Below are 70,438 nucleotides of genomic sequence, written 5' to 3'. Positions count from 1 at the left end.
CAGGAGGTTAGGACATATTCTCCCTTCAGGAGTTAGATTTTGTTTTTTATTTTTCCTTTATCTTTATTTGTTTATTTATCATCCTACACTCAATGAGGTTGGAATGGGCATCCACACTGCGTGCTTTGCTTTCATATCCCCATCCAACTGGCTGTCTCCGGGGTCTTTTGTGCCCTGCCACTGACCACCCAGGCTCAAGCTTTCCCCTCTCTCATTATGGGGGGGGGAACTGTCTGGCCGGCAGACTGCGGATTCCTCATCTGGCAGGTAAGCATACTCCTGCTTTTCCTGCCTATATCCGCCTCCCTGTGTTCACTACCGATTTTGTTTCTTGTGGTAATGTGTGCAATGTGGGTCACTGGAGGAACAGCGTCCTTTTGGTAAGCAATCCCTACTGTAACAGAGCTAAGCGCACTATTCAGCACAGAGGCGCGCACACTATCCCTTTTTGTCAGCGCACCTCTGGCCTTCCTCCTACTGCCGCGTAGCTCCACTGTCATGGGCGGATCCTTGAGGCTGGGGAGCGGTTACTGCAGTCGCGTCTCTGAGGCGCGCACTGTTTGAGCGTCACTACGGAGGGGCGGATCGCTCCTTCGCGCCCTGACTGTCCCCACGCCTTCGCTCCACACGCGTCTATGCGCATTCAGACCCAGGGTCTTCACAGCGCAGCACCTCACTGTTTGGCGCTTGTCTCTCCCTACCACGGACCACTGTGTTCCCCTGCAGAGGCGATCCCTTATCTATTTCTGCTTTTCTGCGCTACCCTTAACCCTTTAGCTAATAGGTTCCAGCCTTCACCACTTCAGGCATACCGGGCTCCTAGCTGACAAAGGGGGGGTTTTATTTGTATAGGGTTCCTCTACACCCCTGCTCCCCAGCAGACCTTGTGGCCTTCTGGGATGGGTCATTATTGTCTATTTTTTGCCTAACATATTTAATTTCATTCTAGAGCACCATGTCTGAGAGTTCCAGTGATACCCTCTTTCCAAGGACGGCTGCACCTGCTAAAATATCATATCTGGCCTGTGCCAAATGCCGCAAACGTTTACCACTCGGTAACAAGGAACCTCTCTGCTCCTCGTGTAAGCCACCTGAGCCTGCTTTGGAAAATCCAGGACCTAGAACACAGGTAAGCTTAGACACCCATGGGGGCATCAGCGGTCCAGGACTCTGACCCTCTACCAACGGGTCCCCCTTCCCCCCCCCACAGTGGGCTTCCCAACTGGCCTCCGACATTCCCAAACTCGCTGATTCTTTGGACAGGCTCTTAGCTCGGTTGGATAACCCCAAACCCAAGCCATCTAAGCGCAGGGCGACCTCGCCCTCCGCTGCTGACAGTGACGAGGAGTCCATTTCCCATTTTCCTTTCCCTATAGGTTCCGGGGACGAACAGTCCCTTTCTGACGGCGAACTATCTCATGTTTCGGATCATGAGGATGCCCCTAAATTTTCCTCTAAGGCCATTGACTCTCTTGTCTCCTCTGTCCTAGAGACCTTACATCTGCAGGAACCTGGGACCAGCTCCAGCTCATCCTTGGGTTTATTCAAGCGGAGGGGTCGAACCTCCCCTTGTTTTCCCTCTCACGATCAGCTTGATCAAATCATTCAACAGGAATGGGACAAGCCCGAAAGGCGCTATCAACCTAACAGACGTTTTCTTAGGCTATATCCGTTCCCTTCGGACCTCACAGACAAGTGGTCTTCCCCCCCCTCGTGGATGCCCCCGTGTCACGCCTCTCTAAGAACACTGCCCTGCCTGTTCCCGACGTAGCGTCCTTCAAGGATTCCATGGACAAAAAACTAGAGGGACTCCTGCGTTTCCTTTTCACCGCTACTGGATCTTCCTTGCGCCCTGTTTTAGCCTCAGCATGGGTGACCAAGGCCATGCAATCCTGGTCCGATGCTCTGTGCTGAGCTATTTCGTCCGGGGTACCTCGCGAGGAACTATCCGAACTTGCCTCACAGATCATGGAGGCCTGCGACTATCTATGTGATGCATCCCTTGATGCTGCTCAGGTGATTGGACTATCTTCCGCTCTGGCTGTGGCTGCCCGTTGTTCCCTCTGGATGAAACTTTGGTCGGTGGACCTTTCATCCAAGAAGTCCTTGACCTCCATTCCCTTCAAGGGTAAGCTACTCTTCGGCCCCGACCTCGACAAAATCATCAGTCAAGCTACCGGGGGCAAGAGCACTCTTTTGCCTCAACCCAAGGCACGTCCTTCCTTTCGTAAGGGACGAATTTTTCGTGGCCCCCAGAACAAGTCGTCAGGGCCTTCGCCCCCTCGGCACGCCTCTTCCAGCAGAGGCCGATTTGGATCTAAGCCCCGCCCTTCCTGGCAATCCCGTAAGCCTTCTTCGAAACCTGCCGGCAAGTCCGCATCTGCATGACGGTTTCTCTTCCAGCGAACTGACCGTAGGCGGCAGACTACGGCATTTCGCAGACGCCTGGACTACTCTGACTTCAGATTCCTGGGTAGACGAGGTGGTGACTCGGGGTTACCACTTAGAGTTTTCTTCTCCCCCGCCTCACCGCTTCTTCATGTCCAGGCTACCTCAAGAACCCACCAAGGCCCAAGCTCTTCTAGACGCCATAGACAATCTTCTTCTTTCAGATGTCATCATTCCGGTTCCTCCCCAGGAGAGATTCCAGGGCTACTATTCCAACCTTTTTGTGGTCCCCAAAAAGGACGGATCCGCCCGTCCAATTTTGGATATCAAGGAGCTCAACTTGTTCATCCGTCCGAGGAAGTTCAAGATGGAGTCTCTCCGTTCCGTCATAGCGGCAATGTCTCTAGGCCAGTTTCTTACCTCCCTGGATATCAGACGTGTACCCATTTTCCCTCCCGATCAGAGATTCTTGCGATTTGCCGTCCGCAACCTGCACTTTCAGTTCTCAGCTCTCCCCTTCGGTCTCACCTCGGCTCCCCGAGTCTTCACCAAGATCATGTCCGTAGCCACGGCATTGATCAGGACTTCGGGGGTGTCCATCACTCCTTACCTCGACGACCTTCTCATCGAGGCTCCAACCTTTCTGGCAGCCCAACAGGCTCTCCGGCTGACTACGGACAGGTTACAGGAGTTGGGTTGGTACATCAACCGAGACAAGTCCTCCTTGACCCTGAGTCAGTCGATGGTATTCCTGGGGATGCTGTTCAATACTCAGATACAAAGGGTGTCTCTTCCAATGGACAAGGTCCATCACCTTAGTCCTACTACTTCTTTCAAAGCAGAAGCACACATCCAAGTTCTGCATGCAGGTCCTGGGAGTCATGGTGTCGACCATAGAAGCAGTTCCCTTCGCGCAATTCCATCTACGGGAACTTCAATGGAACATTCTCTCGGCTTGGAAACGCAAGTCCCTACTTCAAGTGATTCGACCTGTCTCACAAGACCAAGGCGTCCCTTCTCTGGTGGACTCACTCCAGCCACCTAACCAAGGGCAAACCTCTAGGGGATCTTCAATGGAAACTCCTAACAACCGATGACAGCCTCTCCGGCTGGGGCGCGGTCCTCGAGGGGCTCTCTGCACAGGGCCTCTGGTCCCCGGCAGAGCAACGCCTTCACATCAATCTCCTAGAGATTCGGGCCATTCGCCTAGCCTTATTCCACTGGCAGCACCTTCTGGCGGGTCAGGCGATCTGGATCCAATCCGACAATGCCACCGCAGTGGCCTACGTCAATCATCAGGGCGGCACAAGAAGCAGTGGTGCGCTCAACGAGATCGGACTAATCTTTCGCTGGGCCGAAGCTCTCCAGTCGCAACTGTCGGCAATCTTCATCCCGGGCGGACTTCCTCAGCAGACAGTCCCTGGACCCAGGTGAGTGGTCCCTAAGGGACGACATTTTCCGTCAACTCACCCTAAAATGGGGAACTCCGGAAGTCGACCTCATGGCATCTCGCCACAACCGGAAGGTACCTCATTTCTTTGCACGCTGCAGGGACCCTCTAGCGCTAGCTGCGGACACCCTCACAGCTCCCTGGGACTTCCAGCTCGCATACGCTTTTCTTCCTCTGCCTCTTCTACCCAGAACAATCAAGAGGTTGCTGAGGGAACGCACCACTCTCATCCTCATTGCACCCTACTGGCCCCGTCGCTCCTGGTTTTCGGAGCTGGTGAGCCTATCCGTGGACTCTTCCGGTTGTCCCAGACCTCCTGTCACAGGGGCCAATTCGACATCCGTGTCCAGCCAGCCTCCGTTTGACGCCGTGGCTATTGAGACCGCCATACTGGAGAAGACGGGCTTCTCCGACAATGTGATTCTCACCATGAGAGCAGCTCACAAACCAGTCTCTGCCAAGACCTATCACCAAGTTTGGTCTACCTATCACCAGTGGTGCCACCGTCATGGGGCGGAATTCCTACGCCCTTCCATTGCCATCGTCCTGGCGTTTTTGCAACAGGGTCTTTCGATGGGACTTTCCCTGGGATCCCTGAAGTCCCAAGTTTCGGCCCTGTCCGTCCTCCTTCAGAGGCGACTTGCCTTACATTCCGATGTTAAGACCTTCCTACAAGGGGTGGCCCACGTTAAGCCCCCAGTTAGGTCTCCCGCTCATCTTGGGACCTTTCTCTTGTGCTTCGTTCCCTTCAAGGACCTCCATTCGAGCCCTTGTCCTCCATATCCCTGCTCTGGCTCTGACTGTTTTTTCTGCTGGCCATTGCCTCGGCTCGCAGGGTATCGGAGATGTCTGCTCTTTCATGCAGATCCCCCCTTCTTACCTTTCACCAGGACAGGGTAATCCTCCGCACTATCCCTTCCTTCCTTCCTTCCCAAGGTGGTCTCTTCCTTTCACCTGAACCAGGAGATCACTATTCCCACCTTTTGTCCATCTCCTTCCAATCCTAAGAAGGTGGCTCTTCACGCTCTGGATCCGGTTCGCACCCTGAAGTTCTACCTTCACCGAACCGAGGGCGTCCGCCACACTGGCTCATTGTTCATCATTCCCTCGGGACCACGCCGTGGTGGCCCTGCCACCAAGGCCACTATTTCCCGTTGTATAAAACAGACCATTCAGCGAGCCTACTCTGTTCAGGGATTAAACCCCCCAGCTAGGATCAAGGCTCATTCCACCAGAGGGATGAGTACGTCCTGGGCTTTCCGGAATCAGGCATCAGCTGAGCAGTTGTGCAAGGCTGCCACCTGGACTTCTATTCATACATTTGCAAAATTCTATCATTTTGATACCTTTGCGGCATCTGACACCCGCTTTGGCAGGAAGGTACTTCAAGCCGCGGTGGCTGGTTCCACATATGCCTCTACCTCCCGCCCGTATCTTTGGGACAGCTTTGGTATGTCCCCATAGTCCCTGTGTCCCCCAAGCAGACCAAGGAGAAAAGGAGATTTTGTGATACTCACCGTTAAATCTCTTGTGGCTTGGGGGACACAGGGCTTCCCTCCCTGGTGAGGCCTTCACGTGTACTTCAGACATGGTCTTAATGCCCTCTTTGCTACTGTAGATAGTTTTACGGTTTCACGATTTTTGGTTCGTAACCTCCTGTTCTGTGCTTTGGTACAAACTGGCGTGGCTCCGCCTGGAAGCTGGGGTATAGCAGGAGGAGGAGGGATTAGTTAATGTTTTTTATTGTTGTGTCCTGCCTCCTAGTGGTGTAAGCTATACCGATAGTCCCTGTGTCCCCCAAGCGACTGGAGAGAAAGAGATTTAACGGTGAGTATCACAAAATCTCCTTTTAAAGAGCATCCTCCTAGTGAGCAGGGTTTTTCCTATTGGCCACGCAGAGACACCTAAAGCCAATCAGGGGTCAGATTTCATTTGGCAGGAGCGAGCATGCTGGGTAAGTTGCCGAGTTTGTTCTAGCACTGGATTGGCAGGCTTAGAAGCATTATTAGGGGATGAGTTGGACTATTCCAGTTTTAAAAGGTTATAGACCTGAATTCTGGATTTAAGTCAGTCCCACCATGTGACAATGAAAGAACAGTCATGAAAACAGAAATTTAAGTCCTGAAGCGGGGAAAAGACTAAAGGAGTCGAAGTTGAAGTCCTGAAGCCACGAGTTTAATTCCTAGGAACACCAATGTATTATTTTAATAATCTGTAGCCCCCTGCCACCAATGTTATTTAAAAAAATATTCTCTGGGGTCATAATTTTTTTTACTTATAAGGGGGGCTCTGGCGCCAATGTTTTCTTTAACTCATAGATCGCCCTAGTCCCCAATTATTTTTTCAACTTATAGGGGGCCCTGACCACCTTTTTTAAAAAAAAACAAAAAAAAAACTTTTATGGGGGGCCCTGGCACCACAGTTTTTTTTTAACTTGTAAGGGGGCCCTGTCCATCAATAGCTTTTTATAGCATGTGTTTGTGGGGGAGGGGTTACCTTTTTTAGCGCTGATGTCTGTGTGGTCTTTTAACTTTCCTGTGGCGTGGGCGGGATCTGGTATGGGGCTTGTGGGTGGGGCCGAGCTGAATATTTTGTTGTATTGGGCCCAGTGATTTCTAATGGCGGCCTTTGCTCCATGTCCTCTCCCAAATAGTGTTCCACCATGCTGGAGTGGAATCCTTTACTATGCATTGACTGTGTTAGTTGCTGTAGACTCTATCCCGTGGCAACAAATCAAATATGGAATCCATTTCACACAAAGTAATACCAAAAATGTTTTGGCTACTCTGAAGTTGAAAACCTAAGGTTTATGTCAGTTAGACTATAACAAACAAGGGAAAGTTATGCTCACCACCGGGTGCAATGAGGCTCTGAGCACACAATCCATACAGACAAATACAAGCGGTCCTCTGCACTCATCACATTATCAATATATTAAGGACATTGAGACATTTTCTGTCTTAAACTACTAAAAATGCCTTCCCCTTTAAACAAAATAGGGATTGTTTGTCCATATATTACAATATATTTAAGCTGGCCAAGTCATCCCTGGTCTGGCCAGTCCTACACACAACTTTCAGGTGAGCACAACTTTCCATTGTTTATTATAGTTTATACAGGAGCAGTGGCCAGCCCCATGTTGTGGCCCCCACCCCTTCCAGCTATAGTCAGGTGATAGTCGTTAGCCAATTAAAAGTGAACTAAACCCTAGTGGCTAAATATTTTATATAATAACCTTATTGTACCAGCCTAAAGTTTCAGCTTTTGTCAATGTGTAGCAATGGGGGCAGCCATTCAAAGGAGAAAAGGCTCAGGTTACACAGCAGATAAGCTCTGTAGAACATAATGGTGTTATCTGTTATCCACTATTTAACCTGTGCCATATAGTCTTTTTTCTATTTCTACCATTGCTACACAGCAGCTTGTTTATATAAACTATAGTAGTGTTTCTGAAGCAACACATCAGTTTTACCAGTGCAGGGCTACACTGTATTATATATTAATTTACAACACTTTCATTTTTTTGGTATTACTGTTCCTATAAGGGTTTCTCCTCAAAGGCAGGTTTATCTAGCTCACTGAAGATTCTACATTCCTCTGTTTTCTTACACAAAGGTGGACTTCATCTTAGAAAGACTTGTGGATGTGGTGAGCACCAGTATTTGTTGTCAAGTGTGAGCAAGAAAGAACTAGATCACTTTAACAAACCTGCCTGTCTATCTGCCCCAGGGAATAACGGACAGGTGGTGAGTCAGCACCAGGGTTGTCAGGTCTAATTTCCAAAACCAGCCAAAATCAGCTACAAAACCAGCTCAAAACTAGCCAAGAGTCACTTCAAAAGTAGCCCAAAAATAGCATAATATGTGCAGTGGGAAAATCTAAAAAAAAAATACATATATGTAAAAATACACCTTTTTCAAATTCTCACTGATTTGCAAATTTTCCCATGAAGTAAAATAGGACAGATTCGCCCGTCACTAGGGCCGTAACTACAGAGGGGGACCCAGGAGGTATAGGGACCCCATGAGGCCCTAATTCATATACAATTTCAATAAATGTTGGTAAAACAGATCAACCTTTAGACATTTTGTTGGCCAGCAGATTTTTGCCCTAAAATTGTCTGAAATTGAGAAAAGCCACCAGAAAATGTGAGAATGAGGGACGGGATCTTGGGGTACAGAGCCCAAAATCTGGTAACTTCCGACTTCTACACAAGTCCGTCCCTTTGCATACTGGGTATTGTAGTCTTACATTAAACTTGGCTGTCAGCAAATTGTTAAACAAAAACTACATTAACCAACATGCATTGGGAGATGCAGGCCTGGCACATTAGGGGCGGGCAACAAAAAACTTTGGCTGTTTTCCAAAGTACAAACTAGCCAAAGGCCCAAATCTGTACCTTGGCTAGTTTGTACTTTTAAAACCCACCTGGGCTTTAAATTAGTAGCCCAATTTGGCTGGAAACCCGCCAACCCTGTCCTGTGTAGCACTTCCTTCCTGTCATCTCACAGAGGTGGGGACTCCTCCCCCCTTGCACAGAAACTACACAGAGGAGAGACAAATATACACCTCTCCCCTGCATTTATATAGTCCTGTAGCCTTTTTATACTAAGATTTGTTTGTTACACTAAGGGGGTTATTTACTAAACTCCGAATGCAAAAATCACGAACAATTCATGATTTTTTTGTTATAAAATCACAAATTTTTTTAGAATTTATTAAACACAAAAAGTCTGAATCTGAAAATCCGACATCTCAGACATGAGAAAATCGGATGAAAAAAACCTAAAAAAAAATAAAATTTTTACCCACAAAGCTAATTTTCTGGAAAATGTAATAATAAATAAGCGTAAAAAAACCCAAGCGGATTTGATTGGAGTTTGTAGTAAAAATATTGAGATAACTTTGGACTTTGATAAATAACCCCTAAGACTTGTTTATTTTCCTGTTTAGGCTCAGGTAAATTCTACACTAGTAGAGAAGTGACCAAACCATATTGCACAGCCCGTTATTTTTCTGAACTTCCTGACAGTTGGATTCCAAAAAAGCAAATGACATTCTGCATGGTTGATCATCTTTATGGCTCTAATTGTTATTTTGCAAAAGTTTCTTTTTTTAATTGTGAGAAACCAATATCCAATAGATGTCTGTAGGATAAGACATAACATTTCCCAGGAAATAAAAAATAATAATTGGGAGTCTGCAAACCTGATGCATTTCCATATCATTAAATCACACAAATTGTTCCTCACACCAGTTACTAATACAGTACCGTATATATACTCGAGTATAAGCCGACCCGAGTATAAGCCGAGGTACCTAATTTTACCTACGAAAACTGGGTAAACTTATTGACTCTAGTATAAGCCTAGACACAACTACAGCCCTGTCTCCCAGCAGTGCACATTCTGCCAAAGTGACCCCCCCAACCGGACTTCTTTGCAAAGTTGATGGTGACAGAGAATTGCCAAACGGATTACTGTGTGCATTGTCCCACTGTCCCACTACCATGTGCAGAGGGTGCTGTTTGATATTGCCATCACTGTTAATCTTTCGTATATCCAACAGAGGGCACTGTGTGATATTGCAGTCACTGTTAATCTTTCATTTAACCAACAGAGGGCACTGTGTGATATTGCAGTCACTGTTATTCTTCCATATAACCAACAGATGGCGCTGTGTGATATTGCAGTCACTGTTATTCTTTCATATAACCAACAGAGGGCACATTGTTATCCTTTCATATAACCAACAGAGGGTGCTGTGTGATATTGCAGTCACTGTTATTCTTTCATATAACCAACAGAGGGTGCTGTGTGATATTGCAGTCACTGTTATTCTTTCATATAACCAACAGAGGGCGCACTGTTATTCTTTCATATAACCAACAGAGGGCGCACTGTTATTCTTTCATATAACCAAGAGAGGGTGCTGTGTGATATTGCAGTCACTGTTATTCTTTAATATAACCAACAGAGGGCGCTGTGTGATATTGCAGTCACTGTTAATCTTTCATATAACCAACAGAGGACGCACTGTTATTCTTTCATACAACCAACAGATGGCGCTGTGTGATATTGCAGTCAATGTTATTCTTTCATATAACCAACAGATGGCGCTGTGTGATATTGCAGTCACTGTTAATCTTTCATATAACCAACAGAGGGCGCACTGTTATTCTTTCATACAACCAACAGATGGCGCTGTGTGATATTGCAGTCACTGTTATTCTTTCATATAACCAACAGATGGCGCTGTGTGATATTGCAGTCACTGGTATTCTTTCATATAACCAACAGAGGGCACACTGTTATTCTTTCATATAACAAACAGAGGGCATTGTGGGATATTGCAGTCTCTCCCCAAGTGTACTGTTGGTATAGGAATGATTAAAAGTGACTGCAATCTCAGCTACTCGGGTCGGGTACCGCTGACCCGAGTACAAGCCGAGGTAGACTTTTTCAGCACATTTTGGATGCTGAAAAACTCGGCTTATACTCGGGTATATACGGTAACTGATTTTCAGTTTCCCCTCATTTTACATTGTTGTTTTGTGGTCCCACCACATTTTCCTGGATTTTACACCACTTTTTCTGGTCCCCTGAAAAATGTAAAATGGGGGTTCTGCTGTAATTCTCTTAGAACACGTTATGGTGCTCTGCTTATTCTCAGAATATATGACTACACTGACAGAATGTAACACCTCGTACTTACACACTTATATTTCACAGGTACAAAGCGGAACTAGCAAACAAATTATGCTGGACGGTGGGCGCTGGATCAGGTAGGGCAGATTTTTAATTATTACATTCCAAATACATATACACACACACACACACGTGTATGCGACCCATTATCTGGAGAACTGTTATCCAGAAAGCACATCTCCCATAGACTCCTTTTTATCCAAATAATCCAAATTTTTTTTTAAAAAAATGATTTCCTCTTTCTCTGTAATAATAGAACAGTGCCTTGTATTTGATCCTAACTAAGATATAATTAATCCTTATCAGAGGCAAAACCAGCCTATTTGGTTTATTTAATGTTTACATGATTTTCTAGTAGACTTAAGGTATAAAGATCCAAATTACAGAAATGTATCTGTTTTACTATATTGGTGTGTATTATTTGTTTCTTAGTGGGGTCCACCATAGGTAGGTGTATCCCTGGATCCCACTAGGTGGTGACATTGCTATTGAGCAAAATTCCATACGGTAACACTAGCAAATTTATAGTTAGAGAGAAGGGGTGGATTTTCCTCTTTGGCATCTGGTGCAGTGTCGGACTGGCCCACCGGGATACCAGGAAAACTCCCGGTGGGCCCAGGTGTCAGGAGGCCCTTGTGCTGCTAAAGATTTGGCCTATTTCATTATATTATGTAAAGAATAGAGACTAGGGGAATAGAGGTTGAGTGAGGAAAAGAATAATAATAGTACTGAGAGTGGGCCCCTGGTCTATGGTTCTTTGGTGGGCTCCTAGACTAAGGTTTTTGGGTGGGCCTCTGGTGTCCCAGTCCGACACTGATCTGGTGTTTGACACAGCTGGATATTTCCAGGGAGCCTTTGTGCAACAAGGCCCAGTAAAGCCATTCTGTCCTAGAGGGACCAGTACCTCTAGAGAGTAAAGTCCGGGGGCAGGGACCCTGTGAATAAGGCCAGCTACAGATCTGAGAGCCTGAGGGTGTATCTATCCAGGTGTTAAGCTATGTGCAAAACCAGTGGATCATTTGTCTTGGACAAATAATCGGTTACATTTTTGTTGCAAGAACCTCCTGTTGCTCTACATCTCAGGCTCCAGCCTGGTGTGTTATAGAGTCCAATGTACACATGCTCTATTCCCATAGCTGGCAGACATGAACCCTTTGGATCTAAAATAGCCCAAAAAAAAGTTACATTTTGGTGCCCAAAGGCATGGGTTAATGATTTTTCTGAAGGCTGAGCTGCTGTGTGTACTGTTTCTTTAAATCCTCATGGCAGGCTGCTGGACCGAGTAGGAGAAGACAGTCTTGCATTTTTTGCTCTAAAATATTTGGCTGTGGGTTCGGGCTGCGAGGTTCGTTCTGGAGTACCCTCGTTGGCCAGCGCCTGTGTCAATCAGCCCAGTTGTGCGAGACTTCCGCGTCTCCATTCTTTGGGTGCGAGAAGCACTTGGGGGAAGACGGGTCCAGATGTTCATCACTGCCGCCGTTTTGTAGAGAAGTTGCCGGAGACGGATGTGTCTGCACTGTCCCTGATCCGGGGGTGCTTACTACCTCTAGCAGCTGCTAGGAAGCAATTTTGTGCTTACACACACTACTGGACCGCAGTTGTGGCTGGATACACCTGTGTGGACTGTCGTGCATCTCGCATATTCTATCCTGCAGTTGCAGGTGAGAGCTGATTCCTGTTCATCACCCTCCATATGTATTTCCATAATGGCGTATGGTTTAGATGGATGGGAGGATTTGGATGTCCCGGCAAGGAACCCTAAGATGTGGGACCCCTTCCTGAGATCCTTTCAGCTTTTCTATGGGCTCCAGAGTTTGAGATGCCTAGAGTACAGCTTTATCTGTTGAAGGACTTTGAAAATAGTGGGTTCTAATGAAAAAAATATCTACTCCACGGAGTAGCATCTGTTCCTTGTGCCTACTACCTTCCAAGTGGCTGTCATGCTGTGGGACACTTGTAAAGGGGGCTGGGGTGATTTGTGGGCTGCTGCCGCCTTAGGCAGCAACCCGATGCCGCCCCCCTCTCCCGTTCCGTGCTTAAAATTTTAGCGTCGGAGCGGGCCAAAAGGGGCGGCATCACTAGTGCAACGAGCGCGTACTGCACTTTCTGCACTAGCAGAGCTAAATTTCTGGTTTAAAAAACGGAAATTTGGCTCTTAAACTTACAGGAGGCGGCTTTTTGCCGCCCTTTGTAACTGGCCAGTCACTGCAAGGTGCTCAGGCGGCAGCAGCCCACGGATCACCCCTGCTCATGGCAGGAACGGCCCTGGAAGGGGGTGATGTGATATCTGGGATAAAGTATAAACATTTTGCACCACTTGCCAAAAACGTTGCCTCAGTTTCCCTTCTTACTTTTTTTTACTTTACTACACAATTTGAAATCATTTGAGAAAAGCAATGCAACAGTCTTGGTTTCAATCTTAATTATTCCAAAGATTAATTTCACTCCATGTTTACACCAAAAATAAAGAAATTGACAAATTTTCAGTTACATAGGCTATTGCTTGTCTTATTACTTTTCTAAGAACAATGTTCTCAAATTAAATAATCTTCATTACTAAACAGACATGGAAATACTTAATATTAAACTGTATTGCTTAATTGTGTAGCAAATGTATGGTTTGTCATTTGAAACAGATTTAAGGCAACACTGTCCCAGGGACAACTGTTGTTGAGAATAATATGCTGAATCAAGAAAATGATCCTCAGTAATAGGAATCCCAATGCTATACTTTAGAACTGTTGTATACAGGACTGTGTGATCACAATGAATATTGTAGTATAGAACGATGGAAATATTAGGAGCTAAGTGCTTGTTATAATTGTCTTTGGGAAGTGTTGGGTTTTAAGCATATTACAGCAATTATTACATAAAAATGTTGGTGTTTGCACATTTACAGTGAAATCACTAGTGAGTGCTATAATTACACGTGGGCTGCTTTTGGAATCCTTCTTTTTTCTCTGGAGGCTGAGTACAAGTAAATTTGTGACATAAAAGCGACATACTGAACCATATAAACATTGATGATCAGGGCCCTATACAAGATGGTGGCAACCAGTGTTTGTAGACCTGTTCTTCTCTGATGGCTGCTCAGCCTTTACTGAAGCTGACACTACTTTTATTATCCTTTTCCATAAGGTTATACTACTGCAATAACATTTTCAAGGTGCTATTATAATGCCAGTGAAAAAACATTTTTTTATTGTTTTTTTGCTCATGCGATCAACTGGCTACCAACTGAAGATCTACTGAAGATTGAGATCTCCATGTCCTGAAGGGGATCATGGGGAAGCAACATGTGCCATAGGATGATAAAGATTATAAAGAGATAATTGAAAAAACTGCAAATCTCAATATGAGAATGATTTTTGACCCCTAGAATACCTCTCTAAAATGGCTAATCTGAACCTAGTTTCCTTCTTATCCAATGGCTTCCCTGTCTACCCATGCTTATGGATTTGCCTTGTTAATTTTAGGAGGGATAAAAATACTCTCATTTTACCAAATTAAGTTGATATTTTTCAGGGGTGTCCGAAATATGGGCAGATGTAAAATTAAAAACAAGATTTATAATTTTATTTATTTTATTTTTAACCATTGTTAGATTTCATTCATAAAAATATATATTTCCTACATACACGCTAATTGGCAGATTTATTAAGGGTCGAGCTATATCATACTTAGTGCTCTGCCCCAGTGAATCCAAATGTGACTTCAAAGCACTGTAAAACTGGGACAACAATTTTTGTTCCAGATTATGCAATTTTTTAAGGAGTTTGTTCAGATTCCAGTATACAAATGAGGGTTTGGAATCAGTTCAGATTCATTCTAATTATCATGCCAAGAGTATTTGCCCAAATCAAAAAGTTATGAATTCATATATTTTTTATTGTTAAATCTTTGTGTTAAAAATGAATGTGTATGAGTGTGCCTATGTAGCTCAGCTTCTTATTGCTGCAAACATTGCAAATAAATAGTGATAGGCTAATTTGGGCGTGGTTTAATTGCTAGCAAATTTTGGGAATTTATTCACCGGCTTCAAATCATTGAAATTCGCCGTGAATTTGCGCTTACCAAATAAATTCACCCATAATAGGTAATAAACTAACTCAACATGCACTTAATTTTCTGCAATACTCAATGGCAAGTTGAAAGACAGTAAGCCATACAGGAACATCTTTTTAGGGTCCCAAAACTTCATACAGATGTATATTTTTGCAAATATATCGAAATGCACTTGTGGCCCATAGCTGTTACAGGGTCATCTGCAGCATAAATAATAAAACAAATCCCTTTTATTAAAAAAAAAATGAAATTGCAGAAATTAGTTAAAAGGTCAACCAAACGAGCGCCCTACCATCATGAAGCTAATGGATCCCATCTGTTAATAATAAAAGTATGTTTGAATTTCCAAAAAAAAATAATTCAATTATCTCAGTAGAACAAGATTTTTTTAACCATGTGCCAAACAAGCAGGTAAATATCTGAACAAACTCTGTCCCAATGTTGACACACAGAGGTGTAAAAATGGAGAGAATGGACCCAATGACTAGTGATGGGCGAATAAATTTGATTTAGTGGAGAATTTCTGTGTTTCGCTCCGATTTTCAAAATTTTATGTGAAAATGTCTGATCTTCCCGATTTTTTTGTGAAAACCTTCAGATTTCACGATTTTTTAGTGAAACCCTTCAAATATCACGATTATTGAGTGAAAACGACCGAATTTCACGATTTTTTTTGTGAACTTTCCGATTTCGCAATTTTTTTTTTAACCATGTGCCAAACAAGCAGGTAAATACCTGAGCAAACTCTGTCCCAATGTTGATTCACAGAGGTGTAACAATGGAGACAATGGACCCAATGACTAGCCATGGGCAAATAAATTCGGCTGCCATGAATTAGTGGCGAATTTCTGTGTTTCGTTCCGATTTTCACAGTATTTTTGTGAAAATGTCTGATTTTCCCGATAATCAGACAATTTTTCGTTTTTCAGGTGATTAATAGCAAAAAATATTGGAAAACCTGTAAAAGTGTGAATGGCTCAAAAAGAAAGTCCAATAGGATCAGCACAGCTCCCATTCACTTCTATGGGACCTGGACTGCTTTTACTTGGAGAAGTTTTGTATCAGAGTTTTTTGTGGTTTTTACACTTCATAAATCTCAGTAGAGTATTAGAGAAATTTTAAAAACTCAAATATTTAGAGAAACAAAATATGATTAGTAAATAAAAAAATCTGAATGTTAGTAAATAGGTCTCTTGGTGTTTTCGGCACACTTACTGATAGAACTGTATAATGGATGACCTGAAAAGATTCCACTTGATACGAGTGGACTGAATATTCAGGAGAAGAGAAGACGTAATTACTTTATTGTGGAGAGGAGGATATTATATTATTACAGGAATAGAAGGGCAGAGGAGTTCATCTTAATGTACAGCCAGAATTAAAGCCATGCACTAAAATAAATGAAAAAGAATGGAATTGGGGAGGGCGTGGAATCCTTCTTGGTAGAGAATTCACCTGGACTAAAGTTACAGAAAATGATTATTGGTGTATGCTGCAAACTGCCCACTATATGTGAGGAGAATGAAGTCCATCTGATATTAAAAATGGAACAAGCTTCATCATTGGGTTAAGTTGTTATCATGGTTGACCAGTATCCAGACAAGAGTATTCGCTGATAATTTGATCTTTGTAATGCCCAACTTAATGGAGTCATTACCCTCCTTGCTACAGAAACACAAGGGAATCATTTATATGGCAATTTTCTCCTGTTGGCCTCAAAGCACTTTTCACAGCAAACAATGCAGCCACTATAGGTGCACAAAGTAAGCCGGGACACCAGGAGATTGAGTTACTGGTCTAAGGAGTTGTAACAGGGAATCAAACCAGTGTCTCTAATATGAGATCCCACCTCAAGGCTGATCATTTAACCTCTAGGCCAATGACTATTTCTCCTAGAAAGCTCCCTTCAACTATACAATCAATATGAACAAATCAGAAGTGCTTCCAGCGTTTCTTCCCCCCTCACTTGAAGTTAATTGGGAGATAACTCAGATATCTGGAAGTCTACATTCCAACTGACCCTTTAGATATTTACACATATAACTGCAAAACAATGCTGGCTTCCATTGGAATTGTTAATGTCCCTGCACCTCTTGCACACAAACTGGACTATAAATGATTTGAACTCAATGGGCAAATTTGCACCTGGGCTGTAACTAGGGTTGGCACCTGGCTGGTATTTCAGTAGCCTAACTAAAAAGGGGCTTGAATTTCAAATTTAACAACAATGTACTTGTTAATACATTTCTATACATTTTACCCTTGCCTGCCTACCTAATCCCTGATCCACCCCAAATATATATTCTCATTTTACCGCATGTCTGCTGTGATGTTTGCCCCATTACATCATCGATCTGCTGAATTCTATGTCATTACCCACCTCCAGCATCCCAGTGCCTCCTGACTGGTAAAAGGTGGAATCCCTAGCAGTAACCCATGGCAACCATTAAAGTTTTGTTTTCATGTTCTACCTGTAGTTGGCTAGAAAAATCTAATCACTAATTTGTTGATATATTTAATTCCCATGTGCTCCATTGAGCATGAGTAATTTACAGTATGTGTATATTAGAACAAAGATAATGCTATCTATAGATTTCATTGGGTTTAAAAATGTTACAAAGCGACGATTCCGTGAAATACAGTACAGGCGGTGTTATATGTATTTCTTAGTAATCTCTTAAATCAGGATCTTATTTCATGGAAAAGCTAGTAACATACAATGGAGAATCTTTGACACCTCATCAAAGACTATATTTCTGGACCTTAAGGTTCTATTGGGTTTATTCACAAAAGTGCATAATCTGTTTCATTCAAAACAACTGCAAAAAATAACAACAAAATAGATTTAAGACTTTGTGAGGTCATCACAATGGTTGCATTGGTTACCACCATTAGGTCATCACAATGGTTGCCATGGGTTACCATTGTGAGGTCATCATAATGGTTGCCATGGGTTACCATTGTGAGGTCATCACAATGGTTGCCATGGGTTACCATTGTGAGGTCATCACAATGGTTGCCATGGGTTACCATTGTGAGGTCATCACAATGTAATGACCTCACAATGGTTGCCATTGTGATGTCATCATATGACATTGTGATGTCATAATGGACCCTAAGCTTTCTGTACATGTAGCACAGGAAACAGGATCCAAGTTGTCATTTGATTTTCCAGCCAGCTGAGGTAAGCATCAGAGGCAGAGGGTGTGGTATATTAAAACTACTAAAACTTATATTAAGGATAGAAATATATAAATAAATAAGAGAGAGAGGTGTATATATATAGTGAATAAAGTACCCCTTGTATAGTGAATAAAGTACCCCTTGTAAAATATAAGGATATTATAAGTTAGCGAGGCATTCAGGCCATGGAACTCTGAAGTGAGTTCTAATAGCTTCATATTTTGCAACAGGGGATACTTTATTTATTACGAGTCATGACAGAAATAACATCACTAAGCTCTGATTACAACAATGAAATCAATTCAATGACCATATAAGGTCAAAGGCTGAGTGCTTCCATAGTGATGTCATAATGGACCCTAAGCTTTCTGTACATGTAGTACAGGAAACAGGATCCAAGTTGTCATTTGATTTTCCAGCCAACTGAGGCAGAGAGTGAGGTATATTAAAATTACTAACACTGATATTAAGGATAGAAATATATAAATAAATACATAAGAGAAACAGAGTTGTATATATAGTGAGTATATATAGTGAATAAAGTACCCCTTGTAAAATATAAGGATATTATAAGTTAGCGAGGAGTTCAGGCCATGGAACTCTGAAGTGAGTTCTAATATCTTCATATTTTGCAACAGGGGATACTTTATTTATCATAATATATACAGTAATAATACAGTTTGTGTGAGTCATGACAGAAATAACATCACTAAACGCTGATTACAACAATGACATCACTAAGCTCTGATTGCAACAATAACATCAATTCAATGACCATATAAGGTCGAAGGCCAAGTGCTTTTATACAGTTCATGGAACTCAGTGGTAACTTCTAATATCCTCATATTTTCCAACAAGAGGTAATTTATTTATTATAATACACAAGTTTTAGTGAGTTGTGTGACAAAAATGACATCACTACTCACCGTTTATAACTGATATTTATAAGGATATAATTTACAGGATATTTATGGCTCTTGTATATTATTATATATATATAGTATAACATATATATATTTTTTTCTTCCTTTATAGAAAATCAAATAACAAATCAAATAACAAAATCAAATAACATCTACATTCTACAATGAACACTTTAACGAAAGACTTTGGAAATGTATTTCTTATTGCTTTCCATTTCGTAAAAAGGTAAGATTTCAAATAATATATATAATATAGATATAATGTATTTAATATAATTAAATGCAATATGTTGTCAAGTTATAAGAATCAGCTCACCAATAAAAAGTCTCAAAAGTTGTAAAATCTGCAGTAACAATTTATCAGAATTTCACAAATATTTGCCTGGGCCGTATCCAATAGAGTTTTTGCTTCATTGTTGTACTTGTAGCTGGCAGAACAAATATAGTCACTGACTGGCTGCTATTTTTTGTGGCCACAGGTGCAGATTTCCCTAGTGTTAGTAAATAAGTCATATTGTTTATTCACGAATAATTAAAAATAAAAGTCCATATAAAATTTGGATTCAGGTATTTGTCAGTTGGCACCCACTCCATATTGGGCCACATATTGTGGAGAATGTAGGTACATGAACATACTTTAATATGCTACAGTTGATATGTATGTTCAGTGTATACCAATGTGTAGCATTTCAGGTCTGAATCAGTGATACCTCTCCTTTGACTTGTGCTGCCAGATGTATACAGTACATGTTGGGTATATGGAAATCATGGGCTGTAAAGGGTCCTACAAATAGGTTTTTCTGGACTGGGGAGGTCTAGTCCTGCCTCTGACTGTTATTAATTCAATTTTTCTACACTCCATTTTTCTACACCTGGCTAGTGATGGGCGAATTTGCGACGTTTCGCTTCGCCGAAAAATTTGCGAAATTCGCGAAACGGTGAAAAATTCGCGAAACGACGCCGGCGTCTCGTTTTTGGCGCCGGCGTCCGTTTTTTGGAAAAAAAAATTGCTGACGCCGGCGAATATTTGCCCCAAATTTTCACGGGCGTTTCGCGAATTTATTCGCTGGCGGCGAATTGCGCAAATTCACCGCGAATTTGCGCCTGCCGAATAAATTCGCCCATCACTACACCTGGCCCATATTAATAGGGATAATTTGGCAAAGAGCTATGTTTAAATACCCAGTATTAGCATATTCTTTACTGTCAAATGAAGCGTTTAACTATAAACTGATAATATATATTTTCAGAAACCTAATGACAATGCTGTTGAAGAAATTGAGGTAGGCAGGAGATATTTGTAGATTAAAACAGAACATTCTTTTATTCTTCTGACTGCCTTTCCTTTCATAGTACAGATTTACTTTAGCAACTTTCCTACATACTGACCTAATATATAATGGACGTTTAAGGTGCATGTGGAGTTTTTTAACGTATCTTCAGTGCAGACTGAATCCCTTTTCCTCCTTGTTACCTCTTCTTGTTTAAAAATAAAAAAGTGTGTGTATATATATATTAAACTTCTACACTGCTGCTTTATGAAAAGGCACATGTAGTATTGCTGCCAAAAATACCTTATTTACATATATATATACATATATATATACATATATATATACATATATATATATATATATATATATATTATATATATATATATATATATATATATATATATATATATATTATCCGGAAAGTTCCAAATTATAGAGAGGCCATCTCCCTAAAACTACATTTTATCCAAATAATTCCAAATTTTTAAAAAATGTTTCCTTTTCTTCTGCAATAATAAATTAGTTCCATGTACTTGATCCCAACTAAGAAGAAATACCAGCCTATTGGGTTCATTTAATGTTTACACAATTTTCTAGTAGAATAAAGGTATGAAGATCCAAATTACAGTAAGATCTGTTATCCAGAAAACTCAAGGTCCCGAGCATTGTGGATAACCAGTCCCATACCTGTATATACACAGTTATACAAGAGTGGACATTGGCTGCTCATGAATCTTTGGGTTTTCCTATAAAATTAGACACATTTCCACATTGCACCAGTGGGTTATGGGCCTAACGTGTGGAACTGTAGCATTTACTTTACACTTTTACCTTACTTTTGTGAATCTCTTATTCTTGCAATATTTTATCTTAACAGATCAAACAGGAATCACTAGAAAAACAACCTATTGAAGCTAATAGTGAAAGAGAAACGAGTTATGAAGTAAATAGTGAAAGAGAAACAACTATTGAAGCTAATAGTGAAAGAGAAACGAGTTATGAAGTTAATAGCGAAAGAGAAACAACTATTGAAGCTAATAGTGAAATAGAAACGAGTTATGAAGTTAATAGCGAAAGAGAAACAACTGTTGAAGCTAATAGTGAAATAGAAACGAGTAATGAAGTTAATAGCGAAAGAGAAACAACTGTTGAAGCTAAGAGGAAAAGAGAAACTACTACTAAAGCTCATAGGAAAAGAAAGGCGGCTAACAAATCTAAGAGTACAAGAAAACTGCTAAGAAGCCTAATGGTAATTAGTTAAATGCTTAAATGCTATCTTCTGATTGGCTGAACACTTTCTACCTGTTACTAGAAATGAACTAGTTGGTACTTGTTACTACTTCCATGTCCCATCTTTAACCTTATAGTCCAACACTTCTTTCATATTAGTGGCAGACATGATTTAGATGAATAAATGTGTTCATCTTCTAATCTTCACCTTTATCAACTGTGAAAATTTGTTGTTATTTGTTAACACTTTCCTAAATAGATTTGCCCCTGTATATGTCCTAGTACATGATGTTCTACAAGATTATTTCAAAGAACTGTCTTGTGTTATCATGTGGCTTCATAAAATAGGTTTTATTCTGAATTTCTCCAGTCCTGGGAATTTTGTAGTAAATTGCCATCTTCATTTTGTACTCTTTGTGGTTTGTTAAAATATTATATCATTATTCATCACTCCTGATAATATAATATATGTATGTTATATCTCTTTTGCACATGCAGTTTCACCTGAACGGGATAAATTGTACTGTGACGAATGTGTATCCAGACAGAAGAGATGCTTCGAAGACCAGGTTAAAACATCAATTGCCGGTAAGTAATTTACCAGCACCAGGAATTCTTTTAGCCTATGTTGTGAATATAAGTATATTAGGAGAAAAAAACCTAAAAATGACATTGCACAGAGAGTCCATCTCCTACAATGTAAATGATCTTAGTTTGGTGCCTGACTTCCCCAAGGCTATAATGACTTTACATAGAAAAGTTAAAGAACACTAGGAGTGAATAAACAGATAAGCCACATTCTGCTCTTCATGTGTCCTGTTGTGAGAGCCATGATTGGCTGGAAGGAGGCACCTGGGTCTAAGATAGACACAATCCACTAAAGTAACATAGAAATCTGAATATACCTGTAATGGCCATTTTTACAAAATGACAATATTAAAAAATATTTTACATTGGTACCAGTGTATTGCTGTGAGTAGATTATGCTGATAGCCCAACTCATAAGGAAATAGGTAGATGGAAGAGCATTGTTACATTTATCCCTGATATCTGCCCCAATATGCAACAAGTACACAGTTAGTATTGGTTGTATAACAAACTATTATGTTCTTCCACTACAGCTATTTCCAAACCCAGACTTATGATATTTTGTTTCTTTTATATACCTTAAGGTCCTTAATATCACACCAGAAGAAACATGATCCCCATGCAAGCAAATTTATTCTGTATAAGCCACCTTTAAGAAATTACTGTATTTGGAATCTCTAATGCGTTTCTCTTTAAATATCCCACAGAAAAAGAAAGTTTTCTGGACTGACTTTAAAAGATCCAATGACTTCGAGAGAGGCCTATTAAGTAGAGGATGGGTGAAGAAAATTGCCCCACCTTCAGTAAGTCTGCTTAAAAAAAACATCTCTTCAAGGATTTTAGAGATATTGAATTGTAATGATAAAAATGAACCTAGTGCTCCCCACATGCTAGCATAAATGTCTGCCCTGGGGTTTCATGAGCACAAAGTTGATGAAGTAGAAGTAGAGGTTAATAACCTCATGGAATAGGCGACAATTGCATGAAAGTTGCATCCAACTTTATCTTCCAGTGACTTTCTGATCTGAAAATATTCCACGTTAAACATATCCGTAGGCCACGAATTATAAGGAATACTTTTTCTGTAGGCACCTGACACCAAAAAACATGGTTTTGTTATACAGTTGAGTACTCTAGTCTTAAGCCTTAATATTATAGAGATAATATTATATTCCCTAATGTGCCTGGGAAATATGGGCAGAATCTGCTACTAGTGGAACCCTTTCTGAGCAAATCTAATAAACTGTGATAATGATACTAATGCAATGTTTTTACTTGATAGATGCTGGTCCCCAAGAAAACTGTATTTCGTGACCCAACATATGGACATAAGGTAAATTCATATTTATGTTTGTACAATACAAAGATCTATGTAAGAAATGTGTGGGTAATCTTAATCTAACCACTCATGGATATGGCCAATTAATGAGCATTAAGATAAATATTGTTAATGTTTAATATTATATGCTTTCTTTTATCACACCATTGTCATTGTTCAACCCAGAACAGTGTACACATGACTTGCCCTTTCCTATAAGCTAACATATTTCTTTCTATGAACATAAATATAAATCCACTACATTTACTATTCAGTTAAAGTGCATGATGTGACTGGTGGAGAGGAGCCAAGCAAGTTAGCAAGCTACAGTACTTAGTGCAACTTAAATTACAGAGTATGTAAGCAGCATAACTAGCAGTTACTAGGCCAGTTGTTATTCTTCTGTGTAAAAGAAGTAATATAATGCTCCAGAAGTTTACTAATCATTTGAGTGTACTTGCCTTCCATGAATAAACTTTGTATTATTTTTCTTTTTTAGATTATAAGTCGTTATGACATACAACCCAACCTCATCCTGACACGCCAAAGAATTGAACTCCATCTTCTGAAAGAGGATCAGATAACCAATCACTTTTGCAGAGTGCACGCCACAAGCAAGGTGAGCCAACTGCAGTGACTTACAATGACCCATAGCAACCAATTAGATCTTTCATTTCTATCTCGCAGTAGACTGATCAAAATGAATTGCTTATTAAATACTATTTGTGAATATATTCACATTCTCAGTGAAATTTGCCGTTTTATTATAATAGCACAACAAAAAATAAAAAGCAACTTGTTTTAGATGATTTGATCCATGTCTGAACTGGAGGCCCCAGTATTTAACCAGTGTAAAGACCCAAATAGCTCCACATTGGCCCATTAATAAATACTGGTGCATTGCATTTTGATATTTGCCCGTTTACAGTCTGCCTGTGCAGGACTGCTTCTTTCATCTGAATCATATGGCTTCCAGTTAACATGATTGGAACCCATTATTTCCAAGTCAAAGACGGTTTCCAGTAAATGGAAGTGGAAATTATTTTACATAGGGTTTCCAAGAGAAAACAAGGCTATGATATGATGCCTCTTGTCACTGGTCATACTCACAATGTAACTTCTTCGGACACAGGTGACCTGGTGGGAATATAGAAGCCAGAAATGTGGCCAATCAGTGGCTCTCTAGATGTTGTTGCATTCTAATTCCTAGAATTTTTTGTATATTTATTTGCTATAATCTTTTTTGACTTTTTATATTTATAAAATGCATAACTAAATATGTTCTTTGTATTCTAGAGTGGTCTGTGCAAAGTATTAAGGCAATGGTGTTTGTCGTGTGATGCGAATCCACACACTTTCTTCCCTCGTTGCTACATGTTTAGTAAGATAAATGAAAAACAAGCATTCATTGGTAAGTGTGCATAAAAATACTGTATCATGGCATTATGTCTTGGGTATAGTATCTTAAATCTGGGCTTTATATCCTTCAAAACCACTAAAGAAACAAAGTGCCCAACGCGTTTCGACCTTAAGGGTCTTCCTCAGGGGCACAAATAGACAAAAAAACAAAAAGGCAGAACGAGCCTTACTGTCCATAAGGGTTTTATACCCAAGCTGAGGTCTTCGTTCACAAATCGGGGTCTAACGTCACTTCTGCTTCCCCAGATAGTAAAGAGGCCAAGCAATGAATTTGTGGATCATCAAATGGACGCATATGCGTTCCAACATATCGTCCAAGTTATATTATATGCAGTAACATTTAATAACATTTCTAGCAATGCGACTGTGTGCACAAAAGTATCTAGATCCACTCCTCATCAATGAAGACATTAATTCAAAGTCACGCAGCCAACGCTGCTGCATTCCTCACGAAGGTCTGAAATATAGAGAACACGTCACTTCCTGTCATTCATCCTATTTGCGCATATGTTCCTCACATTTCTAACGCATATGCGTTTCAACTCATTATCTAAAGAAACGGAATTAGATAAGTGTCATCTCTATCTAAGGCTCCAGGGAGTACCTAGCCAATTAGCACCCCTCTTTTACTTCAATGGGTGTGCGCCTTCTCTCTATATCTTATACAATTTCCCCAATAGACCTGCTTATCTTAAATAGTTACAATTGCTTCTTTGCTTATTTAAATTGTAACTAATGTATAGAAGTGCACCTGCCACATATTCTGGACTCTCTCAAGTCAGTTTTAGAAACTTTGTATATTTTTGTGGCTGGAGATCAAAGTGCAGGAGATCAAAGAGAAAGTCAGGACATTTCAGTAACAATCCGGGAATGCTGGTTGAGCTGTCAAAATTGGGACTGTCCTGCGAAAAATGGGACAGTTGGGAGGTGTGCTTACATACAGCTCCCTGTAGCCCTGATACTGGCTGCCCAGCTGGATGATTACACAGAAAAACAAAACTATTTTCTACAAGGTCACGTCTGCATATACTGAAAGCATATTATGTGTAACTCTTAAAGCAACAGTTACATGAGTATGAATGGATATGCAGAGGGTTGTCACAATATCACAATATGATCACAGTAGATAGATAAGAATTGGCATTTGTTTGATTTAATGTCCAGGCTGCACTAGAGAATACCCCAATGCTTATAGTGCTAAACAGCTGGAGGGCCTCCCTATTATTAGGGTTGCTACCTGCAAAAATATAGGAAGGCCGGTATTTTTTTTCCAGAAAAGGTGGCAACCCTCCCTATTATACATATGTACAGATATTTATGTCATGTACAGTATTTGATTTTCCTACTAAACAGACTTTCCTATTGCCTGCATTGTTTTGGTACTGGCTAAAAATCTGCCGACACTGTTAGGCCAGGCTTGTCCCGGAGAAAAGTTGCCCTATTCTTCCAATGACAAATGCTGGGGGAAATAATGGCAGTATCATAGATAAACCCCCCCAGATAGGGTCTGTGATCAGGGGAATGGAAGAGGGTCAACTAATGATGTCCCTGGACATAAAGGATGCGCATCTACATGTGCCGATATGGCCACCGCATCACCGCTTCCTACGTTTTGCCAACAACCATTACCAGTTTGTAGCCCTTCCATTCGGGTTATCAACAGCCCCCGAGTGTTCACCACGCTGATGTCAGTCTCGGAATCGGCTCTACGTCTACAAGGGATCTCAATCACTCCCTACCTGGACGACCTGCTCATAAAGGCCAGAACAGCAACAAAAGCAAAGCAAGATCTCTCTCTAGCAATCTCCTTGCTCCAGCAATTCGGATGGACAGTGAACTGGTCGAAATCGAATTTACACCCCAGCCACCAAATGACCTTTTTGGGGCTGGAATTCAATACGAGCACTCAACTGGTCTGTCTCCCCCACGACAAACATAAAAGACTCAGAGATCAGATACAACGCCTACTTGTACCTCAAAAGATCACAATACAAACAGCAATGAGGGTGCTAGGGGTGATGATCTCAGTCATAGAGGCAGTGCCATTTGCACAGATGCACTTTCGTCCATTACAGTCGAACACACTTGCCGTCTGGAAAGGGGGACCCCTCTCCCGAACATTCTCCCTCTCCCAACAGACCAGGAGGTTGCTCTGGTGGTTGAAACCCTGCAACCTAAACACAGGACAGTCATGGGCGACACCAGACTGGACAGTCATAGCCAAGGATGCCAGCTGGGGGGGATGAGGAGCGACCTGAAACAACTTATCAGCACAAGGACTATGGTCCACAGAAGACTCAAAACTTCCAATAAACATACTGGAATTAAGAGCCGTAAGACTGGCACTCGAAGTATGGAGTACAGAGCGACAACGCCACAACAGTGGCATACATAAATCGCAAGGGAGGAACCCGCAGCAAAGCGGCACTAGCAGAGGCACAGCAAATATTACACTGGGTGGAAATCAACAAGGTGAGGTTGTCCGCAATACATATCCCGGGGGTATCAAACACAAAGGTTGATTACCTCAGCCGAAATCAAATAGAACCCGGAGAGTGGGAATTACACCCGGAAGTGTTTGCCGAGCTAGTAAATCACTGGGGACTTCCACAAATAGACCTCATGGCCTCCAGAGACAATCACAAGGTACCCAGGTACTTTGCCCGCTGTCGGGACCCGACAGCAGCGGGGACAGATGCAATGACTCAACCCTGGCGATTCAAGCTAGCGTACGTCTTTCCAGCCATTCCAATGTTACCTTGGGTACTAAAGAAGATAAGACAGTCACAACTCACTGTAATCATAGTGGCACCATACTGGCCACGACGGTCTTGGTTCTCAGACCTGCAGGACATGTTGGTCGCCCATCCAATACGTCTAACCCCCAGGTCAGATCTCCTCCTTCAAGGGCCCATAGCTCACCACAACCTGGGCCTGTTCCGTTTGATGGGGTGGTTATTGAATCCGACATCTGGAGAAAACAAGGACTGTCGGAAGAAGTCATTGCTACCATGCTAAAAGCTCGAAAAGCAACCTTATCCGGGTCCTACCACAGAATATGGCACTCCTACCACAACTGGTTCAACGAAGGGGGTTTCGCGTTTTTAGAACTCAAGATCCCTAGGATTCTGTCTTTTTTTCAGAGGAGTCTCCAACTAAATCTCAAGCTCAGCTTTCTTTTTTTTTTAATTCAATACTGCTTTTATTGGCATAAAAACAAACAGAAAGAGCAAGTAGTGGCATACAATGACATTTGCAAGGTATAATGAGCAAGTACATAATACAGGTACCCATGCAGCAGTATACAATGATAGTACCACCCTGATTCGTCTGGCATCTAAGGAACACATTGAACAAGCAATTAGAAAAGACTAGCTTAACACTTATGTATGGCCCCCAGAGGATGCGAGATGGCCTTCTCGACTGTAAAAATGGGCTAGACAGACTAGGTGGATACGGAACTCTGATAAGAAGTCCACGGTTCCCATGTCTGTATGATTCAAAGATTCTTTTCCGGGTCGGTTTCCGTCAAAAATTCCATATATTTCCTAGATTCAATCCGTTTGATCAACTGCTGTACAGAAGGAGTAGTTGGTGTCTTCCAAGTACTCGCTATAAGAGTTAGTGCTGCATTGAGTATCTGAAATAGAAGGCTCCTCTCAGCTTTTGAAATTTGTACTGGGTAGATTTGGAGTAGTGCTATCTGGGGCAGTTGGGGTATTTCCCTGTGGAATATCTCCTTTATTAAATCGAAAAGCTCTGTCCAAAAAACTGTAACTTTTACACACTGCCACCACATGTGAAGCATTGTACCTGGCTGTCCACATTGTCTCCAGCACATGTTTGGATAATTTGGAGAAATCTTTGCAATCCTGGAGGGTGTTAGGTACCACCTACCAACCACTTTAATGTGAGATTCCAGGTGGTTAGTGCAGTGGGTAGCGCCTTTAGGACTATTGATACAGGCGGACCATTGAGCTGGGGAGAACTGCAGTTGAAGCTCCTGTTCCCATTTATCCATATATAGAAGTTTTTGAGATTCCTCACGTGTTATTTGCATTTTATAACAATCCGACTATATCGATTTACCGTTCCAGAATTTACCACAGAGGCACTCCATCCATGACTGAGTGCGCAATGTTTTGTAATCCACAGCAGTGGTGCGCAGAAAATGCGTGATTTGCCCATAAGTATAGATTTGATGTGGTTGTAAACCATAGGTCTGCATCAGATCCTCAAACCGACGTAGTTTTGAGAGCTGGTAGAGGTGTCCTAGTTGGGAAATCCCAGCAGTAGCCCAGCTGTTAAGGTTTATCTGTGGGATGAAATATTTCAGTGCTTTCAGAGGCAGTAAAGGGGAAGGAAAGGTACTAAACTTAAGCTTTGTGTGCACAGTATCCCAGATATCGATGGACAGTTTAGTGGTGGGTAAAAGGCTGTCCACTGGTGGTCTGGAATGTTTGGGCATCCAGAAAAGATGAATTATAGAGTTATCCCCCATCATTTGAGCTTCCATATCCACTCATGCTCTGCAGCCCCTTTCCGCATGCAAACGGACAACTGATTCCAAAATAGTGGCAATATAATAGGCTTTGACATTGGGTATACCCATTCCTCCTGAAGATCTGGAATATTGAGTAGTCGAGAAGGCCATTCTCGGGGGTTTTTGCTGCCATATGAATCTATTCATAGTTCTCTGTATAGTCGCCAAATATTTAGTAGGGAGCCGGATCTGCAACATTCTAAATACATATAAAATGCGTGGTAAAAGGTTCATTTTTATAGCCATTACACGCCCATACCAAGAAATTGTTTCTTTTCGCCATCTGTTACATTCTAATTCAACGAGTTTTATCAAAGGAGAATGATTCAATTTAAATATCATGGCCGGGTCTCTGGGTAGCTTGATTCCCAAATAGGTGATATAGGAATCACGCCACTCAAAGGCGTGGTAGTGTGCAATTCCTTCCAGAACCCGCCTAGGTATGTTAATGGGTAAAGCCTGCGTTTTTGCGGTGTTGATTTTATACCATGATACTACTTGAAACCTGTCAAGTTCTCTGAGAATATTAGGTAGAGAGGTCAAGGGATTCGTAACAGCCAGGAGAATATCGTCTGCGAACAAACCAATTTTCTGTTGCCCAGCAGGCGTGGGGATGCCCTTTATATCCTGATTGTCCCTAATACTGTGGGCTAAAGGTTCAACCATTAAGGCAAAGATAAAAGGCGACAGAGGGCACCCTTGCCTAGTCCCATTAGTAAGCTCGAAGGCGTCTGACAGGGCTCCCTTGGTACAAACTTTAGCTGTGGGATTTGAGTATAGTGGAGAGACAGCTTTTAAGAAAGTTGGTCCAATCTGGAATTTGGCCAATGTAGCTTTCATATATTCCCAATTTACCCTGTCAAACGCCTTCTCTGCGTCCAGGGAAAGCAATAGAGCTGGTGTTTTAATGCTTTTGAGTAAGTGTAAAATATTCTGAAATCGTCTTGAGCTATCAGCCCCTTGCCTGGTTAGTATGAATCCCACTTGATCGTTTTTGATAAGTATTAAATTAAGCCGTTGAGCTAGCAACTTAGCGTAAATTTTGAGGTCAGTATTAAGCAAAGTGATGGGTCTGTAGTTTTGACACTGGTCGTGGGATTTGCCTGGTTTAGGGATGGTAACTACATGAGCATGTAGAAATTCAGGATTAATCAGACCTGTGTCCATGATGTCCTGAAATAATTTAAGTAAATGCGGGGATAATATGTCAAGGTATAGTTTGTAATATTGGTTTGTGAAGCCGTCAGGGCCTGGAGATTTACCAAGTTTCAGTTCTTTAATCACAGATTGCACAGATTAATCTTCAAGCTGAATGGGTTTGCGAAGGGATTCCAATTGTTGCGGGGTTGGTGAAGGGAGGTCCAAAGTGTTCAAATATGCGTCAATTTGTTCTGGAAGTGGTCTAGAGTTTGCCGGGTCAGAGCCTAAATTGTATAACTTTGTATAATAAAGCGCAAATTTGTTTGCTATTTGTTTAGGGTCAGTTATTTTTGTATGAGCGTCCTGTAAGTGTTGTATGCGGGTTTGAGCTTGTCTTTGTCTTAATAAGTTCGCCAATAAGCCTTGTTTCCCTTAGTGTAAAAAAGTTGTTTCATACATGTACTCTGTACGCCGTTTTAGCAGCCAAGATCGTATTTAATTTAGTACGTGTAGCCTCTATTTGTTTGACTGTATTCGCGTGGAAGTGCTGTATCAGGTCCCTTTCTAGGTCTGCTAACTGAGATTCTAGCATCTTCTGTTCCGATTCCCTTTGCCTTCTAAGTTGTTTTGCCTTGGCTATTAATTCACCTCGCAAAACAGCTTTGTGCGCTAACCAATTGTTTTGCCAGTTGGTGTCTCTAGGATTGTTTTCCCTGAAAAATTGTAATATCCTCTGCTCAATATATCCCCTGGTTTCCTCATTCTGTAACAATGTATTGTTCAGTTTCCAGGGAAGTTTGTCAGCTATTCTATCTAGGGGGAGCTCCATACCGATTGGGGCATGGTCTGACCATGTTCGTAGACCAATCCAAGGATTAACGACTTGTGTGGTGGATTGCAAGTCGGTGAGGAACATGTCAATCCTAGTGTGTGTTTGGAATCTAGGGGAATAGTATGTGAAGTCTTTCGCTGAGGGGTATTTAGCTCTCCATACGTCTATTAAGGCAAAGTTGTGCAAAAGTGTTCTAAATTTGGAGGCCTGGGCTAGCCGAGATTTGTTCGTAACCCCCCTACCATCTGCTCTTTGAACATCAATATGTGGGTTTAGGGTGAGATTAAAATCCCCAGCTATTATGCATTTCCCCTGTATATCATTAAGCAGTTTGGTAAAAGTTTGCGTCAGGAATCTACTTTGATTGTCATTTGGGACATACATATTTATCAGGGTATATTTAACATTGTCAATCATACATATGAGGAGGATATACCTGCCTGCGGGATCTACAACAGACTTCAATAGTTGCCATGACACACGGGAGGATATCAAGATGGACACTCCCTTGGTTTTGTTTTGTGAGTATGAGTGGTAGCTATGTGGATAATCTGAAAACCGTGGCGGGTTCTTGACACAGAAATGTGTTTCCTGGTAGAAAAGTATATCAGCCTTGGCCTGAAAAGCATCTCTAAGGGCTTGATTCCTTTTATGGGGGGGATTCAATCCTCTAGTATTCAGAGAGTAAAAACGTGTCATCACAACAAATTGACCAGTTGCTTTACCCGTTGGGATACCCCTAAAATATAATGCGACACTGCAACAATTTCGACATAGCTTGCTCGCAATACAATATTACGCTGATTAAGTAAGACATAGGACCCTGCAATTGTATGATACCACTGAGGTATGGTAGAAAAAACAGTATAATAAAACATTGTTATCAACATTAAACAAAAGAACTGCGAAAAACGCATGTGGTAACGTGTGGTAGATACCACGGTGTGACTACTCAGCTAATGTGGAGTCAATGGGGGCTCCGGAGATACAATATCTCATTGTGGACAGGGGAGTTTCTGGGTTACCTTACTGTCCTGTACTTTTAGCTTCCTCAAAGGGGCAACAAGATTCAATATCTCTGTTATGCAGCTGGATTGTGGGCAACTTTAAGCTTTCGACCAATCCTTCCTCACTTTATGCTGCTGTAGGGGAGGCCTACGTAGTGCTGTAGGCTCTGTGTCTTGCTCCGGCGACATGATGTTCCATCTGATGAGCGCTTTCCGCGCATCGTCAGCTGTTGACAGCGTAGTGGGCACTCCATTCCTTTGCACTATCAACTTTACCGGATAACCCCATCTGTACGGAATATTGTGTTGGCGTAGCAGAGACGTAGTTTCAGCAAAGGCCTTCCTCTTTAGTAAAGTTGCTGGCGATAGATCGGTATAGATCTCCAACTTCTGGTAATCAGGTTGCCACCCCTCTTTCTTGCAAACAAGCGATAGTAACTTCTCCTCGCCAGCACATCCCGTGGCGCCGCATCAGGGGCCGCCTTGGGTTTGGGAACCCGATGAATGCGATCCAGTTCTCGTTCGAGCTGGTGGGAGTCGGACATAATGGCCGCCAGCAGCTGTTGTATGTGCTGCTCTAGGTCTTGCGGGCCTACCTCTTCAGGGATCCCCCTAAGCCGCAAATTGTTCCGGCGGGATCTGTCTTCTAGGTCAATTATCTTGTCGACCAGTCTGTCTGTCTCCGCCTGTACTTTCGTATGCGAGTCCGCGAGGTCATTATGGGCCTCCGCAAATTCGGTTATTTGCTCCTCTAGGTGCGCCGTCCTCTCGCCAATGTCTTGGATATCTTTGCGAAGTTCATCCGACATCCGCCGAACATCATTCTAGAGGGTACATTTCACTTCCTGCAGCATTTCGCGGATTTGCGTTGCTGTCGCCGGAATGCTCTCACCCTGCGGCTCCGTCATAACAGAGGCCTGCGATTCCGCGCCTTGCGGCGAATCCAAGTTGGCGGAGGAGCGTTGCGACGCTCGAATAAAATAAGTGGAGACAGCTTTTTGTTCTTTTTTTTTTTGATTTCTCTTCTGGCCCATGACTTGGAGGGATCACTCTGCCAGAGTAATAGCCCGCAATGGGCAGCTTAGATTCGCCCCCATAGGATCTGTAGCTCCCTCGTGCACGGAGCTCTTCTCCTATGCGTCCATTAAAGTTGCTAGGCAAACTCCGCCCCCAAGCTCAGCTTTCTTAAAGTACAGATATCAGCCTTATCTGTACTTCTTCAGACAAGACTGGCACTAGATGAATCCATACGGACATTTCTGCAGGGAGTACAACATCTAAAACCTCCGTTCCGATCCCCAGTCCCAGGGTGGGACTTAAACCTAGTACTCGAAGCGCTTCTTGATCCACCGTTTGAACCAATGGGATCCATTTCTGAATCACTTCTGACTAAGAAAGTGCTTTTCCTGATGACAATATCCTCAACCAGACGAGTATCAGAACTCAGCGCTCTGTCTTCTGAAGAACCGTACATCATTTTCCACAAGGACAAAGCCGTACTCAGAACACTACCCTCCTTCCTACCAAAGGTGGTATCTCAATTTCACATCAATCAAGAAATAGTAGTGCCAACCTTATGCCCTGATCCCAAGAACGACAAAGAGCGCAGACTACACAAATTAGATGTCGTCAGAGCACTTTGTTGGTATGTGGAACTCTCAAAACCATTTCGGCATTCTACATCCTTGTTTATACTACCAGCGGGCCCTAAAAAAAGCCAGGCAGCTTCTAAAGCAACACTGGCAAGATGGATCAAAGAGACAATACGGCAAGCCTACTTATCCAAAGGGAAGGTTCCACCCCTGAATATACGAGCTCATTTGACGAGAGCAGTCGGAGCTTCCTGGGCATGGCGCAACTCTGCCTCAATTGAGCAGATCTGCAGAGCGGCCACCTGGTTTTCCGTTCATACATTCTCAAAATTCTACAATCTTGACACGTACTCCTCAGCGGAGGCAGAGTTTGGCCGCAAAGTACTGCACTCCATAGTGCAGTAAAGGTGTCATCTCTTTTCAACTCAGTTTAATTCCTCAATTCCCACCCGTTTGTCTGGGGCTGCTTTGTTAAGTCCCCTAAGGTCCCTGTGTCCCCCAGAGATGACAGAGAAAACAGTATTTTTCATACTCACCGTTAAATCTGTTTCTCTGTAGCCGATAGGGGGACACAGGGCTTCCCGCCCCTTGAGGAATGGTTGACCACGTTGGTCTAAATGGGAATATTCTTCTAGTTTTCTTACCTGTTCTGCCATTCGGCTATGGTTTTATGAAGTTATTATAGCAGTATCCTTGGTACAAACTGATGGAATAAGTAAGTGTGTGGGGTTAAGCTGGCTATCCAGACACGCCCCCTGAATGATTTTCATAAGTGTCCTGCCTCCTGGAGGATGGAGCTTAACCCCTAAGGTCCCTGTGTCCCCCTATCGACTACAGAGAAACAGATTTAACGGTGAGTATCAAAAATCCTGTTTTTTTAAGTATATATTGTGTGTCCACGCAACATGTTTTGGAGCATCAAGGGCCTTTTTTTCACACACTTGAATAAGGGCCCTTGATGCCCAAAAACAGGTTGTGTGGACGCACAATAAAAGCTTAAAATAGCAGTTATTCTGCTTGTGTGCATTTCCTAACCTCTATATTGTGACATATATATATATATACTTCTAAGCATCCATAGCTGCTTCCTGTAAAATACAGAAAGACACCCTAATGCAATCAGAATACACAGTGCTGGTGCTCTAATACAGGCACGACAAGTGACCCTATAATACCGGAAGAATACATTGAGGAGAATGGGCACTATAATTCAGGCACATTCAGAAGAGTTGGCATTCTAATACAAGGAAATAAAGGAAAAAAGGGCTGGTACTCTAGTTCACTAAAGGGGTAGGTTCACCTTCAAGTTAAGTATTATTATTATTAACATGTATTTATATAGCGCCAACATATTGCGTAGCACTGTAAAGTATGTTATAGAATGGCTAATTAGAATGGCTAATTCTAAGAAAATTTTCCATTGGCCTTTATTTTTTCTTCTTTATAGTTTTTGAATTATTTGCCTTCTTCTCTGTCTCTTTTCAGCTTTCAAATGGGGGTCACTGACCCCCATCTAAAAACAAATGCTCTGTGGGGCTAAAAATGTACTGTCATAGTGCTTTTTATTACTCCTCTTTCTATTCAGGTCTCTTTTATTCATATTGCAGTCTCTTTTCAAATCAATGCATGGTTGCCAGGGTAATTTGTAAAAGTGCAAACCAGAGAGCAGCTGAATAAAAAGCTAAATAACAAAAATAATAAAAAATCAAAACCATTTGCAAATTGTCTCAGAATACCACTCTCTACATCATACTAAAAGTTAATTCAAACGTGAACAACCCCTTTAATAATACAAGGAGAAGAACTGGCATACTAATACAGGCTCAATATAAAAAGAAAGATGATACATATAAACCTGATACAGGGAGAAATCTGGCATTTTAGTACAGTTACTACTGGTGGGTAACTAAGATCTTCCATTGGTTTAGAAAATATTCTGGCACTGGTTATTTTAGAGTTGCATTTGGCCTCTCACCTGCCACTTTCTATCATGTCCTGCCCCCTTCTTCCAAATGATACAGACATAGGGACTGACAACATAGACTGTTATGTGAAGCTCTGACTATTAGAGCAGCCGTCTCTTTGCTCTGCAGGCTGACGGAGGAAGCCAGAACCTATAATCGGGCAGGAAACAAGAACCAGGTGAGCAGATCAGACTTTATATCCCTCTGTTTCTTCTGTCCATTCCAGCCTGCTCAATAAGTAAACCTTAAAAATAAGTGAATGTAAAATTGATGAGGGTGCTGTAAGCACTTTTGCAATGTACATTCATTATTTTTTTTTTCATTCCAAGATCTTAAAGGATACATATACTGTTATTATCAATGAATTTTGTTACAACAGCGCCGCCTGCTGGTCATTTTCTGACCAGTCTGACCACCAAGTAGTCAAGGAAGTTGTCAGGAGAAAGAAGGAGGCTGCTCTGATGTTCTTCTGGTTAAGAAATTAGAAACCTTTATCATATCTTTAATAACCAAAAGAACATCAGTCGCAGTTGTAACAAAATTCATTCATATTAACAGTACATGTATCCTTTAAAATCTTGGAATGAAAAATAAAATAAATAATGAATATACACTGCAAAAGTTCTTAGAATAGCACTCATAACACATTTTAAATTCACTTACTTTTGAGGTTTACTTATCCTTTAAAATCTGCCTCTAGTCTCTCCACCTTTGCATCTTGTTGTGCTTCGTTTGCCTACATGGTTGTCAAACCTGGAAGTACAACTAATGTCCTGCTGCTGACAATGGTTGGTTACAAGATCTGCTAGTAATTATATTTCATTAAATGGGTGCTCGTTTGTCTGCCCTTAATATTATTCCCAGGCTCTGCGTTGTTTGCGGAAGAGAAAGCTAGTGGAGCGTCGCATTACGGAGCTGCAGAACAAGCAGGACAACATACAGGGAATCTTGGAGAGGATAACGGCTGCCGAAACAGACCGCAAGGTGATGGCATTTAGCACTGAAAGAGCAAGAAACCCACAAGAAGTGACTTGTATTAACAAACTGGGCTAATGATAGTGATATGTTTACGGCCTTAGGTTGTCTCTGCGTACCAGATGGGAGTCTCTGCTCTTAAACAGGCCCTAAAAGATGTCACTTTGGAGAAGGCAGAAAGTATTGTGGATCAGATTCAAGAGGTAATAATGGCTAAGGCTAAAAGGGGAATTGTCTGTGCCTTTTGTATGAAGACATCATTATACTGTAATACCTCCCAGCTAGGATTGCCACCTCACCTCTTTAACACATATGGAACCCACAACCTGCATGGCTAATTAGCAATTCATTTAGACGCATGCTGCAGACTGAACTGATTTTATGTGCAGCCATGCATCATGCCTCTAAATAAATTGCTAATTAGCCATGCACGCTGTGGATTCCATATCTTTTAAAGGGGTGAAGTGGCAACCCTGCTCCCAGCATGCCTTCTTTGTCTCTGACCAATCATTTCCTTCTTGTGGCTGTTACAGTATTGTGATCTCCAGGATGACCTCAGTCAGACACTGTCCTCAGTCACCGACGCAGGTAAGATATGTACTTTTATTTGATGTATCTTTATCTCTGTCTGCTAAGGATTTCACTCCTACTCTACTGCTTCTTGTTTCAGATGTTGACTCTGATGATTTGGAGAGAGAACTCAATGACATTCTCCAAAATGAAGAGATGATTATTGACCTTCCTGATGTTCCTTCAGGCCCAGTGATCATTTCTCCCCAGCGCCCTACAGAATGGAAGATGGACCAGGGTGAGTCTGCAGCACTTAATATTGCTAAACCTGTTGCAAAATATACACCACACTCTGTACTTCATAATATACAGCCCTGCCTCTAGTTATACATGATAGGTTTCCCCTGCTCTTTATATAGTATGGCTCTTCTGTATCTTAGTTTGTAGGGTGAACCCCCGGTGTATTTCCCATTTATACTACAGGACTTTGGTCTGTATCTTAGTTTATATATCTTAGATTCCCGGTGTATATCCCATTTATACAATATGGCTTTTTTCTGGTCTGTATCTCAGTTTATAGGAGGGATCCCTGGTGTATATCCCATTTATACAATAGGACTTATCTCTGGTCTGTATCTCAGTTTATAGGAGGGATCACCGGTGTATATCCCATTTATACAATAGGACTTATCTCTGGTCTGTATCTCAGTTTAGAGGAGGGATCCCCAATGTCTGTCGCATTTATACCAGGACTAACTAGATAAAAGGCTAAACTACTACTGTATGTTGTCTATCCTCAGCTGCTCATTCTCCAGCAGATGGATCATTCTTGAGGTCTGTTCCAGAGCCAATGCTACAGTGACAATACCAAAAGGTTGACTTTTATGGCTGCTTGTGCCCTACTCACAGGACCTATGCTGAGGAACCACTATGACTCTAATGAACCAACAGAGTAATTTCTTATGACCTTTACGATCATTTATGACACCCCAGACCCCTCTATAAGACTTGAGAGGACAGATACTTGCAGAAAATCAGGGGTACTGCCAAACAGAGCCTCATTTAGGCTGCCAGCCCACATAGGGGGTACCAATAGCAAATCACAGCACTTATTTGGCACCCCCAGGGATGTTTTTATACATATATATATACATATATATATTTATTAATTTCTCCTGTTAATGTTGGCATCATGCTCCACTATGACCACATAAGCAATAACTCAACCAATCAAAACCATCCATTGTGTCCTGCACAGCAAACCCCTTGTCTTCTACATATCAAGTAAATGTATATGGTCTCAAGCCATCAGTCGGGAATTGTATATTTCCAGTATCACAGATTAATGCCTTAATATTTATTTTTGTCTATATCTTTAGTTTTGTCCAGAGAACAAATACATCTCAATGACATCTAAAAGCAAGAAATTCCCTGTAGTTCCCCTTCTCATAGCTGTAACATTACAAAACTGAGCTTGTCAGTCATTATTACTCATTGATTGCTGGTAGTCAGTCCCACTTACTGCTTGCAGAGCACATTCACATGCATATGCTTTCACTGTGCCAGCCTCATGTTAACCGTTAAGGGATACTGTCATGGGAAAATATTTTTTCAAAACAAATTATTTCATAGTGCTGCTCACACTTCTGCACGGAAATTCATCTTTCAAAAGAGCAAATGGATTTTTTTATATTTAATTTTGAAATCTGTCATGAGCTAGACATATTGTCAGTTTCCCAGGTGCCCCTAGTCATGTGTCTTGTGCTCTGATAAACTTTAGTCACTCTTTACTTCTGTGCTGCAAGTTGGAGTGATATCCCCCCCTTCTCTTCCCCCAACCCCAGCAGTCCATCACAACAATGGGAAGGTAACCAGATAACAGCTGCCTAGTAGAACTAAGAACAGCACTCAATAGTAAAATCCAGGTCCCACTGTAACTCCTTTAATTACATTGAGTAGGAGAAACAACAGCCTGCCAGAAAGCAGTTCCATCCTAAAGTGCTGGCTCTTTCTGAAAGCACATGACCAGGCAAAATGACCTGAGATGGCGCCTAAACACCAATAGTATAAATTAAAAAAATACACTTGCTGGTTCAGGAATTAAATTTTTATTGTAGAATGAATTATTTCCAGTGTAAACTGTGTAATTTATAAATAAAAACTGCACCATAAAAATCATGATAGAATCCCTTTAAAGGGTAACTATTGCAAAAATGAAAATGTTATATTAGCTTCATCATAATGAAATAAGCTTAGAGCTCACTCAAATAACTGATTCCAGTACAAACAAAATCTAACAAAATAACTGCCTTTTGCACAAATCCTGCATGTAGAGAGACATGATGTCTGGTGATTTTAATAGAGTGAACTCTAATACATCTTCTAGGCAAAAGGAACCCCCCTATAAGATATATTGGATCTAACTGTCAATGAATATCTGACACCCAACTGCTGCATGAAGAGAGAATGGAGAGAAAAAGATGCTGAGAGAGAAATAGTGAAGATAAACTTGATTATTTCAGAAACAGTACAGAATATTTAATTGAATGTATTTAGAAAGTTTCTTATTTCAGTATGATGAAGCTTGTATTCCATTTTCATTTTCGCAATAGTTACCCTTTAAGTGCCAGTTACATGAAATGTGAATATGTATACTTTAACCCCGGTACCATACCTATTTAGAAAAGTGGTTGTGGGGGGAGGGGTTTGTCGGGGGCCAAATCTGTGCGTGGTTCAGTAAGGCAGCCGGTAAGGTGAGTGTGGGCAGAGAATAGAGGCAGGGTGGGAAGGTGTCGGCAGCCCAATGAGGAAGCAGTGTATTAATTAGGCATGTGTATCATGTGACTGGGGAATGTGAGTGTGTAATGACTAATGTTATGCAGTAGCACAGAACATTCTATGGAAGAAGCCAAACATTTGCACATGCAGCACAGTCTGACCCAACACAAAGAGCAGATATAACATGTTACTATGGCAGCCAGCAGTTTTATATAGTCACCTACAAGTTGATAAATGAAAACAAATAACTGATTAGTTGTTGTCTGCAACTGTATTTATGCAAGGTGGCACCTAGGTTAGAAAATAGTCATTTGTAAACAAATTATTGGCCTGGGCAGAACTTAAGTGTTTCCATCACTGCTCTGTTGTGCCGTCACTAACCCAAATGCTTTTGGTCACCTATTAACCCTTCCCTGGCTCAATCTGGGCACTATTTAATAACTAAAGTAAATATTTTCCACTCCCAAAATAACATTATAGTATAAGGAGTACTTGTTTCTACTGTGGCGCTTTATAAACATATATGGCCATTGATTTATCATATTTTATAGTAAGTAATAAGTACAGTATGTTAGAGAGATGCTCCCTGTTGTACATCACAAAGAGTACAGCAGCTCTGTCCTATGTAACACAAATATACAGTATGTTTATGGCCCTTTAATGAATACCATATTGTTTTTTCTGGAAGACATACTGTATACAAATAGTACTTTGTAATTAAGGGGAATTTTACAGGACTTGGATTTAGAGAAAGGGGAGGGTCATGTGTTGAATAATCCCATGTAGCGGATGAATAGGAAACTCTAAGCGATGGTGATGCTTTTCCTTTCCTCATATAATTTCTCAGAATGTTTGGAGAGCTGCCAGCAATGTGAGATTACACGCCGGCTCTGCTAAATGTGACAGGCGCTGGGAATTTACCTGGAAATCCTATGTCCCTGCCCCACAGCTTCATGGACTGATTCAGAGCAATTGCCTCGGGCTTCCAGATCTACAGGGGGGTCACTTTGGGTCTAAAATGTAAATAAATGTACATATAGAAGCTGCTGATCTGTAACTAGTACTGCTGTCCGGAGGCTTGTAGATCAACAACATTTGTGAGGCTGGACTGCAGAGTTGATCATTACTGGTATAAATAGCAAAGATCACTGAATTCCTTTAATGTTTCTTAATTGCAGAAGTAGAAATCATGCAGAACATTGCCAAAGTGGAACTGTTAGTTCATGAGTATTAGAAGAGGCATAAGAAAAGGAAGTAAAGGGGAAATGGAGATCCTGTGATAAAGAGCAACAGCTGCAGTCATCCTACCCAAGGTAGTTCTTTCGATATATATGGTCAAATGAGAGAAAATGTCCATAAACTTTAAAGGGGTTGTTCACTTTTGAGTTAACTTTTAGTATGATGTAGAGAGTGGTATTCTGAGACAATTTGCAATTGGTTTTATTTTTCATTATTTGTGGTTTTTGAGTTATTTAGCTTTTTATTCAGCAGCTCTCCAGTTTGCAATTTCAGCAATCTGGTTGCTAGGGTCCAAATTATCCTAGCAACCAGAGATTGATTTCAATAAGAGACTGGAATATGAATAGGAGAGTAATAAAAAGTAGCAACAACAACAAATGTGTAGCCTTACAGAACATTTGTTGTCTAGATGGGCCAATGTATTATTTTAATAATCTGTAGGCCCCTGCCACCAATGTTTTTTAAAATAATATTCTCTGGGGCCATAAGTTTTTTTTACTTATAAGCGGGGGCACTGGCACCAATGTTTTTTTTAACTCATAGGGGGCCCTGGTCCCCAATTATTTTTTTTAACTTGTAGGGGGCCCTGACCGCCTTTTTAAAAAAAAAAAACTTTTATGGGTGGCCCTGGCACCACAGTTTTTTTTAAACTTATAAGGGGGCCCTGTCCATCAATATCTTTTTATAACTTGTGTTTGTGAGGGGAGGGGTTACCTTTTTTAGCGCTGATGTCTGTGTGGTCTTTTAACTGTCCTGTGGAGTGGGCGGGATCTGGTATGGGGCTTGTGGGTGGGGCCCAGCTGAATATTTTGTTGTAATGGGCCCCATGATTTCTAATGTCTTCCCTGGCTCCATGTCCTCTCCCAAATAGCGTTCCACCATGCTGGAGTGGAATCCTTTACAATGCATTGACTGTGTAAGTTGCTGGAGACTCTATCCCGTGGCAACAAATCAAATATGGAATCCATTTCACACAAAGTAATACCAAAAATGTTTTGGCTACCCTGAAGTTGGAGACCTAAGGTTTATGTCAATTAGACTATAACAAACAAGGGAAAGTTGTGCTCACCACCGGGTGCAATGAGGCTCTGAGCACACAATTTATACAGACAAATAAAAGAGATCCTCTGCACTCATCACATTATCAATATATTAAGGACATTGAGACATTTTGTGCCTTAAGCTACTAAAAATGCCTTCCCCTTTAAACAAAATAGGGATTGTTTGTCCATATATTACAATATATTTAAACTGGCCAAGTCATCCCTGGTCTGGCCAGTCCTACACACAACTTTCAGGTGAGCACAACTTTCCATTGTTTATTATAGTTTATACAGGAGCCGTGGCCAGCCCCATGTTGTGGCCCCCACCCCTTCCAGCTATAGTCAGGTGATAATAGTCATTGGCCAATTAAAAGTGAACTAAACCCTAGTGGCTAAATATTTTATATAATAACCTTATTGCACCAGCCTAAAGTTTCAGCCTTTGTCAATGTGTAGCAATGGGGGCAGCCATTCAAAGGAGAAAAGGCTCAGGTTACACAGCAGATAAGCTCTGTAGAACATAATGGTGTTATCTGTTATCCACTATTTAACCTGTGCCATATAGTCTCTTTTCTATTTCTACCATTGCTACACAGCAGCTTGTTTATATAAACTATAGTAGTGTTTCTGAAGCAAACACATCAGTTCTACCAGTGCAGAGCAACACTGTATTATATTTTAATTACTTTACAACACTTCCATTTTTTTGGTATTACTGTTCCTATAAGGGTTTGTCCTCAAAGGCAGGTTTATCTAGCCCACCGAAGATTCTGCATTCCTCTGTTTTCTCCAAGTCTGCTTGGGGGACACAGGGACAGTGGGGGTATAGCTAGTACCACTAGGAGGCAGGACACAACCAAGGAAAAAACTGACTCCGCCTCCACTGGCTATACCCCCAGCAGAGCTTAGCTCAGTTTGCGTTGTGTCCTCAAGAGGATAGGACATTTATTTTATTTTATATTGTTTTTTGGAGTGTGATCAGCTAAAACTGACACCAGGGGATAGCCAGGTCCCCTACACTGAGTAGGGGTACCCTATTGGCATCTCCCAGCGGGGGAACTGTTTCTGGGGTCTTCTAGTGTTCTTCTGCACAGACTATCCAGCTCACTAAACACCCTTTCCCTTATAGGGGTGCAAGAGCTGGCCAGAAAACAGAAAGGAATGATCCACGGGTTGAGTATTGCCCAGTTTCCTCCCCCAGAGATCCCCAGTCATTCCTCACACAGGCACCTGGGTTCTCACTACCCTCAGGAAACTGCCACTCGAGTGCTCTTACTGCACATAGAAGCAGAGGCACACCAGAGCAGTCCGCACACGCACACAAGCAGACCTCGCAAGCAGAGCTGAACTCTTTGCGGCTCCATATGGCAAGGGCTGGTCCCCTCAGGCAGTGACTCAATGCAGGCGCATGTCTTTGGTCCCTCTCCAGCCGCGCACAAACTTTGCGGTTCAGTTGGAGGGGACCGGGGCGGCGCGCCATTTTAAAACTGTTCTTCTAGCGCGGGCTGGTGCTCTCGCGTGATCTCGCCGCATATGATCACGGCCGCCATTTTGAAAGTGCCCGAGACAGACCGAATTACAGCAAGGCTGCGCTTACATACAGCACAGCGCTGAGGCAGCATTCCTGAGGGGCAAGAGAACACAGCACAGGGAGTTATCGCTTGTACTACTATTAGCAGTGCTCTCCCTAGGAACCACTGCCCCTCTTTTCACTTGGCAGCTCCTATTAGACAGGAGCATTGCCTGCAAGCAGCGCCAAAACTGTTAACCTTTTCAGTTTGAGGGACTGTTTATAGCAATTCTTAAGGGGTCTCTATTTCCTTCTGTCACCATGTCTGAGGGGCAAAGAGATAACCTTTTTTCCAGGGTAGCACCTCCAGCTCAAATTAGATTCCTGGCTTGTGCCACTTGCCGCAAACGTTTGCCCTCTGGGCACAAAGAACCATTGTGTGCTAAATGTAAGCCACCTGGGAAAAGTTCTGACCCTCCAGAACCTACTTCCCCCCAGATGAGTCAAGCTATACAAGGGGAATCTACTATTGTCAGAGACTCATCCCCACCCAGAGCTTCACCAACTAGAAAGCCCTCCACCCCTGAGTGGGCGTCACAACTGGCCACTGGGATTCCAATACTGGCTCAGTCCTTAAACAAGCTTCTTTTAAGACTTGACAATCCCAAGGGAAGACCATCCAAACGCAGGGCTCCTTCCCCATCCGACGAGGACTGTGACTCTCCACCCAGATTTTCCTCCCCGCATCTACTAGATTCGCGGGATGATTGTGACCGCTCGGAAGGAGAGCTCTCTTCCAATTCAGATCCAGAAGAGGAAGATTCACCCAGACTATCCTCTGAATCTGTGGACTCTCTAATCTCCTCAGTACTAGAGACTCTCCACCTTCAAGAACCAGAAACCTCATCAGACTCTTCCAAAATAATTTTCAAGCGCCACAGCAAAACTTCACCAGTTTTCCCCTCTCACTCACAGCTGGATCAAATCATCCAACAGGAGTGGGATAAACCAGAGAGACGTTTTCAAGCCAATCGTCGATTCCAAAAGCTCTATCCTTTTCCTCCTGAGCTTACAGAAAAATGGTCAGCACCACCCTCAGTGGATGCACCAGTATCTTGACTTTCAAGAAACACGGCTCTCCCAGTTCCTGATGCCTCCTCATTCAAAGATTCAATGGACAAGAAGTTAGAGAGTCTTCTAAGATCTGTTTTTTCAGCTTTAGGCACTTCACTGCGTCCTGTTTTAGCGTCTGCCTGGGTGAGCAGGGCTATCCAGTCCTGGACGGCTTCGCTTCTTGAGGCAATTGACTCCGGGGCTCCTCGACACGAACTCTCCCAATTGACTTCCCAGATTAAAAAGCAAACGACTATTTATGCGAGGCATCTCTAGATGCCGTTCAGGTAATCAGCAGATTTTCTGCATTAGCAGTGGCGGCTCGTAGATCCCTTTGGATGAAATTATGGTCTGCAGATATAGCTTCCAAGAAATCCTTGACCTCTATTCCCTTCAAGGGAAAACTCCTATTTGGCCCCAATCTGGACAAAATTATCAGTCAAGCTACAGGGGGCAAGAGTACATCAACCAAAGGCACGCTCATCCTTTCGCAGGGGCAAGTTTTTTCGTAGTTCCCAAGCCAAGAGTACGAGATCATCCCCTCCAAGACAATAATTTGGTCGAGGGCGCTTCAGTAGTAGACCAAAGCAAACCTGGAAGCACACCACAAAGCCTGGAGACAAGACTACCTCGGCATGACGGTGTCCCTATTCATTTGGACACGACACCAATAGGGGGAAGGTTAGGTCAATTTTCGGGGGCATGGCTCTCACTTGTTCAGGACGCTTGGATCCACGAAGTAGTATCCCAAGGTTACCACCTAGAGTTCTCCTCTCCTCCCCCTCATCGCTTTTTCATGTCCAGAGTTCCACAAGAACCAAGCAAACAAAAAGCCTTCCTAAGCATCATTTCCAATCTTCTCCTCTCAGAAGTAATTACTCCCGTACCTTCCGGAGAACTCTTCAAAGGATACTACTCAAACCTATTTGTAGTACCCAAGAAGGATGGGACCTTCCGTCCCATCTTGGATTTAAAGGAGTTGAACAAATTCATCAGTCCAAGATGATTCAAGATGGAGTCTCTAAGATCTGTCATAGCAGCCATGTCTCCTGGACAGTTCCTAATTTCCCTCAACATAAAAGATGCTTACCTACATGTACCCATTTTCCCTCCTCATCGGAGATACTTGTGCTTTGCCTTTCAAAATCACCATTACCAATTCACGAGCTTCCCTTTCGGCCTAACATCGGCTCCCCGGGTCTTCACCAAGATCATGTCAGCAGCCACAGCAGTAATCCGCAGTGCGGGAGTCTCCATCACTCCGTATCTGGACGATCTGCTGATCAAGGCCCCTTCTCTTCTGGAAGCTCACCATTCACTCAAGGTGACCATAGACAAACTCCAGGAATTGGGCTGGGTCTTGAACCTGAAAAAACCATCACTGATGCCCAGCCAATCCATGAATTTTCTGGGTATGCACTTCAACACTCAGCACAGAGAGTTTCTCTGCCTCAAGAGAAGATCCTTCATCTTCAGGAATTGGTCAAGTCTCTCCAACAAAAACCTCTACACACAGCCAGGTTTTGCATGAAAGTGTTGGGGGTAATGGTTTCCACCATAGAGGCGGTACCACTTGCCCAATTTCATCTGCGGGCTCTCCAATGGAATATTCTAGCAGCCTGGAAAAGGAAATCCCTGCTTCAGGAGATCCGAATATCTCGCAAAACGAGGACATCCCTCCTCTGGTGGCAGTCCTTAGACCCAGGAGAGTGGTCATTACAGGACGAAGTGTTTCTCCAGATAACGCGGAAGTGGGGGATTCCGAAGGTGGATCTCATGGCAACTCGACACAATCGAAAAGTTCCCACCTTTCTAGCCGATACAGGGACCCACTAGCCTTAGACGCCGACGCCCTCACAGCAAGATGGCAATTTCGTCTAGCATACGCTTTTCCACCCATTCCACTTCTTCCCAGAAACTGAGGGGAACAGACTACTCTCATACTCATAGCACCAAGGTGGCCTCGACGTTCCTGGTTCACAGACCTTCTCAATATGTCAGTAGCAAAGCCATGGCCTCTACCTCAGGTCCCAGATCTCCTAACAAAAGGTCCAATACGACATCCAAATACAAAAAATCTCAGGTGTGGCTCTTGAGACCCAAATTCTGATGCCAAAGGGTTTTTCTAAAGCCGTGGCACACACTATGTGCGCCGCTCGTAAACCAGTCTCAGCCAAAGCTTACCACAGAGTCTGGTCTACCTACCACCAGTGGTGCATCCTTCACAAAGCTGACTTCAAAGTCTTTTCAATTCCAAACATCCTGGATTTTTTTGCAAGAGGGACTGTCTATAGGTCTGTCACTAGGTTCACTCAAATCCCAAGTGTCAGCATTATCAGTTCTTTTTCAGAGACGTCTGGCTCTTCTAGCCGATATAAAAACGTTTATGCAGGGGGTAGCCCACGTGGCCCCTCCTGTACAACCACCAGCTCCACTCTGGGATCTCACTTTGGTGTTACACGCCCTACAAAGTCCCCCCTTTGAACCACTAGGCTCAGTATCTCTTCAGTGGCTCACCTGGAAGACAGTTTTTCTCCTGGCAATCGCTTCAGCGAGGCGTGTCTCAGAACTCAATGCCTTATCCTGCAAATCGCCTTACCTTGTCTTCCATCATGACAGGGCGGTTCTCCGCACAGTCCCATCATTTCTACCTAAGGACGTGTCGGACTTCCATCTAAATCAGGAGATAACCATTCCAACATTCTGTCCTTCACCTTCAAATCCTAAGGAGGCGGCACTGCACACCTTGGATCCTGTCCGAGCTCTAAAATTCTATCTACACAGAGCTCAAGATATCCGGAAGACAGACTCTTTACTGATTATACCGTCCGGACCTAAACAAGGCACTCCGGCCGCCAAGGCGACCATTTCCCGTTGGATTAAACAGACAATTCAGCGATCCTACATTGCTAAGGGGTGGACCCCTCCAGTTAGACTTACAGCTCACTCTACCAGGGGGATAAGTACGTCCTGGGCGTTCAGAAACCAGGCTTCGGCAGAACAGCTGTGTAAGGCAGCTACATGGACCTCTGTCCATTCCTTTTCAAAATTCTACCACTTTGACACCTTTGCAGCAGCTGACACTCGCTTTGGCCGAAAGGTGCTCCAAGCCGCAGTGGCTACTTAAGCCTCATCTCCACCCGAGGGTATAGGGGACAGCTTTGGTACGTCCCCACTGTCCCTGCGTCCCCCAAGCAGACTTGGAGAAAAGGAGATTTTGTGTACTCACCGTTAAATCTCTTTCTCTTCAGTCGCTTGGGGGACACAGGGCTTCCCTCCCTGGATTGAGGCTCATTCTCTTTTTCCGTCAGACATGTTTACGGGTTGGTGTTTTTTCATGGTTAATTCAAGTTATTCTATGCATGTTTGCTAAGCTCCGCCTGCTGGGGGTATAGCCAGTGGAGGCGGAGTCAGTTTTTTCCTTGGTTGTGTCCTGCCTCCTAGTGGTACTAGCTATAGCCCACTGTCCCTGTGTCCCCCAAGCGACTGAAGAGAAAGAGATTTAACGGTGAGTACACAAAATCTCCTTTTCTTACACAAAGGTGGACTTCATCTTAGAAAGACTTGTGGATGGGGTGAGCACCAGTATTTGTTGTCAAGTGTGAGCAAGAAAGAACTAGATCACTTTAACAAACCTGCCTGTCTATCTGTCCCAGGGAATAACGGACCAGGGTTGTCAGGTCTAATTTCCAAAACCAGCCAAAATCAGTTACAAAACCAGCCCAAACTAGCCAAGAGTCACTTCAAAAGTAGCCCAAAAATAGCACAATATGTGCAATGGGAAAATCTAAATAAAAAATACATATATGTAAAAATACACCTTTTTCAAATTCTCACTGATTTGCAAATTTTCCCATGAAGTAAAATAGGACAGATTCGCCCGTCACTAGGGCCGTAGCTACAGAGGGGGACCCAGGAGGTATAGGGAACCCATGAGGCCCTAATTCATATACAATTTCAATAAATGTTGGTAAAACAGGCCAACCTATAGACATTTTGTTGGCCAGCAGATTTTTGCCCTAAAATTGGCTGAAATTGAGAAAAGTCACCAGAAAATGTGAGAATGAGGGACGGGATACTGGGGTACAGAGCCCAAAATCTGCTAACTCCAGACTTCTACACAAGTCCGTCCCTTTGCATGCTGGGTATTATAGTCTTACATTAAACTTGGCTGTCAGCAAATTGTTAAACAAAAACTACATTAACCAACATGCATTGGGAGATGCAGGCCTGGCACATTAGTGGCGGGCAACAAAAAACTTTTGCTGTTTTTCAAAGTACAAACTAGAAAAAGGCCCAAATCTGTACTTTGGCTAGTTTGTACTTTTAAAACCCGCCTGGGCTTTAAATTAGTAGCCCAATTTGGCTGGAAACCCGCCAACCTGACAACCCTGTCCTGTGTAGCACTTCCTTCCTGTCAGCTCACAGAGGTGGGGACTCCTCCCCCCTTGCACAGAAACAACACAGAGGAGAGACAAATATACACATCTCCCCTGCATTTATATAGTCCTGTAGCCTTTTTATACTAAGATTTGTTTGTTACACTAAGGGGGTTATTTACTAAACTCCGAATGCAAAAATCACGAACAATTCATGTTATAAAATCACAAATTTTTTAGAATTTATTAAACACAAAAAGTCTGAATCTGAAAATCCGACATCTCAGACCTGCCGAGGGTTGCATAAAAAATCAATGGAAGAAGTCCCAATGATTTTTTGATGTGCGCTGGGTTTCGTGCAATACCAGCAAGTTCACTGAATTTTCGAGTGGAAATTCCTAAAAAAAATGCAAAATTCGTAGAAATCGGATGAAAAAAACCTAAAAAAAATTCCTGAACTTCCTGACAGTTGGATTCCAATAAAGCAAATGACATTCTGCATGGTTGATCATCTTTATGGCTCTAATTGTTATTTTGCAAAAGTTTCTTTTTTTAATTGTGAGAAACCAATATCCAATAGATATCTGTAGGATAAGACATAACATTTCCCAGGAAATAATAAATAATTGAGAGTCTGCAAAACTGATGCATTTCCATATCATTAAATCACACAAATTGTTCCTCACACCAGTTACTGATATAGTAACTGATTTTCAGTTTCCCCTAATTTTACATTGTTGTTTTGTGGTCCCACCACATTTTCCTGGATTTTACACCACTTTTTCTGGTCCCCTGAAAAATGTAAAATGGGGGTTCTGCTGTATTTCTCTTAGAACACGTTATGGTGCTCTGCTTATTCTCAGAATATATGACTACACTGACAGAATGTAACACCTCGTACTTACACACTTATATTTCACAGGTACAAAGCAGAACTAGCAAACAAATTATGCTGGACGGTGGGTGCTGGATCAGGTAGGGCAGATTTTTAATTATTACATTCCAAATACATACACACACACACACACACACACACGTGTATGCGACCCATTGTCTGGAGAACTGTTATCCAGAAAGCACATCTCCCATAGACTCCTTTTTATCCAAATAATCCAAATTTTTTTAAAAAAATGATTTCCTCTTTCTCTGTATTAATAGAACAGTACCTTGTATTTGATGCTAACTAAGATATAATTAATCCTTATCAGAGGCAAAACCAGCCTATTGGGTTTATTTAATGTTTACATGATTTTCTAGTAGACTTAAGGTATAAGGATCCAAATTACAGAAATGTATCTGTTTTACTACATTGGTGTGTATTATTTGTTTCTTAGTGGGGTCCACCGTAGGTAGGTGTATCCCTGGATCCCACTAGGTGGTGGCACGGCTATTGAGCAAAATTCCATAGGGTTACACTAGCAAATTTATAGTTAGAGAGAAGGGGTGGATTTTCCTCTTTGGCGTCTGGTGTTTGACCCAGCTGGATATTTCCAGGGAGCCTGGGTGCAACAAGGCCCAGTAAAGCCATTCTGTCCTAGAGGGACCAGTACCTCTAGAGAGTAAAGTCCAGGGGCAGGGACCCTGTGAATGAGGCCAGCTACAAATCTGAGATCCTGAGGGTGTATCTATCCAGGTGTTAAGCTATGTGCAAAACCAGTGGACCATTTGTCTTGGACAAATAATCTGTTACATTTTTGTTGCAAGAACCTCCTGTTGCTCTACATCTCAGGCTCCAGCCTGGTGTGTTAGAGTCCAATGTACACATGCTCTATTCCCATAGCTGGCAGACATTAACCCTTTGGATCTAAAATAGCCCAAAAAAACAGTTACATTTTGGTGCCCAAAGGCATGGGTTAAAGATTTTTCTGAAGGCTGAGCTGCTGTGTGTACTGTTTCTTTAAATCCTCATGGCATGCTGCTGGACCGAATAGGAGAAGACAGTCCTGCATTTTTTGCTCTAAATTATTTGGCTGTGGGTTCGATCTGCGAGGTTCGTTCTGGAGTACCCTCGTTGGCCAGCGCCTGTGTCAATCAGCCCAGTTGTGCGAGACTTCCGCGTCTCCATTCTTTGGGTGCGAGAAGCACTTTGAAGCACTTGGGGGAAGACGGGTCCAGATGTTCACCACTGCCACCGTTTTGTAGAGAGGTTGCCGGAGACGGATGTGTCTGCACTGTCCCTGATCCGGGGGTGCTTACTACCTCTAGCAGCTGCTAGGAAGCAATTTATTGTGCTTACACACACTACTGGACCGCAGTTGTGGCTGGATACACCTGTGTGGACTGTCGTGCATCTCGCATATTCTATCCTGCAGTTGCAGGTGAGAGCTGATTCCTGTTCATCACCCTCCACATGTATTTCTATAATGGCGTATGGTTTAGATGGATGGGAGGATTTGGATGTCCCGGCAAGGAATCCTAAGATATGGGACCCCTTCCTGAGATCCTTTCAGCTTTTCTATGGGCTCCAGAGTTTGAGATGCCTAGAGTACAGCTTTATCTGTTGAAGGACTTTGAAAATAGTGGGTTCTAATGAAAAAAAATCTACTCCACGGAGTAGCATCTGTTCCTTGTGCCTACTACCTTCCAAGTGGCTGTCATGCTGTGGGACACTTGTAAAGGGGGCTGGGGTGATTTGTGGGCTGCTGCCGCCTTAGGCAGCAACCCGATGCCGCCCCCCTCTCCCGTTCCGTGCTTAAAAGTTTAGCGTCGGAGCGGGCCAAAAGGGGCGGCATCACTAGTGCAACGAGCGCATACTGCACTTTCTGCACTAGCAGAGCTAAATTTCCGGTTTAAAAAACGGAAATTTGGCTCTTAAACTTACAGGAGGCGGCTTTTTGCCGCCCTATGTAACTGGCCAGTCACTGCAAGGTGCTCAGGCGGCAGCAGCCCACGGATCACCCCTGCTCATGGCAGGAACGGCCCTGGAAGGGGGTGATGTGATATCTGGGATAAAGTATAAACATTTTGCACCACTTGCCAAAAACGTTGCCTCAGTTTCCCTTCTTACTTTTTTTTACTTTACTACACAATTTGAAATCATTTGAGAAAAGCAATGCAACAGTCTTGGTTTCAATCTTAATTATTCCAAAGATTAATTTCACTCCATGTTTACACCAAAAATAAAGAAATTGACAAATTTTCAGTTACGTAGGCTATTGCTTGTCTTATTACTTTTCTAAGAACAATGTTCTCAAATTAAATAATCTTCATTACTAAACAGACATGGAAATACTTAATATTAAACTGTATTGCTTAATTGTGTAGCAAATGTATGGTTTGACATTTGAAACAGATTTAAGGCAACACTGTCCCAGGGACAACTGTTGTTGAGAATAATATGCTGAATCAAGAAACTGATCCTCAGTAATAGGAATCCCAATGCTATACTTTAGAACTGTTGTATACAGGACTGTGTGATCACAATGAATATTGTAGTATAGAACGATGGAAATATTAGGAGCTAAGTGCTTGTTATAATTGTCTTTGGGAAGTGTAGGGTTTTAAGCATATTACAGCAATTATTACATAAAAATGTTGGTGTTTGCACATTTACAGTGAAATCACTAGTGAGTGCTATAATTACACGTGGGCTGCTTTTAGAATCCTTCTTTTCTCTGGAGGCTGAGTGCAAGTAAATTTGTGACATAAAAGCGACATACTGAACCATATAAACATTGATGATCAGGGCCCCAGACAAGATGGTGGCAACCTGTGTTTGTAGACCTGTTCTTCTCTGATGGCTGCTCAGCCTTTACTGAAGCTGACACTACTTTTATTATCCTTTTCCATAAGGTTATACTACTGCAATAACATTTTCAAGGTGCTATTATAATGACACTTAGAAAACATTTAGCTACTTTTAGCTTATTTTTTATTGTTTTTTGCTCATGTGATCAACTGGCTACCAACTGAAGATCTACTGGAGATTGAGATCTCCATGTCCTGAAGGGGATCATGGGGAAGCAACATAAAGAGATAACTGAAAAAACTGCAAATCTCAATATGAGAGTGATTTGTGACCCCCTAGAATACCTCTCTAAAATGGCTAATCTGAACCTAGTTTCCTTCTTCTCCAATCGCTTCGCTGTCTACCCATGCTTATGGATTTGCCTTGTTAATTGTAGGAGGGATAAAAATACTCTCATTTTACCAAATTAAGTTGATATTTTTCAGGGGTGTCCGAAATATGGGCAGATGTAAAATTAAAAACAATATTTATCATTTCTTTTTATTTTTAACCATTGTTAGATTTCATTCATAAAAATATATATTTCCTACATACACGCTATGGGGCTGATTTATTAAGGGTCGAGCTATATCATACTTAGTGCTCTGCCTCAGTCCAAATGTGACTTCAAAGCACTGTAAAACTGGGACAACAATTTTTGTTCCAGATTATGCAATTTTTTAAGGAGTTTGTTCAGATTCCAATATACAAATGAGGGTTTGGAATCAGTTCAGAGTCATTCTAATTATCATGCCAAGAGCTTCAGTATTTGCCCAAATCCAAAAGTTATGAATTCATATATTTTTTATTGTTAAATCTTTGTGTTAAAAATGAATATATATGAGTGTGTCTATGTAGCTCACCTTCTTATTGCTGCAAACACTGCAAATAAATAGTGATAGGCTAATTTGTCCTGTTTCAATTTGCCGAAAAATGTGCAAATTTCTTGCGAAAAATCCACGAATCATGAATTTTGACACTGGCGACAATTCCGATGCACAATAAAGTTAATGGCATTGGTTTAATTGCTGGGAATTTATTTACCTGCTTTGAATCATTGAAATTTGCTGTGAATTTGCGTCTGCCAAATAAATTCACCCATAATAAGTAATAAACTAACTCAACATGCACTTCATTTTCTGCAATAATCAATGGCAAGTTGAAAGACAGTAAGCCATACAGTAAAATCTTTTTTGGGTCCCAAAACTTCATACAGATGTATATTTTTGCAAATATATCGAAATGCACTTGTGGCCCATAGCTGTTACAGGGTCATCTGCAGCATAAATAATAAAACAAATCCCTTTTATTAAAATTGCAATTAGTTAAAAGGTCAACTAAACAAGCGCCCTACCATCATGAAGCTTATGGATCCCATCTGTTAATAATAAAAGTATGTTTGAATTTCCCAAAAATAATATGCATAATTCAATTATCTTAGTAGAACAAGATTTTTTTAACCATGTGCCAAAAAAGCAGGTAAATACCTGAGCAAACTCTGTCCCAATGTTGACAATGGAGACAATGGACCCAATGACTAGTGATGGGCGAATAAATTCGCCTGGCATGAATTTGTGGTGAATTTCCGGGTTGCGCCGTCTGCATCAATTTCCGATTTTCACAATTTTTTTAATGAAAATGTCCGATTTTTCATGATTTTTTTTGTGAAAATCTTCAAATTTCATGATTTTTTTTAGTGAAACCCTTCAAATTTCACGATTTTTGAGTGAAAACTTCCAAATATCACGATTTTTTTGTGAAAACGACCGAATTTCACGATTTTTTCCATGAAATCTCCGATTTCGCCAATTTTTTTGCCAGGAGAAGTTCGCCCATCACTACCAATGACTGCTGAGGTGGCAGAAGTATAGGGGACTTTTAAATAACTTCAACTGAAAGGGACTGCAGTGGTGCCCAAAAGCTTAATATTAAGTATTTAAGTTATATTATGATGCTGATCCATTACAAAACGATCCCCCTATTTCTCTAAAATTTATGAATGCCATGAACATTATTAAAAGATCTGAATATAAAAAGTATGAATGGAGAAAAGTGCAGAAAAAATATGAATACTTCTAAAGCCTCTAACAATTTTTAGTTTTTCAGAAGATTAATAGCAAAAAATATCAGAAAACCTCTAAAGTCTGAATGGCTCAAAAAACGAAAGTCCAATAGGATCAGCACAGCTCCCATTCACTTCTATAGGACCTTGACTGCTTTTACTTGGAGAAGTTTTGTATCAGAGTTTTTCATGGTTTTTACACTTCATAAATCTCAGTAGAGTATAAGAGAAATTTTAAAAACTCAAATATTTAGAAAAAAAAATATGATTAGTAAATAAAAGAAATCTGAATGTTAGTAAATAGGTCTCTTGGTGTTTTCGGCACACTTACTGATAGACCTGTATAATGGATGACCTGAAAAGATTCCACTTGATACGAGTGGACTGAATATTCAGGAGAAGAGAAGACATAATTACCTTATTGTGGAGAGGAGGATATTATATTATTACAGGAATAGAAGGGCAGAGGAGTTCATCTTTATGTACAGCCAGAATTAAAGCCATGCACTAAAATAAATGAAAAAGAATGGAATTGGGGAGGGTGTGGAATCCTTCTTGGTAGAGAATTCACCTGGACTAAAGTTACAGAAAATGATTATTGGTGTATGCTGCAAACTGCCCACTATATGTGAGGAGAATGAAGTCCATCTGATATTAAAAATGGAACAAGCTTCATCATTGGGTTAAGTTGTTATCATGGTTGACCAGTATCCATCCAGACAAGAGTATTCGCTGATAATTTGATCTTTGTAATGCCCAACTTACTGGAGTCATTACCCTCCTTGCTACAGAAACACAAGGGAATCATTTATATGGCAATTTTCTCCTGTTGGCCTCAAAGCACTTTTCACAGCAAACAATGCAGCCATTATAGGTGCACAAAGTAAGCCGGGACACCAGGAGATTGAGTTTCTGGTCTAAGGAGTTGTAACAGGGAATCAAACCAGTGTCTCTAATATGAGATCCCACCTCAAGGCTGATCATTTAACCTCTAGGCCAATGACTATTTCTCCTAGAAAGCTCCCTTCAACTATACAATCAATATGAACAAATCAGAAGTGCTTCCAGCGTTTCTTCCCCCCTCACTTGAAGTTAATTGGGAGATAACTCAGATATCTGGAAGTCTACATTCCAACTGACCCTTTAGATATTTACACGTATAACTGCAAAACAATGCTGGCTTCCATTGGAATTGTTAATGTCCCTGCACCTCTTGCACACAAACTGGACTATAAATGATTTGAACTCAATGGGCAAATTTGCACCTGGGCTGTAACTAGGGTTGGCACCTGGCTGGTATTTCAGTAGCCTAACTAAAAAGGGGCTTGAATTTCAAATTTAACAACAATGTACTTGTTAATACATTTCTATACATTTTACCCTTGCCTGCCTACCTAATCCCTGATCCACCCCAAATATATATTCTCATTTTACCGCATGTCTGCTGTGATGTTTGCCCCATTACATCATCGATCTGCTGAATTCTATGTCATTACCCACCTCCAGCATCCCAGTGCCTCCTGACTGGTAAAAGGTGGAATCCCTAGCAGTAACCCATGGCAACCATTAAAGTTTTGTTTTCATGTTCTACCTGTAGTTGGCTAGAAAAATCTAATCACTAATTTGTTGATATATTTAATTCCCATGTGCTCCATTGAGCATGAGTAATTTACAGTATGTGTATATTAGAACAAAGATAATGCTATCTATAGATTTCATTGGGTTTAAAAATGTTACAAAGCGACGATTCCGTGAAATACAGTACAGGCGGTGTTATATGTATTTCTTAGTAATCTCTTAAATCAGGATCTTATTTCATGGAAAAGCTAGTAACATACAATGGAGAATCTTTGACACCTCATCAAAGACTATATTTCTGGACCTTAAGGTTCTATTGGGTTTATTCACAAAAGTGCATAATCTGTTTCATTCAAAACAACTGCAAAAAATAACAACAAAATAGACTTAAGACTTTGTGAGGTCATCACAATGGTTGCATTGGTTACCACCATTAGGTCATCACAATGGTTGCCATGGGTTACCATTGTGAGGTCATCATAATGGTTGCCATGGGTTACCATTGTGAGGTCATCACAATGGTTGCCATGGGTTACCATTGTGAGGTCATCACAATGGTTGCCATGGGTTACCATTGTGAGGTCATCACAATGTAATGACCTCACAATGGTTGCCATTGTGATGTCATCATATGACATTGTGATGTCATAATGGACCCTAAGCTTTCTGTACATGTAGCACAGGAAACAGGATCCAAGTTGTCATTTGATTTTCCAGCCAGCTGAGGTAAGCATCAGAGGCAGAGGGTGTGGTATATTAAAACTACTAAAACTTATATTAAGGATAGAAATATATAAATAAATAAGAGAGAGAGGTGTATATATAGTGAATAAAGTACCCCTTGTATAGTGAATAAAGTACCCCTTGTAAAATATAAGGATATTATAAGTTAGCGAGGCATTCAGGCCATGGAACTCTGAAGTGAGTTCTAATATCTTCATATTTTGCAACAGGGGATACTTTATTTATTACGAGTCATGACAGAAATAACATCACTAAGCTCTGATTACAACAATGACATCACTAAGCTCTGATTAAAACAATGAAATCAATTCAATGACCATATAAGGTCAAAGGCTGAGTGCTTCCATAGTGATGTCATAATGGACCCTAAGCTTTCTGTACATGTAGTACAGGAAACAGGATCCAAGTTGTCATTTGATTTTCCAGCCAACTGAGGTAAGCATCAGAGGCAGAGAGTGAGGTATATTAAAATTACTAACACTGATATTAAGCAAAGAAATATATAAATAAATACATAAGAGACACAGAGTTGTATATATAGTGAGTATATATAGTGAATAAAGTACCCCTTGTAAAATACAAGGAAATTATAAGTTCGCGAGGAGTTCAGGCCATGGAACTCTGAGGTGAGTTCTAATATCTTCATATTTTGCAACAGGGGATATTTATTTATCATAATACATCATTTCCTGTGAGTCATGCGACAGAAATTACATCACTAACCTCTGATTACAACAATGACATCACTAAGCACTGTTTATAAGGATATCATTTACAGGATATTTATGGCTCTTGTGTATTATTATATATGTATGTATTATAACATTTTTTTTTCTTCCTTACAGAAAATCAAATAACAAAATCAAATAACAAAATCAAATAACAAAATCAAATTACATCTACATTCTACAATGAACACTTTAACGAAAAGACTTTGGAAATGTATTTCTTATTGCTTTCCATTTCGTAAAAAGGTAAGATTTCAAATAATATAATTAAATGCAATATGTTGTTAAGTTATAAGAATCAGCTCACCAATAAAAAGTCTCAAAAGTTGTAAAATCTGCAGTAACAATTTATCAGAATTTCACAAATATTTTATTTACCTTTTATAGAAATGCTAATCTCAGTTATCTGCATAATATTAGCTAAATTATCATTTTAAGAATATTAAAATGATTCCTGTAAAAAAAAAAAAAAAAAGATTAAATGTGCATCTTAAACCCTCCAATCATCACAATCAAAGCAATTCTTAATGGCAAAATTAATTTGATACGTGTGATAAACCCACTATTGTTTATTTACCAACACAAGGAATTGTTGTGCCTGGGCCGTATCCAATAGACTTTTTGCTTCATTGTTGTACTTGTAGCTGGCAGAACAAATATAGTCACTGACTGGCTGCTATTTTTTGTGGCCACAGGTGCAGATTTCCCTAGTGTTAGTAAATAAGTCATATTGTTTATTCACGAATAATTAAAAATAAAAGTCCATATAAAATTTGGATTCAGGTATTTGTCAGTTGGCACCCACTCCATATTGGGCCACATATTGTGGAGAATGTAGGTACATGAACATACTTTAATATGCTACAGTTGATATGTATGTTCAGTGTATACCAATATGTAGCATTTCAGGTCTGTTAAGAAGAATCAGTGATACCTCTCCTTTGACTTGTGCTGCCAGATGTATACAGTACATGTTGGGTATATGCAAATCATGGGCTGTAAAGGGTCCTACAAATAGGTTTTTCTGGACTGGGGAGGTCTAGTCCTGCCTCTGACTGTTATTAATTCAATTTTTCTACACCTGGCTAGTGATGGGCGAATTTGCGCCGTTTCGCCGAAAAATTTGCGAAATTCGCGAAACGGTGAAAAATTCGCGAAACGACGCCGGCGTCTCGTTTTTGACGCCGGCGTCCGTTTTTTAGAAAAAAAAATTGCTGACGCCGCGAATTTGCGCCTGCCGAATAAATTCGCCCATCACTACACCTGGCCCATATTAATAGGGATAATTTGGCAAAGAGCTATGTTTAAATACCCAGTATTAGCATATTCTTTACTGTCAAATGAAGCGTTTAACTATAAACTGATAATATATATTTTCTTTCTTTAACAGAAACCTAATGACAATGCTGTTGAAGAAATTGAGGTAGGCAGGAGATATTTGTAGATTAAAACAGAACATTCTTTTATTCTTCAGACTGCCTTTCCTTTCATAGTACAGATTTACTTTAGCAACTTTCCTACATACTGACCTAATATATAATGGACGTTTAAGGTGCATGTGGAGTTTTTAACGTATCTTCAGTGCAGACCGAATCCCTTTTCCTCCTTTTTACCTCTTCTTGTTTAAAAATAAAAAAGTGTGTGTATATATATATTAAACTTCTACACTGCTGCTTTATGAAAAGGCACATGTAGTATTGCTGCCAAAAATACCTTATTTACATATATATATACATATACATATATATATATATATATATATATATATATATATATATATATATATATATATATATATATATATATATATATATAGGTACAGGATCTGTTATCTGGCAAACCGTTATCCGGAAAGTTCCAAATTATAGAGAGGCCATCTCCCTAAACTACATTTTATCCAAATAATTCCAAATTTTTAAAAAATGTTTCCTTTTCTTCTGCAATAATAAATTAGTTCCATGTACTTGATCCCAACTAAGAAGAAATACCAGCCTATTGGGTTCATTTAATGTTTACACAATTTTCTAGTAGACTAAAGGTATGAAGATCCAAATTACAGTAAGATCTGTTATCCAGAAAACTCAAGGTCCCGAGCATTGTGGATAACCAGTCCCATACCTGTATATACACAGTTATACAAGAGTGGACATTGGCTGCTCATGAATCTTTGGGTTTTCCTATAAAATTAGACATATTTCTACATTGCACCAGTGGGTTATGGGCCTAACGTGTCGAACTGTAGCATTTACTTTACACTTTTACCTTACTTTTGTGAATCTCTTATTCTTGCAATATTTTATCTTAACAGATCAAACAGGAATCACTAGAAAAACAACCTATTGAAGCTAATAGTGAAAGAGAAACGAGTTATGAAGTTAATAGTGAAAGAGAAACAACTATTGAAGCTAATAGTGAAAGAGAAACGAGTTATGAAGTTAATAGTGAAAGAGAAACAACTATTGAAGCTAATAGTGAAATAGAAACAAGTTATGAAGTTAATAGCGAAAGAGAAACAACTGTTGAAGCTAATAGTGAAATAGAAACGAGTAATGAAGTTAATAGCGAAAGAGAAACAACTGTTGAAGCTAAGAGGAAAAGAGAAACTACTACTAAAGCTCATAGGAAAAGAAAGGCGGCTAACAAATCTAAGAGTACAAGAAAAACTGCTAAGAAGCCTAATGGTAATTAGTTAAATGCTTAAATGCTATCTTCTGATTGGCTGAACACTTTCTACCTGTTACTAGAAATGAACTAGTTGGTACTTGTTACTACTCCATGTCCCATCTTTAACCTTATAGTCCAACACTTCTTTCATATTAGTGGCAGAACATGATTTAGATGAATAAATGTGTTCATCTTCTAATCTTCACCTTTATCAACTGTGAAAATTTGTTGTTATTTGTTAACACTTTCCTAAATAGATTTGCCCCTGTATATGTCCTAGTACATGATGTTCTATAAGATTATTTCAAAGAACTGTCTTGTGTTATCATGTGGCTTCATAAAATATGTTTATGGTTTTATTCTGAATTTCTCCAGTCCTGGGAATTTTGTAGTAAATTGCCATCTTCATTTTGTACTCTTTGTGGTTTGTTAAAATATTATCTCATTATTCATCACTCATGATAATATAATATATGTATGTTATATCTCTTTTGCACATGCAGTTTCACCTGAACGGGATAAATTGTACTGTGACGAATGTGTATCCAGACAGAAGAGATGCTTCGAAGACCAGGTTAAAACATCAATTGTGGTAAGACCAGCACCAGGAATTCTTTTAGCCTATGTTGTGAATATAAGTATATTAGGAGAAAAAAAACTAAAAATGACATTGCACAGAGAGTCCATCTCCTACAATGTAAATGATCTTAGTTTGGTGCCTGACTTCCCCAAGGCTATAATGACTTTACATAGAAAAGTTAAAGAACACTAGGAGTGAATAACAGATAAGCCACATTCTGCTCTTCATGTGTCCTGTTGTGAGAGCCATGATTGGCTGGAAGGAGGCACCTGGGTCTAACATAGACACAATCCACTAAAGTAACATAGAAATTCTGAATATACCTGTAATGGCCATTTTTACAAATGTAAAAACCAGTGTATTGCTGTGAGTAGATATGCTGATAGCCAACTCATAAGGAAATAGGTAGATGTGAAGAGCATTGTTACATTTATCCCTGATATCTGCCCAATATGCAACAAGTACACAGTTAGTATTGGTTGTATAACAAACTATTATGTTCTTCCACTACAGCTATTTCCAAACCCCAAGACTTATGAATTTGTTTCTTTTATATACCTTAAGGTCCCTTAATATCACACAGAAGAAACATGATCCCATGCAAGCAATTTATTCTGTATAAGCCACCTTTAAGAAATTACTGTATTTGGAATCTCTAATGCGTTTCTCTTTAAATATCCCACAGAAAAAGAAAGTTTTCTGGACTGACTTTAAAAGATCCAATGACTTCGAGAGAGGCCTATTAAGTAGAGGATGGGTGAAGAAAATTGCCCCCACCTTCAGTAAGTCTGCTTAAAAAAAACATCTCTTCAAGGATTTTAGAGATATTGAATTGTTAACGATAAAAATGAACCTAGTGCTCCCCACATGCTAGCATATAAATGTCTGCCCTGGGGTTTCATGAGCACAAAGTTGATGAAGTAGAAGTAGAGGATAAAACCTCATGGAATAGGCGACAATTGCATGAAAGTTGCATCCAACTTTATCTTCCAGTGACTTTCTGATCTGAAAATATTCCACGTAAACATATCCGTAGGCCAGAATTTATAAGGAATACTTTTTCTGTAGGCACCTGACACCAAAAAACATGGTTTTGTTATACAGTTGAGTACTCTAGTCTTAAGCCTTAATATTATAGAGATAATATTATATTCCCTAATGTGCCTGGGAAATATGGGCAGAATCTGCTACTAGTGGAACCTTTCTGAGCAATCTAATAAACTGTGATAATGATACTAATGCAATGTTTTTACTTGATAGATGCTGGTCCCAAGAAAACTGTATTTCGTGACCCAACATATGGACATAAGGTAAATTCATATTTATGTTTGTACAATACAAAGATCTATGTAAGAAATGTGTGGGTAATCTTAATCTAACCACTCATGGATATGGCCAATTTAATTGAGCATTAAGATAAATATTGTTAATGTTTAATATTATATGCTTTCTTTTATCACACCATTGTCATTGTTCAACCCAGAACAGTGTACAATGACTTGCCCTTTCCTATAGCTAAACATATTTCTTTCTATGAACATAAATATAAATCCACTACATTTACTATTCAGTTAAAGTGCATGATGTGACTGGTGGAGAGGAGCCAAGCAAGTTAGCAAGCTACAGTACTTAGTGCAACTTAATTACAGAGTATGGTAGCAGCATAACTAGCAGTTACTAGGCCAGTTGTTATTTCTTCTGTGGTAAAAGAAGTAATATAATGCTCCAGAAGTTTACTAATCATTTGAGTGTACTTGCCTTCCATGAATAAACTTTGTATTTATTTTTCTTTTTTAGATTATAAGTCGTTATGACATACAACCCAACCTCATCCTGACACGCCAAAGAATTGAACTCCATCTTCTGAAAGAGGATCAGATAACCAATCACTTTTGCAGAGTGCACGCCACAAGCAAGGTGAGCCAACTGCAGTGACTTACAATGACCCATAGCAACCAATTAGATCTTTCATTTCTATCTCGCAGTAGACTGATCAAAATGAATTGCTTATTAAATACTATTTGTGAATATATTCACATTCTCAGTGAAATTTGCCGTTTTATTATAATAGCACAACAAAAAATAAAAAGCAACTTGTTTTAGATGATTTGATCCATGTCTGAACTGGAGGCCCCAGTATTTAACCAGTGTAAAGACCCAAATAGCTCCACATTGGCCCATTAATAAATACTGGTGCATTGCATTTTGATATTTGCCCGTTTACAGTCTGCCTGTGCAGGACTGCTTCTTTCATCTGAATCATATGGCTTCCAGTTAACATGATTGGAACCCATTATTTCCAAGTCAAAGACGGTTTCCAGTAAATGGAAGTGGAAATTATTTTACATAGGGTTTCCAAGAGAAAACAAGGCTATGATATGATGCCTCTTGTCACTGGTCATACTCACAATGTAACTTCTTCGGACACAGGTGACCTGGTGGGAATATAGAAGCCAGAAATGTGGCCAATCAGTGGCTCTCTAGATGTTGTTGCATTCTAATTCCTAGAATTTTTTGTATATTTATTTGCTATAATCTTTTTTGACTTTTTATATTTATAAAATGCATAACTAAATATGTTCTTTGTATTCTAGAGTGGTCTGTGCAAAGTATTAAGGCAATGGTGTTTGTCGTGTGATGCGAATCCACACACTTTCTTCCCTCGTTGCTACATGTTTAGTAAGATAAATGAAAAACAAGCATTCATTGGTAAGTGTGCATAAAATACTGTATCATGGCATTATGTCTTGGGTATAGTATCTTAAATCTGGGCTTTATATCCTTCAAAACCAAAGTATTATTTAACTTAGTGATCTACAACCAGTGGCTTATGAGCAACCAGTTGCTCACCAACTCTTTGGATGTTTCTCTCGTTGGCCTAGAAACAGGCACTTATTTTTAAATTCCAGGCTTGGAGGCAAATTTAAATTGCATATAAACTAGGTGTACTGCCATGTAGAGGATCCTGTATGTTGTCAGGCCACGTAGGGGCTACTAAATCACATCACTTATTTGGCACCTCCAGGGACTTTTATCATTTTTGCATTGCTCCAAAACTCTTGTTTTATGTGAATGTGGTTCATGGGTAAAAAATGGATGGGGCCCCTTGTTTAACACTAAGGTTATTTTATATATTGCATTTTTTTCATGGAATAGTTATTTTGGTTTAGCTTTTACACAAATGTATTTATATAACATTTGAAAAGGCAACAGAGCACACATTCCAATATAGAACACTGACCAGGCCATGACTAGTCCCTCCCCTCTCCTTGATGTCTCTCACTTATCACCTAGTCATTAGAATGTTTAAGAGGGATTCTGAAATCACTGGTTCTATATAGCTGTCCATATGAAATAATGTTCCACCCTAAATAAAATGTGCTCTAATGTAACAGCTATTAGAAGTTCCCATAAGTATATTATAGTGCATATTAACGACAACTCTCTGTATCTCTTATAAATTGTGCCTATATACATTAATATGTAAAGGAAAATAAATCCATAGTATCACCTGCTTAGAAATATAATTCAAAGTTCCATCTTTCTTTAGAAACTAAATATTTGCCCTGTTTGTTCTCACAGTTATTGTTAGTGTCATCTTTTGGTTAAATAGAGTATTCTAACAAAAAATGTACCTTTATTTAGATGACTTTACCATGACTGCGGCTTGTGGTATCCTAAAATGGGTTTTGAGAACCAATGGGAAGTCTTTGCAAGATGAAGTTATTCCCAGCCGGAAAGAAAAGGAAGAAAAAACGGCTATTTGCATGTCAGGTAAGGGAAAAGCAGCGGCACCTGGTATAGCTACAGCTACTCTGATAACAGAAAATGAGTTACTTGTAGTATTTAAACAAGACCCCTTCTTTGCAGTGACTATAATTGGACAGTAACACCTTGTTCATTTTTACACTGTAAGATTAGACTTGAAATGGAGTCACTGGCATCTCATGGTTTTCCAACCAACTATATTTGTTTATTGTTCTCACTTCTTATTAATCTCCTCCTGTTATGTTCTTTTCTGTAGATGCTAAAATAAACAATCATGGCCCTGCAAGAATTGTTCCAGAAGATATTATAGTAACAGCCCTTGTGGCTTGCCAGTTTCATCTGTACGACTTGACACATGAGGATGAAGACGACATAATATGTGCCGGGATAGTTGATAGAAAACATTTCATAAGTGACTACTATCAGGTTATGCAGTAAGTAATGTCAGATGAAACCATTCATAACAATTTAGATTTAGAAAGAAATTGTCCTGATTATAGGAAAACAATGACAGTGAACACTCTATGGGGTGATTTATGAATGTTCATAGAATGTTTGTTTCTTCGAATCATAGTTTTTGCGCAAATTCATGAATTTTTCTTATAGTTACTTAATCCATGATTTTTTAGTTATTTAGCAAGTGTAAAAACCATAAAATCTACGAATACAAGGGCCTAAAACAAATCACATAGAACAGATATTTATCGTAAATAATAAACTTATTGGTATACATTATAATATTCTCCATAAACATTGTATTGCAATAGTGTGATGTGTATTATGTATAACTGTCTCTCATCCCTGCCCTTGTATTGTTACAGTCATGGTGCGCACATACAGAATTCAGACAAGTATGTTGATTACTGCCACCAATTGTTATGTAAGCTGAGAAGAGTGAACCCACAGCTAGATATAGATGGAGAAAAAAACATCTGGATTTCAAAACCAAGAAATTTATCTAGAGGAAGAGGTAAGAGAATCTGTGAAATGGGTACTCAATTGTTGTTTAGGGGGAAACAAAAGTTCAGGTTACTGGTGGGTGCCCCCACAGGACATTAAATGACTCACATACAGTAACTAATGCAGAAAATCATGCAAGGGCTTATATAGTAATAGCTATTTCTATATGATCCATAGAAGGGTGAGGAACCTCACCGCCAGTGAGGTTTTGGGAGGATCCATGAGGGTTTTCATCTCATCTCATACATTTTGGCACATAATAAATTCCCATTCTTCATGGCCAATTCACAGTTATGATTATGGTTATTTCTGTGCAATAATGCAGAATATGTATAAATGAATTCCTAATTAGATGTGTGAGATGTAGGACCAATATGGTTTCAAAGGAGCAACCTTAGTTATTGGTCCAACGCATGCTGATTTTGTTGCTTCAGGTGTTACAGAATGGTTTACTACAATATTGATTTAAACAGAGATTGATTCATGTTTTACATGTTATTACAGGGATACGTTGCAGAAATGATCTGAAAGACATATGTTCCTTGGGAAGGGAATGGGTGGTTGAAAAGTACATAGAGAGGCCACTTCTTGTATATGGAACCAAATTTGATCTCCGTCAGCATTTCCTCATAACGGACTGGTACCCCTTAACTATCTGGTTCTATAAGCACAGTTTCCTCCGTTTCTCATCTCAGCCCTTCACGCTGGAGAGTTTAGATACGTAAGTAGAGGGTGCAAAATCTTGCATTCTATTTATTTGTTATACAGTAATGACGTGATGTTGATATGACTTCACTGCTTTGTACTCTCAGAGGCTCATGTACAAACAGAAATAAGACTACTCTCTGCCTTATTTTAGCATGTTACAAACTGGTATAAATATCATAAGACCTTTTTTAATTGAACAAGTAAGAATTACATTATAAAACACCTTGGACAATTGTGCCATTGTTGCTTGTAACTTAAAGGTAATTTATAGGTTTAATCCACGGTGTATACGATAATGTTTGGGATAAATCACTTTATGGCATGAAATGTATTTGCTTGTTTCCTTTACATCTGTGAAGTGGATGAATATGCTAAAGGCCCTGTTCTTCTAACCTCTGATTCTGTAACAGTTGCATTGGTTACAGGGCTCTGTAATTTTGCTCTAACTATGGTAGTCAGCTTGCTAAATCTAATGAATGGCTAAGGCAAGATTAGAATATTTAGTGACTCACTGGATACCGACACTGGATTACTAGTGATGGATCAGGCACATAAACCTGACAATTGTATTGTTTTATCCTTCCAGCGCCACCCATGTATGTAATTACGCCATACAGAAAAAATTAAAGAATGCACCAAATCGTCACCCCAACCTGCCTGAAGAAAACATGTGGCACAGTGACGAATTCAAAGAGTATCTTTGTACAATCGGAAAAGAGCAAGTCTGGGATTCAATCATTATACCAGGGATGAAGAAAGCCCTCATTCATACAATGAAGGCCACTCGGGAAAATGTGAAGTACAGGAAAAACAGTTTTGACCTTTTTGGTTCAGATTTTCTGTTTGGAGAAAACTTCCAGCCCTGGCTACTTGAGATACAATACAAACCTGGCATAACCAAAGACACGTCAGTAATGTGGAAAATTGTTCCACCAATGGTAGAGGACATGCTACGTGTGGTGATTGATTACAAGGATGACCCTAACTGTAATGTGGGAGGATTTGAACTTATATATAAACAGGTAAGTGCAAGTCAAGGGACAGAAACTTTGATACTGATGAATGTCTAAAGAATAATATAACCTCAGGCATATAATCTGAGTACATAATGTTTTTGGGCTGTGTTTATTTATATAAGTATGCCATGGGTGGGTACTTGCTACTTCAGGCTCTCTTCCCCCATGGGAATGTCTTGCAGATTGGACAAAATTGGTGTCCAACCCCCTGATAAGTTTAACACGGGCCCCAAGGGGATGAGGGGGTTGCAATTGCACCCAGGCAAGTAGTTATGCCACCAGCACTCGCCTCAGCCTTGGAAATGGCTATTAGTTGCAACGCTCAACCCAAATCTAAGCAGTTCCTCTTAACTTAGAACAAGGTTACAGACATTTGTAAGCCAATACGTTTTAATAGTATCCAGAACAGTAAAATATTCAACTACCTTATAATTATAGGAAGGTATTACGTGAGAACATACAAATTAAGATTGTAGGCAATATAACACAGATTTAACACTAGGACACCGGGTATAACTTTTGGTATTACATCTGAGTATAGGAGACATCATTTTGAATACATAATGAAAATGATTCATTTAAGCCTAATGGACTATATATATATATATTTTAGTGCTAAAAGCTTTCTGTTTTTTCAGTTTTAGGCAAATTATACTGGAAATGTGTCACGGTCAGCACCCAACACCAGAACAGATGCCAGGCACCCTGGTCTCGGCTCGTACTTCACCAGTTAAGTGACCGCCTTTGGCCTCGGGAGGAGCCCTCAGCTTACTCAGATGCCACCTGGACTTAACGAGAGGTGCAAGGCGTAAGTTCTGGCTGGCAATGGGGCACGACTGTTTACAAGGATGCTGGAAGATAGGAAGCCACCAGGAACAGGTAGGCCGGGCCAGCACAAGCAGTAGGAATCGTCAGGCAGGCAAGGGTCGAAACCAGGTTATCAATCGGAAGGATTCAGCATGAGAGTAGTAGAGACTCAGGCAAAGGTCAGGATTGGAGAGATCAGCGTAGTAAGCAAGCAGGTATGGGTCAAACACGAAGGATCAATCAGGATTCACAACAATAAGCTCCCAGTAACAACAAGCTCATTGAACCTACAACGGGCAATGAGCTAATACTAAAAATCCCCTTTTATACATTTGAATTTCCGCGCCAATGCACGATGGCGCAATCACGTCAGCGCGCCTGCGCCTTTATGAATTGCCCTAGAGGACCGGAACCAGCATGGAGCAGGGAGCAACGCGGTATGGACCCCGCTGCCGCTAGACCACCAGGATTAGTGCCTTACGAAATGGGATTCTCAGTAAAGAAAAAACATTTAGAGATCTGAAGATAACAACCATCTCTGATCCATAACAGGTGGCTAGTGGGATGAGTCTTGGAGGAAGGAATAGTCCAACCAACCATTTCCTTTTGATGCCTATTTTTTTCTTTGTTATACCTTTTTTAAAATAAAAATTATTTCCTTAATCACTTTTTTGTCTTCCTTATGAATAATATAAATACTTTTTAACGTTGGTATCAGTTGACACCCATAGCTCTACACCCACAAAGACCACCTATTAAAAAAAAATAGAAATATATATATATAGGTACAATAGGTACAATAATTCCATCAAAAGCACATTTAGTTTGATGCAGAGAGTAATGTTCCAAAGAGTATGCCATTTATTTTGTGGTATTTGATTTATTGATCATGTAATTTATGTAACTATTTTTTGGTTGAACGTGTCACCATTTTCCATCTTTCCCCGCTGTTAACTCCAGGCCGGGTGGTGGGTCAATGATATCATGGAGGGCAGGTTGGTGACATTGCGAGGATGGACCTGTGATGTCAGTGGACACTCCTCATGTTAGGATTAATGCTGGATGCAGTTTGCAAAGTGCAAATAAAATGGCAGTAAGGACAAAGATGTGGCACCTCCTTGCCCCTCACCCTTAGTTCTGTCATACTTTCCCATTCAATGGAAGGGAATATGGCGGTGGACAATGGTGGTGATTGCTTACCCCCCGGACCAAAAATATTGTTGGAGTTGTGAGCGGACCCTTTGGAGACTTGATGCTGCTTTGTAAGATAAGTCTTTATTGCAACACGTGTGAAGGAGAAATGAGCAACCACTTTTGATTTAACCCTGCAGCCTACAAGGTTTTTATAGTCTCTCAGCTGTCACTCAGAAAAAGGGGGGCTCATACCTCAAGGAATTCTGTCTCCTACAAGATGGTCTCTATATGCTTTACCTATTACTTACACATACCTCCCAACAGTTTCAAAATTGATTTGAATAAGAGACTGGAATGTGAATAAGAGAGGCCTGAATAGAAAGATGAGTAATAAAAAGTAGCAATAACAATACATTTGTAGTATTTGTTTATAGATGAGGGTCAGTGACCCCCATTTGAAAGAGTCAGAAGAAGAAGGCAAATAATTAAAAATCTATACCAAATAAATAATGAAGACCAATTGAAAAGTTGCTTAGAATTAGCCATTCTAAGCTGCAAGTCACACAATTTCCCCAATAAATGCTCAAAGTAATGAATAGCACACCCAATATCAAGAAAATAATGGAAAAATGTATTACAAAAAATAAAGAAAATACAAAACAATTATACAAAAATACTAAAGAAACAAAGAGCCCAACGCGTTTCGACCTTAAGGGTCTTCCTCAGGGGCACAAATAGACAAAAAAACAAAAAGGCAGAACGAGCCTTACTGTCCATAAGGGTTTTATACCC

General features: G+C 40.7%; 1 protein-coding gene and 1 long non-coding RNA gene across 5 annotated transcripts; both read left to right on the top strand.

Moving 5' to 3' along the window:
- Window positions 1-35,379: 35,379 nt before the first annotated feature.
- On the top strand, window positions 35,380-37,400 carry LOC121401599. Its single transcript, XR_005966383.1, has 4 exons — window positions 35,380-35,801; window positions 36,488-36,607; window positions 36,703-36,801; window positions 37,269-37,400. It is a non-coding gene; the product is annotated as an uncharacterized LOC121401599 (long non-coding RNA).
- A 566-nt stretch (window positions 37,401-37,966) lies between these two features.
- Window positions 37,967-69,175, top strand: LOC121401595 (tubulin monoglycylase TTLL3-like). Of its 4 annotated transcripts, none has more exons than XM_041587056.1 (16): window positions 37,967-38,060; window positions 50,093-50,145; window positions 58,127-58,255; window positions 59,400-59,432; window positions 60,318-60,690; window positions 61,177-61,265; window positions 61,939-62,035; window positions 62,514-62,563; window positions 63,051-63,170; window positions 63,848-63,962; window positions 64,899-65,027; window positions 65,278-65,455; window positions 65,843-65,991; window positions 66,486-66,702; window positions 67,276-67,711; window positions 68,350-69,175. In XM_041587056.1, exons 3-16 carry the CDS (start codon window positions 58,193-58,195, stop codon window positions 68,437-68,439), a joined length of 2,139 nt encoding a protein of 712 aa, XP_041442990.1. In that variant the 5' UTR covers window positions 37,967-38,060; window positions 50,093-50,145; window positions 58,127-58,192; the 3' UTR covers window positions 68,440-69,175. The 4 variants fall into 4 exon arrangements, with proteins under 4 accessions (XP_041442990.1, XP_041442991.1, XP_041442992.1 ...); XM_041587057.1 differs by lacking the exon at window positions 37,967-38,060 and having other exon boundaries at window positions 50,102-50,145; window positions 68,350-68,365; window positions 68,997-69,175; XM_041587059.1 differs by lacking the exon at window positions 37,967-38,060 and having other exon boundaries at window positions 50,104-50,145; window positions 68,344-68,487.
- Window positions 69,176-70,438: the final 1,263 nt, after the last annotated feature.

This window comes from Xenopus laevis, chromosome 3L (assembly GCF_017654675.1).
Source record: "Xenopus laevis strain J_2021 chromosome 3L, Xenopus_laevis_v10.1, whole genome shotgun sequence".
Taxonomy (NCBI): Eukaryota; Metazoa; Chordata; class Amphibia; order Anura; family Pipidae; genus Xenopus; species Xenopus laevis.
The sequence above is the reverse complement of the archived record's forward strand: the minus strand, read 5'-3'. Positions and strand labels throughout refer to the sequence as shown.

Bases quoted from the DNA above. Each gene is read 5' to 3' on its own strand.
- LOC121401595 (XM_041587056.1), top strand. From the start codon at position 58,193: ATGAACACTTTAACGAAAAGACTTTGGAAATGTATTTCTTATTGCTTT. The intron at 62,564-63,050 runs GTAAATTCATAT...TTTCTTTTTTAG, and splicing joins ACCCAACATATGGACATAAG to ATTATAAGTCGTTATGACAT. The intron at 65,456-65,842 runs GTAAGTAATGTC...GTATTGTTACAG, and splicing joins GACTACTATCAGGTTATGCA to TCATGGTGCGCACATACAGA.